This window comes from Populus alba, chromosome 12, assembly GCF_005239225.2.
Source record: "Populus alba chromosome 12, ASM523922v2, whole genome shotgun sequence".
Lineage (NCBI taxonomy): Eukaryota > Viridiplantae > Streptophyta > Magnoliopsida > Malpighiales > Salicaceae > Populus > Populus alba.
This window is the reverse complement of record NC_133295.1, coordinates 5,315,774-5,387,862: the sequence shown is the minus strand read 5'-3', so window position 1 is coordinate 5,387,862 and position 72,089 is coordinate 5,315,774. Positions and strand designations below refer to the sequence as shown.

The window sequence follows — 72,089 nt, the reverse complement described above, 5'->3', positions numbered from 1 at the left end:
AAAGAGCAACAAATAACCTAAATAGATTGAATCTGTCTGTACATAACCCAACATGCACATTTCGTGATCCCACTGAAGATTGAGGATGCACCATATCAAAATGTTTTCAGGCTTCACAATCGAAAATGTGTACCATCACTCCATTTACCGTATCATGTGAATGATGCCATGTTATGTGCTCAACAATTTTTGGTGATATAAATAACTTTTACAATATAGGTGTGATTGAGAAGTATCTAAGTTTTCTATGTGCAATATGAGTCCTTCCCTTGCCATTTTTGGGCGTATAACGAGCATGCCCACATGTTTTGCACTCGGTTAACTCTGTATTTTCAAGGTACAACATTCAAAAGTTTGGACACATGTTAATTTTCTAGTATCATAGGCTGAGAGGTTTCATCATGGATTTAACAGCATAAAAGTTCTCTTTAAGTCTATTCCTTTTAAATAAAATGCTTCTCGTTCATTTGACAATTATATTGTAATTGACCTCACTCAACTTATAATCTAACTTAATGGTGAACACCTGTGCAATGACCAATAATTTACTGTGATTTGTGTATCCATCTTATGATGGTTCGTCAGAGTTTTTCAAAAGATTAAAAAACCTGGCCGCATGTACATTAGGTTTTTTATCTACGATTAGACATTGACTAACATAACCCTAATTTATCATCATTGCATTCATAACCATATTCCTATAAGGATTGCTATTGTCATTTACAACTTCATGCATATTGTTAGAATTAGAAGTTGATCCAACTTTTTTTTCTACGATGGTCTCATGAGGAACATATGGTTCTTTATGTGTAAACCAACAAATATATCTCTTAATAAACCCTTTTTGTAGGAGATGCACTGTTACAACATCTGGATCGAAAAACTTTTTATTTTTACATCTCTTATATGAACATTTAATACCACATCTATTAATATTTCTCCATTAATAAAACCCTATACCTCATTACAATAATCCATTATACGCAATTCTTCAGGTGAATCTTGATACATTCATGAACAATCATCCATTACTTATATCAAACACATATATATATATATATATATATATATATATATTAATTAATTATGCATTAATTACTAAATATTCCCATCGGTGTTTATCAATGGATACTGTAAAGGTATTCAGTTGAAAAAATTCACCATAATTTATCAACGAAAATATTTCATCGGTGTGTCTATTTGTATTTGCTAATTTTCTAGTAGTGTAGATGAGCAATGAAAAAAATTTCTAGAAAATTTTTTATTTTTATGTAAAACATTCTCCAAAACAAGTTATTTTATTAATTTGGTTTTTGAGAAAATGAACTAATCTAAGTTTCTTTTGTTTGGACAAAAATCACCTTTCATTCTTATTTTATTTAAATTAAAATAAATTGTTATCATTATTTTTGTTGTTTAATTCTTAATTTTATTTAACTTTGGGCAAGTAGGATTGTTGTCACCCAATACTTAGGATAAATTTTCAAGAACACTCTATTGATAAATTTTTAAGAGTGGAAACACTTAAATAAAAAAAATATTACAAACATAGAGAATTATTAATGTTGTAAGCATACTTGAGGTGCATGGCAGCTTGCTAAGATGCCAACTTAAGGATCACATAAACAATAAACATAATGTGTAATGGATTCTAATAGAAATATTTGATTTGAAAAAATCCTGAAATTTCCATCACTCAAATAGCAAAAATATAAATAAAGACATTAGAATATACAAAAACAAAAAAACTTTGTATAACAAATATACATATAATAATCTAAAAAAATATATAACTCCAATCACAACAGCTATGTTATTTAGGAATGATTATTTTCGATTCGGTTTAGTTTTTATAAAAAACAAATAACCAAACTGAATTTTTTTAAAAAAAAACCAAAACCGAATTGAAACTGGTTGAAACCGACCAGTTTTGGTTCGGTTCGATTAGGTTTTTTAGGAAAAAACCGGTTCAAACCGGTTTGGCTTGGTGTTTTCTTATTTGACTCGATTTTTTTCTTGTTTTTTTGATTTTAGGCTTATAAAACCAAAATCGAACGGAACATGTCGGATTTTTTTTTAGAATTTTAATAAGTTTAATTAGTTTTTTTTTCATGATTCGGTTTTTTTTATTATTTTTTTTCTAGTTTCTTCGATTTAATCAATTTTTAGATTTTTTCTCACCCCTAATGCCATCAAGTCTCTTGCTATTGGGATTGAACTCAACTTATAGTTGCCAAAAGCTAAAAAAATGAACAATACTACCATTGTAGCTTCAAAATTGATCAAAATGTTAAGAAATATGAAAAAAAAATATATATATCAAATTTGATTGCAGATCAAGCTTACATGGATGATTATAAATAAAAGGTATAAACAGTCTAACAAAAAAGGAGTGGACAGTTACCTTTCAAATGGCAAATTCCTCTTAATTAAAAGGGACACAAAAACATCAAACACCGAGCGTATTATTGGATGATCCTGCGTGCTCAACTCCCCTCAAATCTGAGCTCCGGAAAGATATCATAATTCAGCCGAAAAAATAGTTAATAGCAACGATAAATTACTACAACGAAATTCTTTTCATTTCATCAGCTAAAACTTGTCCTACTTCCTTTTGGTTGATGATTCAACCAAGGAAAGAATATGTTGTGCAATCTGTGCAGAGGCATCAGGCTTTGCAGCTCTCAGGGCCCTTTCTGACATCTCTGCTCTCAAAGCATCATCGCCTGTACTAGCAACCACACGACAAACTCATTAAATACAAAAGAGCAAATCAACTTCAGCAATAAGAGAATTTCGAGAGCAGCTAAGTGAGATCTTGCCTTCCAAGAGCACGAAGAATATTAAAAGAAAACATAAAAATGATTTTGTAACATCCATCTTATTTGTCAATGAAGTTAGCATATTTCAAGAAATCACTAACTCAGAGAGAAATTGCATAGTATCAATAGACCTAGCCAGGAAGAATCTATCAGTTAACTGTTTGAAGTTTATTGCACACCAACGAATGATCTTACTTGATACCAAAAACTTTAGTAGTTTTCCGGCAATTATAGTTTTAATGCGCCTCCATTATCTTGTTGCTCAGTGATTTCTCCCCCAAGGCCATTTCTTTAAGAATATTTTAAAGTTATCTATCAACATCTCAAGTAAAGAGCAGGCAATTACCCTTACTATCATTCTGGCTGATTCAAATATATATATTATGCTCAAATCATAAATACAAAGAACATGAAATTCGTTGTAGCTAACTAACAAATGTCTTCCATATATTTATTAGTGATAAAAAATTACAAGGCTCAACAACTAACAACTTGGAAGCTATCGAGGAAAATTAGCAGTATCATGAATTTCTATCGACTGCATCACAAAATGCTGGGACTAAGTTGTGTAAGCCTTAGGTGAAGTTATATCATGAAAACAAAGGAATATTCTGTCATAGAAAAATTTATAATACTGCAAAGCACAGTGCAACATCATAAATAAAACCCTCATAGCATGCAAACTGTAGTGCATCAGATAAGGGGAAATTCAGAGTACACTAAAAAGTGGCCTCTAGCTATTAAATTATGCAAAGTGCTTTTTAGAGTAGGATGGTAAAATAACACTATGGACTCGCATGTATTGATACAACTATCATCACTAAGAGCAACAAATCAAATATACCTAATATCTCTTCAATTGCAGTTCCCAGAGTTGTAGAATCGAGTTCATCTTCAGTTATAACCCTTGTTCCTGCTACATCTGCCATCAGAGAAGCATTTTTGAACTGATGCCCTTCTGCTACATCTGGTGATGGTATCTACAAAGAAGAAAATGCTTCTCATATGTAGTTCTCGAGATACCAATTAAACTCAAGGTGCCACAGAGAACAGACAATTGAATCAGAAGTCATATGTAGAGAATTTGGTAGCCCATTGCTACCAAGTGGCGAAAGCAATGCCAACATAGCTGCATATTAGTGGCCGCGTGGAGACATTCTGGAATTCAGCATATATAAACAACAAAATCTAACCCCTCAAATCATAAATGTCCATAATTTCGTACCAAAATTTTCATCACACACTTCTTTCTAACCTTTAGGTTGCTGTGTTAACATGTCTTTGTCTGCTGCTCATTATTATAAAACATGAACCTTGTTCAATTACATGATGAAATTATATCAAATAACTAGGGTCTGTAAATCATTTGTTAAAAACCATGTCAGATATCCATTTTAATTTCTTAAAATCATGTATCTGTGCATTTAACTGGATGCAATTTGAACGAGAAGAATGCTTCTGGTTTTGGATTCTCGAAGACATGAACAGAATAAACCGTTACAAGGCCCTGGATTTAACTAATTTAACCACACACAAGAAACATATATTAAACAGAGAATTAGTTGAAAAGAGGGGGACTCCAATCAGAGGACATATTGCATTTCTCATGTGACTTTAAAACCATTGGTTAATTCATCCAGTTCCTTTCTAATTCAACAAGTTTAGAAATTGTTAATTTCTAAACAGTTTCAGTTTGCTGGCTGGTATTCTTGTAAAGTTCTGACAGAATACCAAACCACATGTCTGCATGTCTTCTCCAACATAGCTCCTAGTTTGACAGATCATTGTTGTTAAGCATATTATTTCTCAGAATAATGCAATTATGAAATGTGTTTTCTATCCGACAATGGTTTTCATCTTATGGTTTATATCAGTATCTCTGCAACAGAAAATGTAAGGATTGGAAAAATTTGCTGGTGCCTTTTTGAATGTCTACTAATTCGTCTCATATACAAATAAGTAAAGTTTGAAAAACAAATGCTCATCAGTGTAAATTCAAAACAGAAAAAAACCACTTTGTTTCATAGAGGCCATAGCTAAGCAAAGCAACCTACTCTACTGTATCTCAGAGTCTTGATAAGCTGCGGAATCTAGCAATTTTGAAAAGTTTCAAACTATTACACTATTCACTAAAGCAGAGACTAAAGCTTTATTACACCAAAGTTTTCTCAAAAAAGAAAAGGAAAGAATTCCTTATTTACCAGAATAGCAGATTTTCCAGTGGCCAAGATCTCAGAGCAAGTCATTGCACCTGCTCTAGAAACAATAAGGTCTGCAGCAGCATATGCCAAATCCATTGAATGCAAGAAACTGTATAATTTCATAACTACATCAGATTCAAGAGAACACAAATCTACATGATAATTTGACTGAGAACACAACATGAGACCAGTACTCTGAGATTCATTGATGAATAATAGTCAAAACCATATTTGGCAAGCTTATTCAGACTCCAGAAAAATTTGAAGGCAATGATATAAATTTATCAACAAAAATCAGCACAGAATAGCATATTAATACAACTTCCTGACCAATTGAAGCGAATTGGAGGAAACTGATAAAAGGGCCTATTGACTTACAGTAGGAAAGAACGACTGATAAGTTAAGCATGCATTCAAATAACTAGACTCGTAGTCATTATTTAATCTCCTTTGGGTTCAGTATAGCTGAGGCACTTTAATTCACAAATTCTCCTAATTTGATGGCTGAAGTGACATCAATTTTGTTCAGGGAAACATGCCAGGAGTCAACTTAATTATCTCATCACCTATTTCCTATCTAACTTTTCTTCATGTTTATGCTATTCCTTTCTTTAATTTAGCAGGACTGGACGAGTTTTTTTTTTTTTTTTTTACCTGTTAGACAAAGTCAACAAGCAGAGGCCAGCTCATTTGGTTCATGGAGGTAGGTTTATCACTTGAGAACAGGCAACATGCTGCTAATAAACAATAAGTTCCTTCCCATTGCAACTGGATTTTGCAAAAGCACAAGAATATGCATTTGAGAACATAAAATTTCTAAAGATGCCCTTTGTTATAAAATTTAAAACTATAACGAAAAACACAGTGAGCCATTATCATCACAAAAACGAGAACCAACATCTTAGAGATTTAAATCCATCAACCCATTCATAGAAAGAATGACTGGAACTTACGGCTTCAAAACCAAGTTTGAATGATTTCTAACAAGGCTCTCCATCTCATTATAAGACTCCACACCAGTTTGCCATATAATATACCAATCCTTATGCTCCAATAACATTTGACTATAAACATTCAGCAAAGCAATGTTAATAGCATTAGCCCCCAAAGACCCTCCAAGCACTAAAATGACCTTAGCCTCCTCCCCAGCCATTGGAAAGAACTCCAGCCTTGCCACTGCCCTGGAAACAAACTGCCTCAAGGACACCCTCACAGGATTCCCAGTCACCAAACAGTTATGCTTTTTTGGAAAACACTCAATTGTTGAATTATAAGACAAAAAAACTAAGTGAGAAAAATATGAAAGAACATAATTTGCAATACCCGGAACAGAATTCTGTTCATGAATAACAATCTTGGTTCTTTGTAATAAAGCAGCAAGGCAAGTAGGGAAAGAAACATAACCCCCTGTGCCTATCACAACATGGGGATCAAATTCTTTAAGTAGCTTAAAGCTATGGATTATTGAATGGATCAAATGGATGGGAAGGGAAAGATTTTCAAGGGAAACGAGAGGCCTGAAAAGTTTTACTGGAGGGATGGAAGTGAAAGGGTAGCCTGCAGAAGGGATGGAAGTGCTTTCCATGCTATTTGGAGTTCCTATGAAGAGGATTTCAATGTTGGGGTTCGATACTCTGAGCTCATCAGCTATTGCAACAGCTGGAATTATGTGGCCACCTGTTCCCCCAGCTGCCAACACCACCCTGAGGTTGTTCTTGGGAGGGCTGCTAGGTTCTTGTGGGGTGATTTGGTTATCATTTGTTGATTCCTTTATCGATAGGCAGCATAAGATCTTGAAAGACCTGAAATAACAACAACAATAACTATAACCAATAAACAAGAAACAAACTTGTATATCAGTAGAAAGAGAAATATCAGTACTTGCCTGTGTTTGGTGGAGAGGGAGACGAGAGAAGGGGGGGAGGGGGAGGGGGAGGAGGAGGAGGAGGAGGAGGAGGTGCGGCAAGATGGTATAAAGGCAAGTTGGTGGAGGTGGTGATGAGGGATAGTGGCCATTGGAGAGGGAAGCTAAGGTGCATTAGTGATTTTCTTGTTTTGTAGCACTGAAATGTGAAGGTGGGAGACCGAGTAGCTGAGAGAAGAAGGCCTTGTAAGTAACTGAAGTGGGAAGTGGCAGGGACAACAAGGACCACTGAACATGGTTTACTTTTGTAAGCCAGATTCTGACAACTTTCTTATTTTTTAAAATTTTCAGTATATTAACCCGAAAGATATAGATTTAAGAGCCCGTTTGGCATTGCTGCCAAACCGGCGTTTTGATAAAATTCAATTTTTTTTTTTTTATGCTAAAATTGAGTTACGGTTATACTTTTTGGATCGTTTTGATGTGCTGATATCAAAAATGATTTTTAAAAAATAAAAAAAACATCATTTGCATGTATTTCGGCACAAAAAGCTATTTGAAAAGCAACCGCTACCACACTACCAAACACGCTCTAATTGTTTAGATTCTGCTTCCTCTTTCTTGACTATTCTTAAAACTATTAAAAATTTATATAATTATTAATTTTAAAATTTATAAAATTAATTAAAATATATACAAATTAGATCAAATATCTATATTAATTAAAAAAAATCAGTATCTTACATGAGTGAGAAAAAAATTAAATAAAAAAATTAATTAAAAAAACTAAAATGAAAAAAAAAAACTAACTTGTTAGAAAACAAAAGAAATAAAATAAAATGATTTGGTTCTATTTTAAAAGTTTTAAACTGATTAAATCAGACCAACCAGCATAGTTTAACCAGCATTAATCCATATTATAAATATCTAACTATTATATAAAAAAAAAAACCAGACCACAAAAAATTTACGTCTCTTCTCAAAACACAATCCATGAGCCGCCTCTCTTTAACCCTCTCCCCGCAACTCCTTTTCTTCTCCTCTCTTTTATCAACAAAGGTAGATCAATTTTTGTTTTCTTTCTTCTCTTTTCCTTTCCACATAATTGAACATGCTCTCTTTCCATCCCAGTCAATGAGTTCTTGATTTTTTTTTTTAACAGTAAACACGATTGATTTGTCTCTAGTTATTTTATTTGTTGATATTGATAGATTTTCTTTTTCATTTCCTTTGCAAGTTCTATGCATCTGCCATGTTATGGTTTGTCTTGGGGCTTGGTGCTGCTTTTGATGTTCTTTTCATGGCTTAGAAATCTACATATAAGATGCATGTGTGAGGAAAAAAAAAAGAGGTGATTATTTTAAGTTAGGCTCGGTTTTTACTTATAAAAATAACCAAATTAATTTTTTTAAATCAAAATTGGTTCAAACTGACTGGTTTTGAGTTGGTTCGGTTATTTTAGAACAAAACCAAAACCCAACCGACCGGTTTCGGTTTGGTTTGGTTCAATTATTTTATATTAAACACTAAAACTATATTGTTTTTTGGGTTTTTTTTTTTAATTTCCAATGGGTTTTTTTCCGACTTGGCTCGATTTGTTTTGATTTTTGGTTTGATTTGGTTTTTTGGTTTTAGGCTTATAGAACCGAAACTAAACCGGTTGGTTTTTTAAATATTCTAATTGATTTAATCGGTTTTTTTCACAGTTCAGTTTTTTTAGTTATTTTTTTTTTGGTTTTTTTTAGTTTAATTAGTTTTTTTTGATTTTTTTGCTTACCCCTAAAGGTCACTTTCTCTCTATTATTTCTTTTCTGATTGGCTTTATTTTAGTTTGATTGCTTTGTGGTTGTTTTACAAGTTTTGATTACCTGGGAATAGTTGGGATTCAGGTATAATGTTGTGAGTTCTTTTGCAGTAAGTTTTTTCTTGGTTGTTGTTCTTATACTAAGTTGATTCTTTTTTATTTGAGTTTTGTGTTTTGCAGGATTGTGTCCTTTAAAGGATTCCAGCACAGGTCTGAAGAAGGAATTTAGGTAGGAAGAGGAGAGGCTAAAAAGAAAATGAAAGTTTTTTCTAGGGTTGTTATTGTTGCTAGAGGAGAGGGGCATGAAAAATGAAAAAAAAGAAAAAGAAAGTTGGTTGTCATTCGGTCATGGACAAAAGAAGAGGAAAAAAAAAATGCTGGAGCTAAAATCATTATGCAAATTGTTTCTGTTTTTTTATCTATTTCTTTTGGCAAATTTGATGTGGTGGGTTTTGTCATATGTATATATAATGTTTTAGCAAACAAAAACCGAAAATGCTCACCTTAGTCTTTCTATCCCTTTCTTTCTTACATGGAGTATTTGTTTTTTCAGGTTTGATTTATTTTTTAAAGTGTTTTTCAAATTTTTTTTTTTAATAAAAAAAATATTAAATTAATTCTTTCAAGTGTTTTTTTTAAATAATTTTGATTGTTGATGTAACAAAAATTTATATGCAAAAACATAATCTTAATGCATTTTTAATTGAAAAGAATTTTTGAAAAGCACCTTACAATACATTATCAAACGCATATAAAATATTTAGATAAAAAAACAAAATAAAAGGTTACTAAAGAGTCATCATTTTTTATTGAATATAATGTTTTTTTATTTATTATAATGAAAATTCAATTAATCAAATTATTATGATTTCACTATTTATGGTTGGTTAATAGATAAAAGTTAGTAGCCATTATAAGTTACCTTGCATCATAATATGAATGGAACATCGTGATGTGATTTTAGTTTAGATCAAAGGAAAGTTAACGTCAAAATGTTGGAATTGAAAGGAAATAAAAAATAAATACAGAAACTTTAGAAGAGACTTTTCTATAACAATTGATTTTACAAAAGGTTATTGAAAACTAATTACGAATACATCTAAAACCTAATTTATAAACTTTCCAATCGTTGTAAACACCCAACAAAAATAATAAAAAACTATAACCATGACTTAGACATAGAAGCAAAAAGTTATGGCTCAAAACCCAGCTATAAATTAGTACTGAAATCAGAAACTAAATCTTCAATTTAATCTACATTTCTAGCTACACGCTATTCTAGATTTTGCCGGAAATAAACAAGGAAGCCAACATTTCCAACTACACATTTCCAGTTACACATAATTCTCTTCCTCTTGGGATGACATGTCCTCAAGTGTATTGGGATAATATGATGCAAGGTGTTTCATATTGAATGCATTTGAGGTGTTAAAATAAGTTGATAGCTCCACAATATAAGCAATATCATTAATTTTTGCCAAGATCTAGCATAAGCTTATCTTTCGCCGAGCCGACTTTGAGTAGACCTTATAAGGATGCATTTCTTTGGTTAACACCTCCCAAACCAAATTCTCTTATTTAGAAATAAGTTGTTTCCTATATTGGTCTGTCAAAGCTTTATATTTTGCATTAGACTGCTAAATATTCTCTTTAACTTGAGTGTGGACAACTTGTATAAATTCTATAAAATTTCTTTTCATTACATTTCTTTCTTGAAAATTAGTAGAGGATTGAATAAGACCCATGAGGATGCTTTTTTTGGGTAAACACCATCCAAACCAAATCTCTTTCTTTAAAGACAAGTTATCTTTTATGTTGGTTAGTGAACGCTTTTATATTTTTTGGACAACTTAATTATCTCCTTACTTTAAGTGTGGAAAACTTGTATAAATTTTGTAAAATTTCTTGCTCTAGGCATTTTATTTCTTGAAAATTGATAGTTAAATCAAATTAAGAACAATTAGAGGCTCTTTTTTTTTTCTTTTTTTTTTAACAATAGACCACTTCAAAAAAAAAAAAAATGGTAGTTCTATAATGTTTTAAATTCCACCAAACAATATAACATATCTTTAAACATTGGAATTGGAAAACATTATTTGATAGTAATCTTATCGATGACTCCACTATCAATACACATACACAATTAATAATTATTTTTTAGTGTTAAAAGAACAAGAACGACATTAGGAGTAATTTTAGGTATTATATAGCCTCTATTAAGAAGTTCTTACATTTTGCTTCTATAACTTTTCCTTTTCTTTATAAGCTATTCTATAGGTTGCCTTGTTGGGGAAACTTTATTGAGCACCAAATCATTGGCATGCTGAATATCTCTCGTCAAAGGTAGTTCAAGGGCAACTCAAAAGGAAATACATCTTTAAACTGCTATATAAAATGTTGTACAACACAATTTCCACCCAAAACATCTGTTGATTTATCTTCATTACAAGCAATTCTAGTTACCATAACCTTGGGAATTATGGCCATAATATAACCACACTCTTACATTTCCTTTATAAAAAGCTTGGAAACCAATAATAAAGTCTTTGAAATAGGTCTCACATTTTCCTTCATGAGAAAGTGGTGAATATCTTTGATTTCCCTTGTTAAGAATGTAGGTGTTGTGCTTTTCATCATAAATTGTCTTTCTATCATGTTGCTAACGTCGTATAAGTAGTATATGACATGTATTAATAGGTATAATGTCAAACCATACTTCATTCATATACCTCTTTCTAATAGAAAAGGATAGTACACATCGCTTTGTAGCCTTCATTTCATTTAATTTCATTTATTAAACCATGCTAATTTATAGAGGTATGGGTCATTAGTTGGTAATTTTAACTTGTCAACTACTTCTATTGAAACCATATTCTCACAACTTCCATTATCAATCAATATATTACAAATCTTACAACTAATAAAACATGTGGTGTATAACACATTAAATCTCAACCAGACTTTATTATTGTCACTTTAAAGAGTAAGAAGAATTTTTCTTAACATCAACATCATCCATTCTTCCCCTTTCAAATCACCTCTAAGCTCTTTATTGATAGGTTTATCAATGATAGTAGTATCTTTAAACTCAATTTTGTTTTACTTGTTTGACTACTAAAACCTTCTTTCTATAATTAGATGACTTGTAACTTAGTTTTTTATATTTAAAAAAACTCAAATTACCTTTTTGGAACTGCTCTACATACCTAGATTTAATGTATTTGGTTGTTTAACTATTATATAAGGCATTCAAGTCTACTATCCACCTTCCGGATACAACAATTTTCCAAAGTTATAGGTATTTTCCACTTTAAATTGACTAAAACATTATTGCCTAGATTTGGAAGAGCGTGCTTGTTGTTGTACAAATCTTGAATAACTTTTAATCTCTTATTTTCCTATAAACAACACTTTATTTTATTCCTTTAATACACTCCCCAAGCTTTAAAAGACAATAGCATCTTGAATTGAGGGCTTTAATCCACTAAAATTACAAAAAACTTTTCACTATTCATTTTCATTCAAATAAATTCTTGAGATGAGTTGATAAAATGAATTGGTATACTCTACCACACTTCTAATTTATTTGAGGTTGTGCAAGCTTTTCTAAAGGGTTTGCGTGTAGTTAAAAATGAGAAATTGCTCAACTAATTTTTTCTTCATCTTCACCCAATTATTAACTTTACTCGTACCACTCTTTTGGCAGAAGACTTGTAAATTGTCCTATCAAGTTGAAGCACATCCCTTAAGGAAAAATGGCTACAAACTTAACCTTCTTTTATCAACTACATTATAATAGTAAAAAACACTTTTCACTGTGTTTAATCAATCCACAAAATCATTTAGACTTAAACTTTATTAGAATTTTAGAAGTTTAAACTTGATGCTTTGTTTAAGACTTCAAGTTGTGAATCAAAACTATTAATATTAGGTCTGCTAGGTTGTATTGTACTAAAAGGATTCTTAAAATAAGAATGAGAATCCTTTAATTCATGATCAATCTTATTATAAGGGACCATTTGTTGTATAAGGGCTATACATAATTCAACTTGCCTTTGGGGTTTAGCAATCTAATCAATTCTATCATCATTTTATGGCTGTCCACCATTCCTCCCCACTTGAGGGTTGGTATTAACTCCTTCCCAAGCACCCTCTTGATCCTTTTTTTTTTTTCACCCTTCATCCTTTCCCTCGTCATGTTACTTTAAGGTCAAAATATTGAATAAAAAGAATGCATCACAAGTGATTAAACCTACAACAATTACAATAGCACAATGATCCCAAAAACTAATAGAATCTAGTGATTGAATCTATTTAGAACATATCTGAGATGTATGGGAAGCCTAGATGTGAGTTCTGGAATCTTGAATGGAATGAAATCAAGGAATTCTAGGGACCAAATAATCAAAGGAGTAATGGGAAAAAAAAAAGAGCTACAACTTGCTTTGATACTAAATGATGTGATCCTAGTTTAGATCAAAGGAAAGTTAGAAGTAAAAATGCTGGAATTGAAAGAAAGTAAAGAACAAATACAGAAAATGTAGAGAGAAACTCTTCTCTAACAACTGATTTTACAAAATAATAAACTTTCATACATCTGTAAGCATTCAACATCAATAATAAAAATTACAACCATATTTCAGACATAAAAGTCAAAAGTTATGGCTCAAAACCTAATTGTAAATTCTTGCTAGGAATCATAAACTAAAATCTTTAATTTAGTATGCATTTCGTGCTTCACACTATTCTAGACCTTGCTGGAAATCACCAAGGAAGTTAACATTTTCAATTGCATATTTCCAGCTACATATCACATGTTCATAAATTATATTATATGGCTGGTTAGTAAAGTAAACTGAATGGACAAATAAATTTTAAAATCCTATTAATTTCAAGAACTAGCCTTTAATTTTAACCAAATAAAAATTTGGATTAACAGGTTTTTTTGAATTCATTTAAAATTTTTCGGATAATGTTTTATTAGATAATAAACCATGTTCTCAGATTATTCTGTATATTAATCAAAATTAATTTTTTTCTATAACAATATAAAATATTCACAATTTTATAGTAGCATGATATATTTAGAAAAAATCAAATAATTTTTTTTAAATAGTAGCTTTAAGAGTTCATTTTAAAAAATAAGAACATACGTTAATTTTAATTATCTAAAAATTATAAAGAAGACACAACTTAAAAGGGAAATAATGTATATTTTAATGATTAATAACTTGCAATACTCCCCTTTCCTATATATATTATTTTGTTGTGTGATAATGACCGGTTACTAGCTGTAATTAATTAAAGATTTGTGTACGAATCTATTTGGGTAAAATTGGTGTTTACATAATCTTTTTTTTTTCTTTTTTTCTTTCTCTTTCACAACACTTGTTTTCTTTATCATCATCATCATTGCATCCTACCCATTTCAAGTTCTTGGAAAAATAGTTTTGTATAAAATAGAAAAATAACAGTAAAGCAACAAGACATAATGTTGGAAATGACAAATCTATTTATAAAGGATACCAGGCTACTAATTTTTTCTTGATAACCTATGGCTCTTGTATGAAGTGAGGGTAGGTTATTTGGTAATTAATCACGTTCTATATTGCTCCATGGCAGGTGGGATTTATTTAATATTAACTTGCCATGCACCTCCCCAAGAAGGCCTAACACCGACGTTTGTCTTCTAGTACAGAAAAATCCTGGTAGCGTGTATATGATGCAAAATAATTAGGGGTCAACACCTTAAATAATGAAAAACTGACAGCAAGTAGTATTTAATTCCATGGCCAGACAACCAAGAGAGATGCAGTGGCAATTTCTAGGGTTTCCCAAGTGGTCTTACCACACTACTCTCCATAGTTATTAGACCTGGCTAAGAGAGTAGATCACATGTGAGGCCGGTTAATTTGCTCAACATTTTTTTAATTTTTTCTAAAAACAAGTAAAATTAAATTTTGCCTGATCTAGACTAGAGGTTGGATCTCGTCGGCCAAGCTAGATTTAGTAACTGTGCTCCTCTCCCCTTGATGGCTTGGACCAAAGCAAACAAATTTTGGTTTAAATCCAGTTTATATCAGTAGCAAGACAGTTTACTGCTTCAACTGGTTACAAACGTTTGCTAATAATGATGGGAAAAACTTAAAAGCACATGATCTCACAGGAACATGTGGAGTAGCAGTCTGAGAATCAATTATCATGGAGTTTGATAGTGGTTTTGGGAGAAGGCAAATCCCAAATCAAGTCAAGGCTTTTTTCAATGATGGAACAGACAAAACAATTATTTCAAAGAAGAAGAATTTATTTGATGTTTGTTGTTCTCAAAGAGAAGAAACACGACGATTTATGCAGGAATTCTTACAATCTTGAGAAAAAAGATTTCCATTTTCTATTACAAAGGGTAGCATAATTAAGCTTATTATACCTTTAACTTATTGCTGAGACGACAACCATTTGCACCTGTAAATAAAGCTGTTTACGTATGGCCTAATAAGATTTATTGTGGCTGTGAGGCTCCGATGTTCTGCTGCATTGTGTTGTTTGTACCAATCCGTGTTGAATCATCTGCTAATGCTCCGACTGCAGCCGGGTTCATGGATTGGTACTGAGGAGAACCTTGAGTACTAGGGGTGTAGTACAATTGGTCATGTGTAGAATTTGCATATTCAGAATAAGCATAATTAGTAGCAGCAGCAGCATTAATGGATTGAGTTGGATGTTGCATTTGAGAATAACCCATGTATGATTGCTGGAACTGATTGGCCGGGACATGGACTAATGGAGGAGTTGATGACATCACTGTTCTGTACACAGTTGCAGCCATTTCAGGCTTCGCAGAGGTAGATACTGTCTTCGCAGGGTAAATGGGTGGATGTTGGTCCCTGTAAGTTGCGGTGGGAGGTGTCGCAGGGCGGCTCGTGGTCGCAGCAGTAGCAGTGTCAACCATGTTGGTTTGCATAGACATGTATGGTTGTGGTTGAGTAACCTGCATTAAGTATACAGGATATTGGTGATCCATTGGATGGTGAGGCTGTTGTGACGGAGGAGCATAAATTGGGTAGTAAGATGTCATTGGCACTGGAGTTGTGGCAGGGTGGGAGATGAAATGTGTGCTGCCTCCTACAAATTGCTGCTGCTGCTGCTGATCAGGCAACGTGTATCCAGAACCTTGGACTTGTTGCATTTGGATTTGAGAGCTTGGGATTGGAAAATCACCTTTTGTATCAGGGCTAGAAGGACCTCTGTTGTCTCTGGGTGCTGCATGAGCTTGATCTTGGTAATACATGGGCTTTGAAAGAGAGCTTGCAGACGCAATACTACTATCACTGCACAGTCAGATCATCAATCGAATGAAGCTGTTTTGGAAACTACCATTTCATTTTCAACAACAAAAGAAAGAAAGAAAAAAATGTAAGGCATATTTAATATCAATTGTTTTCTGTTTCTATGAAAGCCTTTTGACATCTGTTATGATAAATTGATCTTCTACAATGAACATTTTCTGTGAAACCACCATGAACAATGCCGGCGAAGCAAGTTGAGCACCCATCATATTTATGCACTTATAATTTGTAAGGAACATATTAAACTAGTTCTTAACTGAGGACCACTGGAAAAGCAAAGAGAAATATGGAAAGATACCTTGCAACTGAATCTGGTGAAGGCAAGTTGTAACAGGTGCCGGTCTTGTGTGGCACGGGCTGCAGTACAGGAAGTGGTGGTTTGCGAAAACTTACCGGAACACCCTGATCCGACCTCTCATCATCTGATAAAAGCCGATTCAATTGCTCACTAGACCCACCTGAAGGATTAATGGATATTGCAGTTCCAACTGCAGATGTTGATACAGGAATTGGAGGTGGCGGAGCAGATAAAAGGCCATAGCCATCATCATGCTTCTGCACAACTTGAGCATACGTCATCTGTGCAAACTGCTCCTCAACTCCAACTCTTGGATCCTCCACACGAACCCGGATAGGTGGCAGGTTGGTCATTGAAGGGGAAGAAGAAGATGAACCAAATGATGAATTCTTCTCCACAACGGGTGAGTCAGATAGTGTGGTGTGCACTTCGTGCAATAGTTCATTCTTAGCTTTCTTGTTCTCCCCTTCAACACCTTCTGCCTGAGCCTCCAAGTCCTGATCATTGTCAAGAGTCACTAAGCATTCCATTGTGGCAGAATCTGATAGGTTTCGTGGAATCAATCCTGAACCATTAAGCGCATCAACAAACCATGTTTCTGACTTTGCATCATCAAGAAGGGATCCCATAGAGGCTGTACTTTCAGGCTTATTAAAGAAAATGAACAAGCGGATACGGGTAGGAGATAAGGCTGATGATGATGCATTTATGCGGTCATATTCTTCTATCATGTTGTCAAGATCTTCATCTGTGGTTACAGATACTAGAGAGTCAAGGTCTTCATGAGGCAGCTGGTACTTGAGAGTGAAGGGACGACCATTGAGTAGAGTTCGAGAAAGGCGGGAGGAGAGGGTGGGGAGAGAGGAATGCCGGTCAATGGCTACCATACGTGTCTCACCGCCTACATAGCAGAGGGTTTTGTCATGTGGACGGGGGATTATGTGGCCTCCATAGCTGCACATTAGGCGGAGCTTAGCACCTGGGACAGGCGGGAGAGTCTCATTGAATGCACTGTCTGGTGGATGGGAGCGGGGAGAGGACTCAACAGAGTCAGGGTAGTTCAGATGGACAGTGGTGGGATTGGCAGAGGTGGTAGCATTGTGGAGAGGTGGCAGAGGTGGTGGATCCATGAATGGTGGGATGTATTCTATGTTGCTAGGGAGAGAGACTAGTGAATAAGATTTAATGGGGAGTTGATTAAAGTTGATGCTTTTATACTTCATTGATTTTCTTAAGTTGCTACTCTAATTTTCACTACTAGAAAATTTACGAGTTCAGTGCTCTTGTAATTTTACGAGGTGCACTTCTTCCATGTAGAATGTATCTGTTGGTTATTTGAATATCATACACATAATAAAAATTATAAAATAATTATTTTGAAGTTTTTAAAATCCTGTTAAATAAATTTAAAATTATTTAGGGATTTATTACCTAAAAATCTAATCTTTTTTTATTATGAATTATTCATTAAAAGTTGGGTTGTTATAAATCACAAATTATCTAATTGTTCGACCTCTAATCCTAATCTACACGAACCATCCATGGGAAATCTTTTAAATTTTTATTTAGAAGAAAAGTGATTGTTATGCCTAGAATATTAGCTCTAATATTATGTTTACATAGTTTTTTTTGTCTAACAGACAACCTTTTTATCTTCTTTTTTTCACTTACAAAATAATAGGCTTAATTTTATATTTATATGGATTCCTAAAAACCATACAAATAAAATATATATATATATATATATATATATATATATACCCCTTAAATAATATCCATATATTATTTAAGGGTAATTTTAGAGATTTAATTAATCACGTTCTTACTTGATTTTTCTAGATCTAGAAATATAATCCATGTATTAATTATATTATAGTCCTTGATTTTTAAAATATATTTTAATCAAGTCATATTTAATTAAATCATCCCATTTTTAATTTTTGACTAACAGTTATTTATGTGTATGACCTATCAGGTTCTTAATATGTTGGTCTAAATATAAAATATAATTCTAATTAAATAAAATTAAATAAATTAAATAATTTAATTTATTATCAATTCATCAATTGATTAATTTATATTTGAAGATTAGGTGCATTGTTCGACAACGTGTCATGATCCCTCAAATATTAGAAAAGTCATTAATGTTTGACTTAACGCTTTAGTAACCGGTTTCTAAATATAATTAATATCCTTTCATTAATAATGTTTCAATTTAACATTAAAGTATGAAGTATGTCTGTCATGCTAAATCATGTTTATTCTCTACATAATAGTCATTGATCGTTTGAATAAGATTTGAAACTCTTTTCAAATCTCTTTATCTCTTTCCAACTTGACTAATGCTTTCTTAGTCAATACTATTTGAGAATATATGAAAAAATTTTTCTTAATTCATCTAGGATGATGAATGATCTATTAATCACTCAAATACCTTCATATAGTTCATGTTATACCCAATGTCTACTCTTTCGTTACCTCGATTAAGACAACATGTATCGAGATCAAAGAATAACATTCTCTATATAAGATGACTTGGTGATCTTAAGTCTAAAGATTACTTACACAACCGTCACATGATCCTTTCCATAGATATAAGTCATCTCTCCATATGAAATTCTCATGCATGTTAGTTCAATATACATGTCTTATGATAAATATCTACTTACTAGTTCTAAGTATCTTTTATATCTCAGTTTATAGAAACAACAGTTTCCTTTCATAAAAAGAAATAATATAATATGTACCAGAATTATGACTCTTAACAAATATCCAGTATTTAAATAAGCATCGACCAAAAACATTTTAGGAACAATGCTTTGATGCAATAAAAATCTTATAAATTATAACAACTTTATAATTTTCCTTGCAAAGTATTTTTGTCCCATGAACTTAATCTTTATTCCAGATTTATTAATATATTATTATATAAATATTAAAGATAAATTAAGTTTTTATTAATAATAAATATATATTTACATGAATATATTAACATTAGGTGTAATCAACTAATTGACTACATGGTGTATTAAACTACTCGGGGCTTGAAGAGGAGCCACTTAGATTTCCAAAGAAAGAGAACTATTTTTCAGTACTTTTTTCTAGATATCCGATGAGGTGTTAGGAGTTGGTAGCCTAGCAATAATTGTATAGCTCACTGTAAATGGAATGGAGAATTTCTTGATCTCCACTGTAAGATGCACTTGAGGATAGACTCGCACAGCTAGCTTACATGGTGAATTCTCTGTGAGAATACAACTGATATTCAATTCCTGAGGCATAGGCAATGAACCTGAACCTCAGAAGAATAGTGTGCAATCAAAAGCAATCTGGGGAAACTTTTGCGTGATTATAACGCTGTGTGGATTAGAAAACAAATCACTTGAACAAGGAGGCTGCAAGTGAAAAGTAGAACCCAAGAGAGAGAACTCGGCGAGCACTGTGGTGAAGATAACGCCATTTTTGCCTCTGTACATCTCTTGAATTTCTGTTTATTTAATTCATCCGATGCATCAACTTTGAGGTGTGATGGTTTTGAATACCAAGATGTTCTTGTTTCAAGCAAAATTAGTTTGCAGTCACATGTTGGGGCCGTAGAAGTCCTGTTTTTTTTGTTTTTTTTATAAATAAAATACTTTCTTCAAGGTCTTGATATAATTAATGGCGAGCATAGATGTAGTGGGGGAATGTACGATTTGTTTAGCAGCTGAGTCAATGTTCAAGAGTGCAGAAACTCTGAATTCCAATCTTAAGCATTGAAGGTGAGAGGTTTTAAACATAGTAAAGAATTGAAATTTAGTAAAATGGTTAAAACTTGAAAAATCCTAGTCATATTATTTGTTTATTCCGGATTTTAAATTAAATTACATAAAAATTATTTTAATATAATCTTTTTCATTGGTTAAGTTCAAAGAAAAAATTGATATAATATTAAAGAATAAAATTAAATAAAACTTTTTTATTAAAAAATAAAATTTGAAAAAAAAACAAAAAAAAATGATAAAAAACCAAAAAGAAATAAAAACTCATATTAAAAGATAAAATTGAAGAAAAAACAAAAAGATAAAAAAAAGGCCAAAAAGATTTTATTATACAATAAAAAAAATACAAAAACCAATTTATCATTAATCTAATACTGAATGAGAAAGTTAAATAAAAACATGATATTAAATAAAAGAATTGAAAACAAAATCATAAAAAAAGGCAATTTGTTTTTTACTATACAATAAAAAATAATTTATTATTAAATAAATATTAAATGATAAAATTGAATAAAATTGTATATTAAAAAATACGTAAATAAAATAGTAAAAAAAACTCAATTTTTTTATATTAAAGAATAAAATTAAAAAAATAACAAAACACCCATATAACTAAAAAGAAAAGAAAAAGAAAAAAGGATGGCCTTGTGCACAAAAAAACCTAGACTTGTGGTTTAAGGAAGGCCTGCTGGCCTCAACTTTGTTTTTATTTTAGAAAGATATATAGATCAATAAGTTATTGTCATCGACTATCAAAATAACTAAAGCAAAAGAAATCGGTACGAAACATGTTAATATATTAATCATGTGTTGTATCTTTACTCATAGATTTGCTCCTAATACGGATTTAACACACAACCTCACCTTAAGTCACACTTGTTAACCAGTGAGATATGACGTGTATTTGTTAACCAATTTAAATAATACATTAATCTATTTCATTTGTTTATGAAATTAAAAATGATTTTGCTTCAAATATGGATTAAAACCATGTGTTTGAACCTTTTGAGCTAACGTGTAATTAGCACCCAAGCAATTAAAAAAAACATATTAAGATCTGTTCTCGTCCTTGAACAGTTAAGCCGATTCCATCCAGCTTGTTTATTTTGATAAATCCATAACAGCTTGAGCTTTAAGGTCTGTTTGAAAAGGTAATTATAATTATAATTTAAAATTGATTTTTATTTATAAATATATCAAAATAAATATATATTTTTTAAAATTAATTTAGATATTAATATGTCAAAAACAATTTAAAAATATAAAAAACAAAAATTTTTAATAATTTTTTTTAAATAATTTGAGAGAATACAATTTACACTACGTTCCAAACAAGCTTTAAAACTATAGCTTGGTCCTAGGGGAGTGGTAGTGTGCTCCAGTGAGAACCAGAGCTGCTAATTTTTGATCAGTGTTAAAGAATCATCTCAACTCAATAGCTTAAGCTGTTAGGTGAGATCCTAAGATATAATTTATATTATTCTCTAATACATCCCCTCAAGTAAAAACTATTTGGACTTGAAACTTGCATAAAACATTACCATGTGTTTAATTTTTATCAAATAAATAGAGATGATGATATTTGAACTCGTGACCACTTGGTCATCAAGACTCTGATACCATGTCAAAAAATCATTTAAACCTAATAGCTTAAGCTCTTAGGTAAAATTCTAAAATATAATTTATATCATTCTTTAATAATATTTCTAAACATGAAAAAATTCAAAATTTAAATAAATATAATTTACACCGTATTACTAAACATGCCTTGAAACTATACCGAGTCCCAAAGGTGTGGTGGGATGCTACAATGAGAACAGGAGCTACTAACTTTTGATCAGGATGATTTGGAGGGTCGGGTTATAAATAAACATCCAACCAAACTCAGAATGTTCATAGGAATCTGGGAAAATAATTTTGAGTTTGAATATCCTTCGCCAGGATCTTGATAATGCTATTCGTTTGTATAGGAAATTAAATTTTAAGATAGCCTATTTCATGGTTTCTCCTCTTGACAAAGTCAGCCCATATTTTTATTCCTTGAATTGGGATAAATTCTTTAGGCATTTTGCTAAAGAACTGAGTATGTCTTGTATACAGTCACCATAGTGAGAAACTACATATCATCGTTACATCATCAATTTTTATTTGTTTATGACATTGAAAGCAGAGGTTAATTTATTTAATTTACTGATTAATGCTGACAGACAAATACTTTTAACTTATTTTGATAATCTTTGTTGTTCTGGCAAGACAACTCTAAAACCATGTGCCATTTAATGATGATCATTTTTGTTATATTCACTTACGACAAGATTCGAATGTACAAAACAAAAATCTGCTTCTAAGCTTTGTTTTCAACTCAAGTCTTGATCCAGGAAATTAACACAACTCTCAAAAGAGAATAGGAATATATGGAAGAGCGATGTTATATATAACGTTTACAATATGAATTTACTTTATATTCTTCAAGTTCCTTTTCATTTTCTTGCTAGGAATATGACTTTCACATCTTGCACTACTAACAAATTATCTAATACCAATAGAATTGCGATGATTAAAGCAATGGAATATTTTGGTTGGAAATTCCCAATTTATAATACCTACATAATTATTTCTATCAACAAAAGCCAACATAATAAAATATTTGAAAAAATAAAAAAAACTTATGTCAATGAATCAATCACTCAAATGACATGTTATTATTAACCAACAAAATTAACCATAGTATATTTCATTGGTAAATCTAAACTAACTATAACTAGCAACATCCCTAGATCTCCTCTCTTTCTTTTTTTCCCTCTTATTTTGGCACAAGCGTAAGTCACATCATTACAAATTTTGGTCATCAGACATTCTATAGTGTCGACATCACTGTCTTGATATAATTTTTTATAAATATTCCCTACACTAAGTAAGCAAACCTACTTATTTATGTTTAAGTTAACATAAGTTTTTAGAATTTGCTGAGTAGTTCGCTTAGTGTTCTACAATTTTTTTAAAGAGTATTGAAGTTTGATTTTTATTTTAGAATTTGTTTGTGATTTGGACAAATTTGAATTTGTTTGTAATTTGATATAATTGATTTTGATTTTATAACTTAGGTGTTTTATAATGAAAGAAATTGAGGGTTGTTTAATAGGTAACAAATATATTTTGTTAATTTTTATTGTTAAGTTGAGAGAAATTGATTTTTTGTGGAATTGATAATAATTACATGGTATTAATTTAGATTGAATAAGTTTGAATTAAACAAAATGATATATATAATTAGTTGGGTTATCGATTACTTGCCATTAATTGAATTTATTTAATTAGTTGATATTTTTACGCGTCACTATATTTTTTATATGAAAATAATAATTGGTTACTAGATTGTGAATTAATTTTTTAATTACTAAAGTTAAATTTTGAATTGATTGTTACATTATGAGTAAATATTTTTTTATCATGAATCTATATAGGTTTCTAAGTAACAGATGATTATTTGTGGATATATCTAGATTCACCTCGAGTGATATACATGAAAGATCATTGTAGAGGGATTGAGAGTTTTATTAGTTTTGCACTTTTAAATTTGAAGAATATTAGTTGAGATGGAATTAAATATCCATGTGTGAAGTATAACAATAAAAAAGTTCCTTTAACTTGATGTTGTGACAATGCATCTTTTAAAATAAGAGTTTGTTGGGAAATACTTACGTAGTTAGCTTAATGATAACTTTATTATTTCACTTGCCATCAATTGATGACTTTCATTTGGGAAGAGTAAGACTAAGAGGGTGTTTGGGAGTGTGGTAGCTGTTGCTTTTCAAATAGCTTTTCGTGCCGAAAAGCATGCCAATAATGTTTTTTTATTTTTTAAAAATTATTTTTGATATCAGCACATCAAAACGATCCAGAAAGTACAAACCGAACTCAATTTTAGCAAAAAAAAAAAAAAAATTTGAATTTTTTCGAAAAGCAGGTCACACCTCAATCCCAAACGGCCTCTAAGAATATTGACAAGGCCACCTATCTCTTCACTTCTCAATAAATTTAGTGACTTTAGGTTGTTCCTTTGGTTTTACCTTAACTGAACCATTATTGATCAATCTTCAATATTTTTTGTCTCAATTTGTTATGTTTCTTTAAAAGAAATAACTTATGATAGTTCATGTGGTTTTTTAATGACTTCTTCTAATGACATTGAAACATCATCTATTTTTAGTTCTTTGTATGTTAATTTCTCCAGGGATTATGAAAATTAACAATCTTTCTGTTTTATTTTGGAAACAAAATCTATATATGGAGCAACTGATTTACCATTAATAACATTTTCTATTGGAGACAAAACATTAGGTGTGTGAGAGTTGAGAATGTAGTCTTTTTATAACTAATAAAATAAAAAAAATATTATTTATAAATATATTAATTTTTAAATAAAAAAAATCTTAAAAAATAATCTCCACCATACTTTTGAAACATTTATTAATCGATCAACCTTTGGACTATGTACTATTGAATTCTCTTGCAAGTGCTTGCCTGTTTGGGATACAATAAAGTGAGGTAGATGAAAGATATAAATTAATGTTGTGAAGCATGTCCTTATAACACTCACCGAGAACTCAACTGCTGTCTCCAAAAGCAGTTGCCTATATTGATTGCCAGAAAAAAGCAAAAAGATGATTTACAACTGCATGCTGCCTTTTAGTTCCTACGATTTAAGGCCAATAGCCCCTCGTCGCCTTCAACCTATCTTTATCTTTACTTCCCATTTACCTGTTCTCCATGCCTCCTCACTTGAATTTGTTCGTCTAATTTAATGCCACCCACCTGTTCCTCGCTTCAGCAGCACTTTAGGCGTATAACCATCTAGCTCTGCCTCTCTCAAACACCTCTCACTTGCCTTGTTTGCGTTTGGTCATGTAATCCCTGTGTAGACGGTATGGAGAAGGTTGCTTCTACTTTTGGTTCAGGCGTGATGAAGAGGTGCCGGAGAAGAAGACTATACCGGAGGCTGAGTGACAAGAACAATGTGAGACGTCGGAGCCGGTGGAAGCTTTGGAGGATTAGAGTAATGCCAAAATTGCAGAAAAAAAGCGTGTTACAAATGAAGCTTTTGAGAAGGTTTAGAGATGGTTATGTCAAGAGGATGCTATGTTTTGCTCGACAGTTTGTGCAGCTAAACAATGGTACTGTTTTCTTGTTTAGGAGGATTTCAAAGGCTCCTCAGTTATAATGAAACTGAGGCCAGTTTCTCTGGATTTCATAAGCTCAACTAGACAGCCAATCCTCTTTCTCCTTCTGGAAAATAAATGTAATGTGTTATCATAGCATGCATTTGTTGTTATCTACATTTATTTTTATTTTTTATTTCCTGTTTGTTCTTGTACAGGATCTTAGACTGCTTAGTTGAGCTGTATGCTGACTGTTATGTCGTGTTTATTTCTTTCTCCAATCTAAAATATTTCCCCTTTCATTTTCTGATCTAAAATGTAGAGAGCAGTGAAGAAACTGCATCCCGCATCAGAATTTGTGGATGCATATATATATATATATATATATATATATATATATTTAAAAGAAGAAAAAGAAAAAAAAAACAAAGAGTGGAAGAGAATGCAAATCCTTGCTGAATTAATGAAATAGAGATAACAGATCGGGCACTCTTGCCTTACCATTTTGGAGTTAAATGGAGGACTTATCAACCTGTGCAAGGTGTCTTGTGTCCCTAGTAGCCTTCCAATGTTTACCACCCTAGCTGTTGGGAAAAAAACATAAAACAACTGTCATAATCACGGCCTTTTAAAAAACTTAATTAGACAAATCTCTACAATTTTATCTCTCTTTATATTTTAGTTCTTACAATCTTTTTTTAGTCTATAAATAATCTATTAAATTATAATTATTATTTAATTTCACTCCCTTATAATTTTTTTTAAATCTCTTAAATTGGGTCTCTATTTTTTTTCATTGCTATTTAGTTTGTTTGAAATAACTTTTAAAATTCATAATTTTACAATTTCATTGTAGTGTTTTTTCTATTAGATTTTACCTCTATTCTTTTTGTTGCTATATTTTTTGCTTTTCCAAGTTTTTTAATTAATATATTTTTTTTCATGATCTCATATTTCAAAATTAATTTAGTTGATAATTAAACTTCTTGACTGAATTTGGATCTAAAATTTTATGGGTCGTGAGTTTTAGAGATTAGACTAGGTTTAAGAGGTGCACTTATGTTTGCTTAAGTTTTTTTTTTTTATCCTTTTTACGTTAATTTTTTTTTTTTATCCTTTTTTAAGTTTTGATTTAATTCTTTTTACAATTTACCTTTTATGGGGTTAGCCTCGGGTTTAAGATTAAAATCACCAGTTTCAAAGGTTAATGCATGTTAACTTTTGTGTTTTTTTTCTTTATTTTAAATTGATTTGTTTTAATTTTTTCATCCAAATTTTAATTATAATGAGATTATCTCAATCTTATATCTATGATAACAAAAGTTTGCGAGTTCACTTAGTTTAACAAAGTTTTTTTTTTATTTTTTTAATATATTTTTACAGTTTCACCCTTCAACGTTGAGTTGTTTAATAATCTGAATAGACTCAAGTATAATTCTTTTTATTTTTTTGTTGTCATTTTTTATCAGTTTATTTTTTTGTTCTTTACTTTTGTTTTCATATTATTTAAATTACTAATTGAACCAATGACTTGGGTCTTATATTTTTTTTACCCTGACATTCTTTTTTCACGTTTAAAAAAACCTTTGCCCAACTCGCAATGAAGCACAGGCAACAAATCTAGTGCATATGTGTGTAAGAGCATTATAGTTTGTCTATCTTATATATTTAGTTATCATAATTGTTGGGAATTGTTAGTAAAAACCAATTATAAAATAAAAGATAAGTACATGCATATAAATTATTTGCTTGTGGAATTTCAAATAAAAAATAAGACATAAAAGAAAGTTAATACTAAGCATTGTACACTTTGTCTTTAAAGATAAATTGCTCATTAATATATGCAAATGGTTTCACTACAACTTACCTCTTAGGATTTCAACAAGAAATATATAAAAAGTATGGACTTTCAATCAAGACCTATGAACTAGAAAACTCATACAAATTTTCTCTCTATAACAACAAAACCTAAAGCTTAAAAAAAGAGAGCACAAAAGCAAAAAAGTCATATACTACTAGAAAAATTGGCAAATAATAATGAAAACACCGACAAGAAATATTACGTTAGTACTTTTTGACATAGATAGTGATAAAAGGTTTTCATTTGTAATTGCCGGTGTAAATTATGACTTAATATGTTCTGCTGATAATTTCCAGTGAAAAAATTGATGGAATAGAGAAAATAAAAAAAATCAAAATTATTTTGTTTTCTTTTAGTATCTAGGGTTACGACCTTATACGTAAGACATATTATAGATATTAAATTTATTTGTTGACGTTAGAACGATTAGGTTTTACATAATAAAATAAGGATCTCTTTACCAAGGAAGACATTGCTTAAACTATAAACAAACCAACAATTAGAAAACATGATAAGACCTTAGATTTTATTAGACAATTAAATAATGTAGCTTATCATAGGTAGGGCGTATTTGGGGTGCTAATACTTTTTATTTCCACAACCAGTCACCGTACTCGATCTCTGAGACCAGTTAGGGTTTCTAGTGATCAAAATACTAGGTGGTGACTCCCATTCCAATTTTTTACTAATAAAAGACAATAATTCCTTGTCTCTTCATGTTTGATAAATAGATAAAAGAATATATTTGAGAGTGAATTCAATCGCCGCACACGTGCGATAAAAAAGATGTCATTTTAATGTTTTATTTTTATTTTATTATTATAAATGTTTCACTTGAAACACATCACTTTTTCATTTAAAGTGAAACAATGTTCTGGACTTTTTATTTTTATTTTTTAAATAGAACTTTCGAGTTTGATGCCTCTTTCAATTTAGTCATTGACTTTTAAATTCTCAATTTTTATACAATTTTAACCATTTTTTTCAAAATTTCATCTCAAATTCACCCTTGATTGTATTGAAATGTGTCCCTTCATTTTGATGCCTTTTTTAATTTGATTATTGGCTTTTAAATTTTCAATTTTTGCACAAATTGGATTTTAATATTTGGATTTCTTTCGAGTTCTCCCCTGACCACCTTATTTCCCTCTATTTTTCACATTTCACAGTGTACTTGTTTAAGATATTGATTTTTGGAATTTAAGATATTTTCTTATTTTTTAATATTTTCTCCATGGAATTACCAATGGAAATTTTTTAAAATAAAATTTTTCATTTTTTTTAATATTTCTTTTTAAATATTATTGATGGAATTAATTACGAATATATTTTTCTCAATTTCCCTCGCTAATTTTGGTGCTACTTTGTCCATAATTCAATTGAAAATTTTGTGCCTTAACTTCCGTATTTGCATGAAGAATTCAACAGTATTGATTTAAAGAACAGGAAGTTATATAATAAAAAAAAATGTAAATGTGATAATCCAAACCCAACGAATAGTTATTAATTCTTGTTCCATTTTATGTTAAAAGCATTTTTTTAAAAAAAATTAATTTTTTCTTTACTTTAAAATTAATATTTTTTATATTTTATATCATTTTAATACATATCATCAAATATAATTTTTAAAAATTATAAAAAATTATTTTAATATATTTTTAAATAAATATTACTTTAAAAATAACCACAAACACATTCCTAAATACCCATCAAACCAAGGGCGCAGCACAAATGTCCACAGCCATCAAATACTGACCATATTTTTGGATGCTACTCCTAGTTCCCGCCTTCACATCTCGTAAATATTTTTAATTCATAAAATTACAAATAATAAATACATAATATTTTATCCATCAATCTTTATTATCACACGTCACTTTTTTGTTTATCATTATATTTTAAAAATATTTTAAAAAAACTTTTATTTTTTTTTAAATTAATATATTTTTTGATATCTTTATATTTATTTTAATATAATTATATTAAAACATAAAAAATATCATTATAATATATTTTAAAATAAAAAATATTTTAAAAAATAACATAATTATACTTTCAAATCTAACCACACTCCCAAAAATCTTCAAAACTAGAGAGAGAAGCTCTCCCTTCCCCGGAAATTGGTTCCCTCCTGATAGCACCCACTGAAGCTTAAACTTTTCTGTGATCTGTTCCTTGTTCTCTATCTTGCATGGCCAAAAACAAAAAGAAAATTGCATCTATTTCTGCTCGTGGGAAGAGAAACCAGTCACTCGATCTGACAGACCTGGTCTTAGCTTTGGCAGCTCCTGCTGCCTTTCCAGCTTCCAACGGTAAGAATCGACTGCTCAAAACCCTTACGGGTGGGTCTAGTCGAAACAAATACCTCTTTCAAGCTGATGATGTCCTCGTAGAAGATGGGTCTGAGGAAGAAGCATTTGAAGAAGATGAAGCAGACAATGCCGAACCAGAGGATGACAGTGGGAGTGGTTTCTTTTATTCCCCTACTTTAAATCTGACAAAAGGAACAACTATTGCTAGTTGTGAAGGTGCCCGCAAGACCCCTGATGTTGCCAAGTCTTCTGGAAATCCATCTGCAACAGTGGCTGGAACTCAAGCTCACCAACGGTCTCTGTAGAGGAAATATCTCACCCAGGTACCTCTATATCTCCGTACCATACTGTTGGTAAATGGCGTGATTTATTTGCCACCAATCGTAGCAGTGCTTCTTGTTCCAAGCTTATTCATTTTTCAAATACTAGCACTGCTAGGCAATGTTCCTTGATAGATGAAGATTTAGACAGTAATTGTGATCTATGGAAATCATGTGTTGTGGGTTATGTTGATGGCAAATTTCCTGGGTATAAAGCCCTATCTGGTGTATGGCAGGCCATTAATCTTGAAGGCTATGCCAGAGTATTTTAACTTCAGTTATGAAGAAATGACTAGGGTCCCTGTTTGGGTGAAATTCCCAAATCTGCCGTTAAAATGTTGGTCTACCGAGTGCCTCTCTAAGATTTCCAGCGTGATTGCCTGATTGGGAAACCAATTCAATGTGATCAGCTCACTTCTACTATGTCGAGAATCTCGTATGCTAGAGTTCTAGTGGAACTCGATTTGCTTGATGATCTTATCCATTCTGTTGACATTATCCTGCCTAATGGTACTTCTCTCACACAAACAGTAATATATGAGACACTACCCAGATTTTGCAGGCACTGCAAAGTTCTTGGTCATGCAATTGGGGTTTGCTCTAAGGCTACTGTAGAGTCAAGAACGATGGGCAGTCATGCAGATATGGGAAGCACTAAGCTAGGCACTGCCTCTAACGGTTTGGTATATGCTGTGGATGCTGGTGTGGAGAAAAATAAGGGGAAAGATGTTGCTGCAGATCACTATTGTGACCCCATGCAAGCAGAGGTGGATGTCATGTCTGCAGACTTGGAAACTGTCCGGAGTAACAAAAGCAGTAAGTTTCAAAAGAGTAAAAACATGGCAACAGTTGGGGGCTGTTCTAAAGTTGCTGTAGAGTCAAGGAAGAAGGGCAGCCATGCAGTTAAACATGCGGGCAGTACTATGCCAGACAGTGTCCCTATCTGTTGGGGACCGGTTGCAAATGCTAGTGTGGAGAGTTACTAAAGGGACAGATGTTGCTGCAGAACGAAAGCTTGACCCCATGCAAACTGAGGTGGACGTGATCTCTCGAGAATGGGAAACTGCCCAGGGAAAGAGAAAATCTCCTGGCAGTGGTGACCTCAATACTCAAAAGAGCAAAGACATTGCAAGGGCACCTCAAGGATGGAAACAACGGGGTCAAGAAGGTGCTCTTGATGGTGTAAAAATCAGGAGTGCCCATAAAGGTGTTGCAACTAGAGCATCTGGCAGTGTTAGGGAACCTTCCACTCATCCACAACAATAACGTTATTGATACGCTGGAATGTCAGAGGGTTTCATTGGCCTCTGAAGTAACATGAGATGGTCAGTCTCATGAAGAAACTTTATGTTGTGTTGGCTTTTGGTGCATTCCACTGTCTTTGGCTAGTGTTCATTGCTGGTGTTTCTGCTGGTCTGAGTCTCTACGGCAACTGTATCGGTGCATCAGCTCTATTTGTCTCTGGCTGAGCTCTGTGTTTGGTGACATTATGAAGATTTGGCTGGGAATCTTACCTGCGGCTTGGGAAGATCACGATGGGTGATGTTGATTTATCCTACTGTCGCTTCTTGGTTCTTTCTGTTGTTTGTAATTGCAGAAGGTGACCAGATGATATGTTTTGATGGGATCAACTGGTTTATCTGTTGCTGGTTTGGGTTTTGAGGACACGGTGGCTGCTGCCTTTCAGTGGACTCCTCCGTCTCATTAATTAATGGTCTGGTGCCTTCTGGTTGGTTAACTTCGGCACTGGCAAGACTGCTAGGTTGGTTAACCGCTGCACTATAATATATGTTCGAAGCATGCTATCCTATCACCACCACGTCTTTGTCACACTATGTTATTATCACCACCACATCAGTGTCACAACATGTTACTATCACCACCACTAAAACCAGCACCATCAATTTCTCTTTATTGTTGCTGCTAAGACAATCATGCACCATTATTGCAACCATTATCACCTAATAATTTATCTCTGTCAGAGTTTTTGTCATACTATAGTGGTATCAATAAATATTCATTTTGGTGCTATTTGACTAGCCTTGTCTTACCATGGTCGTAAAGGTTTACCTGTTGCAGCCCGGTTAGCTCTCCTAGATACCAGATGTCTAGAGTATCAACATGCATGCATTGGTTCTCTTGAAACAACACTCAATTGTGGCACAGTGGTTGTTACTTTCTATCCAAATTTTAATATGGCATTGGACGATCCTCAACTTCATAATTTTTTAAAGGTCCAACTACAGATCACTGGTGTTGATCAAGTTCAAGACACCTATCAAGCTACTCTTCATTATCAAATGGCCTACAGGGTCCAAAATCATGCTTTTGACTTAGTACTCCCTGTTACCAATGATGCGTTGCTTATCACTGTTGATACCAATCAACGAGCTACCTGTACTCATGTCCCGAGACAAATCCCGAAAGAGGACTTACAAAAGTTACTCCCTTCTTCTTGGATTACAAATTATGAAAAGTTGCATCAAAGCTCTGTCCCCATACAATCCACAGAACCTGAGTTCACCAAAAAAGCTAATGGTACTGTTGAAATCATCTTCAAGAAAGGAGAATCTTCTACTTCTCCACCAGGAATCTTTTCCTCCTCCATTTCGATGGTGCAACCCGCTCCAGCTCCTCTTCCAGTACCTATAGAGTCCTTCTCTAAGGATGGCTGCCCGATCTATGCTTTTTCTCAGGACAACCATGTTTTTTGGGACATCTGTAGCTGTGAGAGTTGTTCTAATGAGGACTTGGAAGCTGACTTCCCCAAGCATAAAAGGAAATCCTCCGGTCAAAAGTTGAAAGTCAGATACAATCACGGAGATCGAACAATTGACACTTTGGGGCAACCTTCTGACAAATTTGACTATCTTGTCAAATATACTCCTCCCTCTTGGGAACCTCCTGAACAAGTCCCCACATTCTCCATGTATCAACCTACAAACTCTTATGATGATGATTTTCCTGCCCTACAAGAACAGGTCAAAGACAGGGTTCGAACTCTTCCCCAAGTTCACAACCCTCAAGGTGTCAATGCTGATGGCCGCTCTAAACAAGTCACACAAGCCGAAGCAGTGCTAAATTGGCAAAGTCAAAATGCCATCGCTCAAAATTCTGTTCTTCATAGAATTGAATCTAAGGTTGACCTGGTACAGACTAATCTCAAAAAGATGACAGTCTCTGTTGATTCTCGAATTCTACATCTCGAGCAACTATGTGCTGAAATTCAACAAAGGATCTCAACCATCCATGAGTACCTAATCCTTCAAGCTTCTACTGGCAGACATGTAGACCCTCAGAAGGAACACGAGATTCAGTCTCTCAAAATACAACTCAAGTCTCTTCAAGCTGAATTGGCCAAATCCAGATCTAAGCCTTTACCATTCCCTGAACCTCCACAGAATAAGATGACTTCATATTATCCAGACCCTTATTGGGCCAAACATTCCTCTTCTTACAACCCACAACCTCCACCTGCTACACCTCAACTATTTGGAAATCCAGACACCGAAAAACTTTTCAAACCTCTTCCCAAAAGAGATAAAGGGAAAATCTCAATACCAACCACTTCTAAAAAACCCAGATCACCAGCCCCTATAATCTCTTCATCCTCTGACTCATTTGACTCAAAAAAGCATGAACCAGATGACCCCTTCCAAGACTCTCAGGACCCTTATCAACTTATGATCCAGTCAAATCAACCTTCCAATCCTATTCAATCTATTCTCACCAAATATTCCCAACAAACAATTCCTAAGATCCTTACTCATGAACCTCTTGCTCATACATCTGAAGAAGAGACTCCTGATGATGAAGCTCTTGTTACTTCTGAAGAATCTTTTACTGAAGATGATTCTTTTACTTGCTCCATGCCACCATTACTAATGGCTGCTCCTTTTATAGCACATTCATCTGATCATCAATCCTCACAAACTCGGCAAGAACCTCCTCCAACTTCTACCACAAGAGTTAGTATGGATGAACCAATTAGCAGTGATGATGAAATAAATCTCAATCCACGCCATTTTCAAACCCATATCCATTCTCCAAGCACTGGTGGCTACTTTACTCTGGATGATATACCACGAGTCAAATGGCAAGACAGAATCCTTGAATTTCATTCCTGGCTTACTAGCTATATGCTCAAGGATAACGTAACTCTCAGAGATGCATTACAACAGTTCTCTGCCAAGTTCTCTGGCACCTTATGGGATTGGTTCCATGCCCTAGGAGATTATCGGCAAATGCAATTTGTGAATAGTGCATCTCTTTCTGAAGCTTTGGGCTGGCTCCATTATGAATTTCTTGGAGAAGCTTTAAATGACAAGGAAATAGCACGATACCATATTCTTTCCGGTCCTGATGATCCAAGCCTTAAGCATGCCTTTTTGGCATCCATACCTAGAGATCTGGCTGAAGAAACCTTCAGATTATTCAAAACCAGAAAAGAAGTTATTGACAACCAATCTCTCGGCACTATATTTCATCAGGTGTTAGAAGCACTTAACAAAATGTGTGATCAACACAAATATTTTACCAAGCTCTTACAGCCTGATAAAACCATGCTCCGTGCTTGCAAAAGACCAGACTTGCTAATCAAATGCTCAGATGATGCTGATTGCAATTGTCCCTTGAAGAAGAAAAAGCATTTCAAGAAAATTCACCGATCCTCTTTTAATGGCCGCCAGAAAAAAATGGAAGTTCTTACGACGTCGCCATACTAGACGCCCCAAGCACTTCACTTCCAGCTTCAATCGATGCTTCATTTGTAAGCGTAAAGGCCATTTTGCCAAAGCTTGTCCACAAAAGAAGGCCCAGTCCTTGAAGTTAATTGATTTTTTGGCCCAAAATACCAAGTTCAATCCTGATAATGATGAGGTGGAATCTTTATTCTCACTCACGGATGAGATTACTCCTGATACCATAGCAGCTGTGGCAGATGAAAGTTCTGATGATGAGATATATGAACTTTACCAAGCCCAACCTACCATTCCCCCTTCACATCCATTACCCTTAGCCCATGTTACTATTCTTACATCCACCTATGCTAAACCCATAAAAGCCATAGCTTTGTTTGACACAGGAGCCCACAGAACCATTCTAAACCCTAAAGTCCTTCCACCATATTGTTGGGTTACTCATAAAGAATACTTCCGAGCTGCTGACAACCAAGTATTTTGCACCCAATACAAAACAAAAAAGCCCATTACCATACAAATCTTGCCCCAATGCTCAGTCAAGACTCATGTCCTTGGATCTCCTTTACCTGGCAAAGATTTGGTTATTGGGTTTGACGTTTACTTCAAATCCAAGTTCAAGATCCTTCCTCGAGGTATTCAGTATAAAGCCCATTTCCTTCCCTATACTCTCACCCCTTCATTATATGAAATGCAACCCTCTTCCACAGACTATATTGCCCTCATCAAAGCTCAAATCATCCACAACTCATGTTCAAATTCTCATCAGGAATTTCTTGCCAAATGTTCTCATCCATTATGGAAAAATCCACAGTTTTTCATTAAGCTTCCTTTCAAGCTTAATGAGGACATCAATCCCACAAAAGCCAGTCACTCCGGGATGAATCCTGAGCATAAAATGTTGGCTCAAGAGGAATGTGCCCAATTACAGGCCCAAGGATTGATTGAACCTACAGATTCTCCATGGTCCTGTGAAGCCTTTTATGTTAATAAAAGGTCCGAACAAAAACGTGGCAAGCTTAGGTTGATAATTAATTATCAACCTTTGAATCATTTCCTCCAAGACGATAAGTTTCCCTTGCCAAATACAATGACATTATTTTCCTGTCTTCACAATGCCAAGGTATTTTCTAAGTTTGATCTCAAGGCTGGTTTTTGGCAACTTGGCATTCATCCTGAAGATCGTCACAAAACAGGTTTCTGCATACCAGACCATCATTATCAATAGCGAGTCATGCCTTTTGGTCTCAAAGTGGCACCTTCGTTATTTCAAAAGGCCATGATTCGAGTATTTGAACCCATGCTCCCCTCAGCTTTAGTCTACATCGATGATGTGTTACTTTTCTCAAAAGACGAGGAGTCACATGCTACTCTGTTAAAACAATTCGCAGAGCTTGTCCACCAATATGGCATTATGCTTTCTGAAAGTAAGATGCTCATCTGTCAGAAGGAAATTGAATTTCTTGGCATGGTCTTTGCAGATGGTGTTTATACACCTGACACCCATATAGCTGAAGAACTTCAAAAGTTTTCATATGGCCCCCTCACGAGAAAGCAAGCTCAACAGTTTTTGGGCATTGTTCAATATCTTAGAAATTTTATTCCTCGAGTTGCACAAATGACAAGGCCACTTCAGCTCATGCTCAAAAAAGATGCGGACCCTTGGACAGAAAAGCAGACACAAGCTGTCAAGAAATTAAAGACAGCCACACAAAATCTGCTCGCCTTAGTCATTCCATCAACAGGAAACCGCATACTCCAAACTGATGCCAGTGACTAGTACTGGAGTGCTGTCCTTCTTGAAGATAAGGATGGCCACCGACACATATGCGGTTACAAAAGTGGGTCTTTCAAGGAGTCAGAAACTCACTATCACTCCACTTTCAAGGAAATATTAGCTGTAAAGTATGGCATCCAAAAATTTGAATTTCACCTGGCAGCTTATCACTTTACAGTAATTATGGACTGTTCCTCTTTTCCAAAAATGCTACAGTTCAGACGCAAGATGGTTCCTCATCCACAGCTTCTGAGATTAGCAGAGTGGTTTTCCAAGTACACCTTCACCGTCGAGCATATAAAGGGAACCAAGAACTTGATTCCAGACATGCTTACCAGACCACCTAAATCACAAACCTTACTCCTTCCACTGATCCTTATGGCCTCCTCTTCCAATCCACCTCCGCCTGAACAAGACTTCCTTACAGATGATTTACCCCCTCTTGCTCAAGACATGGTCCTTAACCACACCCTTAACCTGCAGGCCAAAGACAAATTATTTAGCCTCCAAGACCACCTCCTCCTTCATTATGATATGACTTCCCTTTGTTTCCAAAGCCTAGGCATCCATCAAAAGTACCTTTTCATCCACCTTTTCACTTTCAAACCCTCTGGCTTGTTTCCTAAAGAACTCTACTTTTTCTTGTGGTATCTCTGCCACCTCTATAATGTTGCTGTAGAGTTTCCTACTGACTATTTTCTCTCTCGGTTCCTCAAGACTTCATGGCCAGCGGACTCTTGGTACTACACCCTTAAATTCCTCACTTGGTTCCACAACCCAACCCAATGGACCTCCCTTCTTGAACAGGAGAAATCCAAGTTCTCACAACCACAAACCTGTTGGATTGAAGTACATCGCAGTTTGCGTTGCAACAAGTCTGTTAAGCAAGCTTTTGCTCATTTATTTTCTATTTTCACATTCCACAGGCCCTTCAAAGCTTCTGCAGATAATCTGGTCATGAGTTTTCCATAAGCTGAACTCTACAAAACCCATATATATTCCTTGTATGAAAACCCCTTGGATAACCTCCCAGAACTCAGAACCTTGCAAAAAACTGTGTGCCTCAAAAACAACATTATTCCGGATTAAGTGTGGCCCAAAGGAACAGACCCTGTTGAAGAAATTGATTATGACTTCTATGACCCTAAATACACTGCTCATCTCCATGACTTGCAAATGCAATACAAAAACAAAAAACTCAAGCAGATAATTCTGGGCATACCAAAGTTGTTGGAACCACATGAGATGGAAATGCTTGCTGATGATGAGTATGTGTTAGCCCTACAAGTCCAAGCTATTCGTGATCAGGATACCCTATCAGATCAGAATCTCTCTCCAGATCATGAACCTATTGTCGGTTGATATTAGTACTAGTTTGTCGTTTGTATGGTTTGTCGTTTGTATTATAAGGGTGTATTATTAAGTGTGCTTCAGTACTTTCTTATGTAATGCATGATGTAAGCAAGAAGCCTCAACATAGTATAAATAGAGGCTGTGTGTAATATTAAAAAGGCAGAACCTTAGGAGGATAGACCTCGAAGGATAAGCCTCTTAAATAAAAGACTTGTTTTCTCTAATCTCTCTATTCTTCAACTTGTTCTCTGTTCTTCTCTTTTACATCCAAAAACTAAAAGATCTTGCTACCATAAGACATAATTCTAGTGAGTAGCTGTTTAGTGCCTCTGATAATGGCTTTGTTAAGCAACTCTGTCAGAGTTTTTGTCATACTATAGTGGTATCAATATTTTATTATAATAATATTTATTTGTTGTTGCAAAGCTTAAGTTGGAAAAGATAATAGGTGCCTTTAGGACACCTAAGTATTATTCAAATCCATTTATTAAAAGGCGTGGTAAAATTATTATTTGCTACACTATTGTTCATATAAAGATAAATTATTATGGGTTGCTATAATATTTTTTTTCCAATTATATATAGTTTTATAGCCTAAAATTGATGGCTAATTAAAACAAATTTATCAAGGCAAATAAATAATTAAAGATAAAGTATCAAAGTAAAAAAAAAAAACAGAGAAAAATGATGGTTTTTTCAAGTTGGAGAAAAAATGTTCACTTTTTTCTTGAAACATTTTGATTTATAAACTTTCAGTTTTTTAATATTTTTAAATTTCAGTTTTGATTCAAAAATTCATTTTTTTTTATTTTTTTAATCTTTGATTTAAGTGAAGAAAAAGAAAGTGGTTGAATTATAGTAATAAAAAGAATGTTTTGATTGACACCGATATAGGATATGAAAAAAATAATAATTTCATGTCAATACATTCTATTCGAGGAGGGGAGTTTATTCTAGTTATTATTTTCCCTTAACCTTGCATGAAATGATAGATCTAAGCTTGGAAATTTTTCTTATTTTAAGTTTATTTTGGGTTTTCAAAGTGATTCTTGGGTACGAGGCTATTAAGAGGTTTTTCAAAATGAATAGGGTGTTGTTTTTAAGTGTTTTTAGGTTAAAATATAGACAGAACAAGTAATGCGATTTTTACAATTATTTTTTCAAAAAAATTTAATGGTGGAGGATAGGTTGTCCACCCCATAAAAAAAAAAAAATTTAAATAGGATGTCGTACATCTCATAAATAAAAGAAAAATAAATAAGCATGCCCAAGCACATGTACTACTCCAAGCTTGCACATCTAGGTTTTTTTAGGCTCAGAAACGCTGGGTAAACTAGGGCCACATCTAAGCCTTTTTTCCTCTTTTTATTTATATTAATATTTTTTTTTCAATTTAATCCTTCACAATTTAATCTTTATTAATTTTTCTTATTAATTTTTTTTAATTTCATCCTTTAATATTTTATTTATTTTTAAATAAAAAACATAATTTATTTGAGTTTGATATTTATAGATTTAATAAGATTTTAAAAAAATACTGCAATATTTAGTTGGTTCTCAATTTTTTGAGCATTTACTTAAATAAAAGATTATAATAAAATTATTGAATCTGATTGAGTTCATGACCTAGGTTATGAATTTAAATGTTTAAATTTTTATTGGTTGAAATTAGATTTCAAATTTTATTTTGATTTTATAAATAATTCATGATTTATTTAATTAAATGCACACAAACTATTGAATTTACCATAGAAATTTTTATGTTAAAAAATGCATAGGGAATGCTGTCATATTCAATTTTTTTTAATTGAATAACAATTTTTCAACCAGTGCCAAAGTAAGGGTTAAATAGCTAATTAGACTTAATTTGTGTTGAAATGTGTTTAAAAAGAATAAAAATCAAATATTTAAATAAAATAATATATTTAATTAACATGTATTGAATCTGAGCATTAGACAACTCTTAACAAATATTCCAAAGATACTTGTTTACTGTCAAATTCAATTTAAGGACAATCTTTGTAATGAAATAATTAACTATTTAAAAATATTAAAATAATATATTTCAAAATTAGTATTTTTTGATAATATATTGGAGTTGTCTATAATTTTTTGTTTCTTTGTTTTTGATGTTTTTTTTTTTTCTCTTCCAATATTTCGTGTGTGCATTTTAGGGTTTGTGCCATTTGGTTTTGCATTGTATCCGTCATTCAGCTTCCAAAAATCAAAGTCAAAAAAAAAAAAAAAAAAAAAAAAAACTTAAGTCATAGAAGAAAAATTGTAAAATTTCCTGTTTTATTTCCTTTTTCATAAAGTTAAAGTCCCATAATACCCTTTTTTTTTTTTTACCGACACATTATCTCTTTAAGTCACTTCTCAATGATGCCTGTACTGTAGGACGGAATTTTACATTGCTTTAGAAAGCCTCCAAACAAGAACCGAACGGAAAAGCAACCCACAATATCACCAAATAACAATGTCCAACGGCCTGATAGTTTCATCGTCTCCGGCAGCGCTGAGGCTCCATTGGGATGTGTTCTTAAGTTTTCGCGGCGAAGACACGCGGCGCAGCTTCACCAAACATCTCTACGATTCTTTAAATAAGGAAGGCATCAGGGTCTTCTTAGATGACACTGGAATGACTCAGGGAGATGAGATTGCTCCAACTTTAATGGAGGCAATTCAAGATTCAGCCTCATCGATCATTATTCTTTCGCCAAGGTATGCCAATTCTCATTGGTGTCTCGAGGAGCTGGCAAGAATATGCGAGCTGAGGAGGCTGATCCTGCCTGTTTTCTATCAAGTTGACCCATCTAATGTCAGAAGACAGAAGGGTCCTTTCGAGCAAGATTTTGAGAGTCATTCCAAGAGGTTTGGAGATGATCGGGTGGTGAAGTGGAGAGCAGCCATGAATAAAGTTGGTGGCATTTCTGGTTTCGTTTTTGACACCAGGTGATGTTAATTGAATCTTTAATTATTTATAAGTACAATTAAAACTAAGTCTTTCCCTTGGGATATTGAATTTTTTAAATGTAATTGAACTTTAAAAAATGTTAGGATATATTTCATGGAGGTGAACATTTAACCCAAAAACTAGGTTTAAATGTTAGTCTTGTGAGGGGGAGGGGTAAAGAAATCTCGAGAGGATAAATGCTTGGGGTTTTATGTCCTTCCGAGGATTTTTTTTTTTTTTGTTCATCCACTTATATTGTAGACCATAAATTTATATTTTATTACATTTTCACAAAAATAACATTTATGGGTCTTTATATTATTATCCATGACAACCATAAAATATTCCATGAAAATACTTGAATGCTAGAACACTAGTTGTCTACTTCGTAATTTAATATAGTTTTTAATAAATTGCCTACTCCATATAAGATTTCAGTTTGATCCAATTGTCAGATTAAGAAATATGATTGATACTGTAAAACTAGAAAATATTTTTTAAAATAAAACAAAAAAATAAAATAAAATTATTTGACCGTAATGGAATGGCCAAAATAAAACCGGAACGTTTTAGTTAGAATTTAGACGGAATTTACAGAATGAGCTGAAATTCTAAGCGAGATAAAATGTATTTTAATTTGTTTTATTTTTAAAATTATAATTAAATAAACCGACGAAACATAATTAACAACTTTGCTTTAATGTGCTCAAACTTGACTTATCATGACAAGCTAAAATATTAAGTCTCAAAGTCACGCATTCAAACTTTTTTTCTTTGATTAGGCACGTTTAATTTGTTTATATTATACAATAATCATTGAAATTTAAAATAGAATATAATGCCAGACAAATATGAAACTTGTTTCTTATCCAGCATTTTAGTCTTTAAATAAAAAACTTGTAACAATATATCAAAATCAAAATACAAAAAATAAAAAAAATAAAAAAATGATGTATCACTTCTATTTTTGTACAAAATATAACTTCATTTTTTAGTTGTTCATATTACATACACTTAGGTTATTGCTAAATGATTATTGAATTTTATTTAGTAAAGATAAAGTTAATAACCATTTATGAAATTATTTTATTTCATGAAATTTTATACAAATTCTTTCTCTCTTTATAACTCTAGCTAACAAACTTAGTTAAATTGACTTGCATATAAAGCAAGCTTTGAAGTTAAGCTACTATCATCTCAGAAATTCTGAAATTTGCAAATTAGCCAGCTATGTATTATTTTTTTATTTTTTTTTGGAATCAAGTCATTTCATTATCAAAAGAAAATAAAATGGCAAAGCCTATAGGAAGAAGTGCCAAGTAGCCTGAAGTCTGTTACAGCTTTAGGTGCTCATTACACGCTAAAAGAAGCCTTCAGACATGCAGTTTTCAAAAGCCTATATGGCAACTCATTGGAATTACTATCATTGAAATTATGTAAAGTTCTCACCTCATTTTTATAGAAAAAACATAGCTAACCTTACTAATGTTTTATCATTGTGTTTGCTTATTACAGCGGAGAAGATCATTTGATTCAGCGATTGGTCAAAAGGGTTTTGCAGGAATTGAGAAAAACCCCGGTAGGAATAGCTACTTATACGGTTGGACTGGATTCCCGCTTAGAAAAGTTGAAGATGAGGTTCACAGATGATAAATCAAATCGCGTACAAGTTCTTGGACTTTATGGAATGGGTGGGATTGGTAAAACAACTCTTGCCGCAGCTCTCTTCAATAAACTTGTTGGTCATTTTGAAAGTCGCAGTTTCATCTCAAACATTAAAGATATTTCTCAAGGAGAAGGTGGTTTAGTAACGCTGCAGAACAAGCTTCTTGGTGATCTTTTCCCAGACAGGCCTCCTGTAAATGATATTAATGATGGTATTGCTGTAATCAAGGAGCTGTGTCATGAGAAGCGGGTGCTGGTTGTTTTAGATGATGTGGTTGATGTAAACCAGCTGACTGTATTAGCAGGAAAGAGGGATTGGTTTGGTGAAGGAAGTAGAGTTATTGTTACAACAAGAAACAGAGATGTTCTTGTTGAACATCTTGTGAACGTGTTTTACGAGGTTAGAGAGTTAGGTTCCTCGGAAGCCTTACAACTTTTTAGTTATCACGCACTAAGAAGAGATAACCCCACAGAAGAATATCTGAATATATCCAAGGAGATTGTATCTCTCACAGGAGGACTTCCTCTGGCATTGGAAGTGTTTGGTTCTACTTTGTTTAATGAGAGAGGGATAGATAAATGGGAAGATGTCCTGAAAAAATTGCGACAAATTCGACCTGGTAATCTTCAGGATGTCTTACGAATAAGTTTTGATGGATTGGATGATGAAGAAAAGTGTGTATTCCTTGACATTGCTTGCTTGTTTATTAAAATGAGGATGAAGAGAGCGGAGGCTATTGATATTTTGAATGGTTGTGGCTTTAGGGCTGAGACAGCAATCACAGTTCTGACAGTAAAATGTCTCATTAAAATTGGTGGAGATTATGAATTATGGATGCATGATCAGCTTAGAGACATGGGAAGACAAATTGTTCGAAATGAAAACCTTTTAGATCCTGGTATGCGTAGTAGGCTATGGGATCGCGGCGATATCATGACAATGCTGAAGCACAAGAAGGTGAAAATCATAACTTCTTCAAAATTTACTGCTATACTGTGTTTTTGTAGTTCTATACTGTGTTTTTGTAGTAGCGACGCATGTTGTTCTATATCAGTCAGTGCTTATATTAGTCAGTCAGTGTCTATATATATATATATTGCTATGCCCATGAATCACATAGCTAGTGTGATTCATGGGCATGCCTGAAGAATCTTATGAAAGATGAGTATGCATCTGTGTTTCTACCTATAAAACGTGAGGTGGAAACTAAATTTAATAGAATTGAAGCTGCCCTTGATGCTGAATACAACCCTCTATGTGATTTCTTCACAAATTTTATTCTCAGTGAGGGAGGTAAGGAAGGTGTTTTTTTATTGTCCACGGTCATATGTTATCAACCTTAATGGTTTGCTAGATTGCTTCTACTTTTTCGTTACATTACAACATGATTTCCACTTTCATAATTGTGGTACTGTAAACAGGGAACAAGACATGTACAAGGTTTAATCCTTGACTTTGAAAAGAAGAATTATGTCAGAACTCAAAAAATTTCTTGGGTTAAAGCACTTAATCCAAGTTCTTCACTGGACTACTTGATTGAAAAACGTAAGCTGTTTCTTCAACAAAGAGCAGAGGAAGGAGAGCTGATACTTGACACTAAAGCCTTGAAATCATTGGTTAATTTGAGACTCCTACAAATCAATCATGCAAAAGTGAAAGGGCAGTTCAAAAGTTTTCCTGCTAGCCTGAAGTGGTTACAATGGAAAAATTGTCCTTTGAAAAAACTTCCTTCTGATTATGCTCCTCATGAACTAGCAGTGCTAGATCTATCAGAGAGTGGAATTCAACGAGTTTGGGGTTGGACTAGGAACAAGGTATGCTTTGCTTATCTAGCTCGTAAAATAGCTTAAACGAAAATTTTTAATTAATAACTACCCAGGATGATCCTGTTTCAGTGTTGCCCAAGTGAGATTTTATTGGAATATCATTCATATTCTCAATTCTACTATTATTACAAGTCAATGAAGTTCTTTGGATCTGCTGTTATAGGAAATGTTTTTGTTTTTCTTTCTTAACCCATTTTTGCGATTGAAATATTCTTGTTTTTAGGTGGCTGAGAACTTGATGGTTATGAATCTTCGACGTTGCTATAATCTCGAGGCCAGTCCTGATTTATCTGGATGTAAAAAGTTGGAAAAGCTTGATTTTAAAGGCTGCATACAACTGACCAAGATTCATGAATCACTGGGGAATGTAAGGACCTTACTTCAATTGAACTTGGATGAATGCATAAACCTTGTTGAATTACCACGTGATGTCTCTGGGCTCAGACTTCTTCAGAATCTCATTCTCTCCGACTGCTTAAAATTAGAAGAATTGCCACAGGACATAGGCAGCATGAATTCCTTGAAAGAACTTGTTGTTGATAAAACTGCTATATCTATGCTTCCCCAATCTCTTTACCGCCTTACAAAACTTGAGAAGCTTAGTTTGAATGGTTGCAAATTCATAAAAAGGCTGCCAGAACGCTTGGGAAACCTGATTGCTCTGAAGGAACTCTCTCTCAATCATTCTGCAGTTCAAGAACTGCCAGATTCTATCGGATCTTTGTCAAACCTTGAGAAACTAAGCTTAATGCGGTGCCAGTCACTCACTGCGATTCCTGAATCCATTAGAAATCTCCAGTCATTGATGGAAGTTTCAATTAATAGCAGTGCAATCAAGGAATTACCTGCTGCGATAGGTTCATTACCTTATTTAAAGACATTTTTCGCTGGAGGGTGTCATTTCCTGAGCAAATTGCCTGATTCAATTGGAGGACTTGCTTCTATTAGCGAACTTGAGCTAGATGGGACATCAATATCAGAACTTCCAGAGCAAATTAGTGGTTTGAAAATGATTGAGAAGCTTTACTTGAGGAAGTGCACATCTCTTAGAGCATTGCCTGAAGCAATTGGGAACATACTGAATCTTACTACTATATACTTGTCTGGTTGTAATATTACTGAGTTGCCTGAATCCTTTGGGAGGCTGGAAAACCTTGTGATGTTGACATTGGATGAGTGTAAAAAGCTCCACAAGCTTCCAGTTTCGATAGGAAATTTGAAGTCTTTATGCCACTTGCTAATGGAGAAGACTGCTGTTACAGTATTACCTGAAAATTTTGGAAATCTCTCTAGCTTAATGATATTGAAAATGAAAAAAGATCCGCTTGAATATCTCAGAACACAAGACCAGTTGGTTGTCTTTCCACATTCTTTCTCAAAACTCTCCTTGCTAGAAGAACTAAATGCTCGTGCTTGGAGAATATCTGGAAAAATTCCTGATGATTTTGAGAAACTGTCATCGTTAGAGATCTTGGATCTGGGCCACAACAATTTCAGCAGCCTTCCATCCAGTTTATGTGGCCTTTCTCTTCTACGGAAGCTTCTCATGGCTCATTGTGAAGAGCTGAAGTCTCTCCCTCCGCTTCCCCCAAGTTTAGAGGAATTGGATGTTTCCAACTGCTTTGGATTGGAAATAATATCAGATGTTTCAGGCTTGGAAAGGCTAACGTTGCTGAACATCACAAATTGCGAGAAAGTGGTGGACATTCCTGGCATCGAATGCTTGAAATTCCTAAAACGGTTATACATGAGCAGTTGCAAGGCATGCTCCTTGACAGTGAAGAGAAGACTATCCAAGGTTCTCTATCTTGTACCTATACCGCTATCCGTGCATGTTTTAGAGTGATTGACAAGTTTTGCCTCTTCTTTTTTTTAATTGCAGGTTTGCTTGAGGAATATTCGCAACTTAAGTATGCCTGGGAGTAAATTCCCAGATTGGTTTTCTCAAGAAAATGTAGTTCACTTTTCCGAGCAAAATAATCGTGCAATCAAAGCTGTGATTGTAAGTGTTGTCGTCTCTCTGGACCGCGAGATACCAGAGGACTTGAGATATTCCCCACTTATACCAGACATTCAGGCCATTGTACTTGATCAGAATATACCAATCCACAGCACCACATTATACTTACGGGGAGTACCAAAGATTAATGAGGATCAAATTCACATATGTCGATATTCAAATATCCAACCTTTGGTTTCAATGTTGAAAGATGGCTGTAAGATACAGGTAAGAAAGCGAAATCCACCGGTGATTGAAGGGATTCAGCTGAAGAAGAGTGGAATTCTCCTGGTTTTTGAGGACGACGATGATTATGGTGGAAATGAAGAATCGTTGGATGAAAGTCAACAATCTGTATCACAAAAGCTGGCCAATTTTTTCAATTCATATGAAGAAGATAACCAAGTTTGTTGAAGTTGAAAGCCAAAGTGCACGATATTGAAGGGAATGAATGATCAAAAAGTTCAGCAAACATGCAATGCAATGTAAGTTATGTTGGAATTAATTTTGAAGTTTTTATTGAAAGTATATTTTTATCTATGTATGTAATTATTGAAGATATATTTATCTTTTAAGTCTCTTGAATTATCTAAACTAGTATAAATGAGTGTTGTAAGTTAAAGTCTATAAAGACTTCTTATCATTTGATAAGTCTCTTGAATTATCTAGACTAATATAAATATATGTGTTTAGAGTATTGTAAGCTTAAATCCCAAGTCCACAGGGACTTCTTCTCATTTAAGATTAAAATCTAGTAGGGTATTTTGAGGAAGTTTGAGAAATTAAAGCATGTTTATAAGAAAAGGAGAAATCCCAAGAGAGAGTGGATGAACAAATAACATCCAAGGAAGAAAAATTAGTTGCAGGAGATTTTATTGAGACCTTGCATCAAGAGAGAGAAGAAACTTAAGAGAGAGGCTTAGTGTAAGCTACAACTTCTTGCACAAGAGATACCACACATGAAAAGAGAAGAGATAACTCTTAATAGAAGAGATGAAAAATAGCTAAGGAGCCATGATAAGAAGAAGAAACATGATGAATAGTGAACCAAAATAAAATAACTACTTGAGGAGCCAAATCTTCAAATCTTAAAAGAGATATTTTGATTAAAAATATATGACAACAATCATAATAGAAGAAAAATGGAGAAAAATAGCTACGAGTAACCATAATCAAACAAAAACAATCCTTAAAAAAAGGAAGATTGAAGAGATGGCAATGAGATGCCGTTACCAACTCATGACGAGATGATTGTACAACAAATTTCAAATTTTATTTTTAGACTTTTAAAATTAAAAGGGTACTGGAATTAATTTTAAAGTATTCATTTAAAATGTCTTCTAAAAATATACACATAACTATTAAAGATGTATATATTTCAAGTTGGATTAAAACGCGAAACTCATGATCTAGTATATAAGATTATGATAATCCTATAGAATGATGAAATTAAAAAAAATAAATTATATAAAAAGACCTAAAAAAAGACCTAAGCTAACCTGAGTTAATCTTTCAAGCTTGTGACCTTGGGTCTTGATGTTCTAATCATCCTATAGAATGAAAAACTGAAACAATCATGAAATCAATTTCTTGATTAACAAAATTCTGATTAATAATATGTCGAGGTATGGAATTGGAAAAGAAAGTTCCAATAAAAAAATAATAATAAATAGCAAATAAAAGAATAAAGATAAAATCTAACATGAAATAAAAGATTGAGTGATGCAATCAAAAAATAATTCAATCAATAAATGATTAAAAATAAAAATAAATCATAATCAAAAGAATGAAGACCAAATCTGCATGTAAAAAAAATCAAATAAGGATCATATTAAAAGAAAAATTCAATTCCATGAATTATTAAAAAAAAAAAGGAATATAAAGAATAGGGGCCAAGTTTAAAAGAAAAAAAAGAAATGGCTACTTTGAAAATATATAGGGGTAGCGCTGAAATCGATGAGGGGAGAGGAAAGAAAAAAAGAAAGAAAAAAGATAGCTAGTGCAAAAGCCGAGCTCTTTTGGTTGTAAGGATTAGTCGTAAGGATGGCCTAAGAATGGATGAGCCATCATGAAGATCAAAACACCAATGTGGATGTTGGGTTTTGCCCACTATACAACACAATATGCGTTGTTGGAATAGTGCAGGCGAACCCACACATGTCTACGTGACATACACGAGCAACTCCCCTTTTAATGTAAAATAATATTTTATATATGTTAAAATATTAAATTGTCTTTGATCAAACTCGATAATTAAAAAAATAACATAAGGAAAAGAACAAAAAAACCCTTGAACCAACTTAAAAACAATTTAAATTCAAGGCCAATGTAGTCATTTATTTTATTGTGCTTTAAAAATGAAAAGGTTGAAAAGTCCTTTACCCTTTAAGTTCATTAATTTTTGTCTCAAATGATATATTAGTTAGTTCACTATCCAAAAAACAAGAAAAACACCACAATATCCCTATTGCCAAGGCTAATTGTTTTCTTTGACAAAGGGAAAATAGTAATTTTCCTATATCCAATTCACAGTGCTAATAAATAAAGATGTTAAAAAAAACCGATCAACTGAGAAAGCAAAAAAAAATCAAAGAAAAATTAACCAAAAAAAATAAAACTGAGATGAAAAACCGGTTCTGTTTCGGTTTTAAAATCATAAATTCTAATAGGTTCGGTTCTGTTTCGGTTTTAAAACGGAAACCAATAAACCAAACCAGACCAACTAAAAGCTAAAAGCTATAAAAATCAAGAAGGGTATAAATAGTTAAATATTAAAGTTAACCTAACCTTAACATAACTCCCATGTCATCACAAAAAATGGCCACCTAGATAATATTTTTCTCAATCTTACTTTCCCTTGCATCTGCTCTATGTCTGTCTCTATCTCAAAACTCAAAAGCCAAGCCACCCACAAGTCCTATATTATCTAGATTCTAGTCGAACACAAACTCACCTCTTATCTCCCTAATTACCACAAGGAAGCTTGCTTGAAAGGAAGTGTATTTATACCTATGACCAAACATCTATATAGATAAAATCAGAAAATGAGCAAATTCTGCATATATGTTGCAAAGAAAAATAGACAGGTCATTATTCCCCTCATTAGCATATCTTCCAGAATCATCTTCCAAGGAACATATAGCATTACCAACAATAACACGAAGTATGCCACCAGCTTGAGTATGTATCTCAAAATCCAATAGCCCAAAATAATCTCTTGCTTTATTGATCAACTAAAAATGCACAAAAATCCATTTCACCGAACGATTTAGGTTTCCCGGTTTTATGACAAAAAAAACCGAATTTCACTTAACCAAACTGGTTCGGTTTGAACTAGATTTTGGTCCGGTCTGGTTTATATTTTCCAAAACTAATGTAACTTGGTTCGGTTTGATTTTTTAGTCCGAACTGAACCGTGAACAACTCTACTAATAAAGTTATAGCTACAATAAAACCACCACCCTTTTCGGGATTTTTTTTTTCATTAGAAAATATTTAAACAAGTTAGATAATTGTGGAGATGTTCTAGCTGCTATTGTTAGAAATGATGTGGGTAATTTGGTTGTAGTGGTGTAGAAGAATTGACCTTTTTTAATGTCCTTTCATTTGACTGTCTCTTATAGAGTGCAGTTTTAAACAAATCAAATAGCTCCATTATTTATTCGTTAAAAATTCTCGACTTCTTTGGCAATATTCTTTTCTAATTAATCCCTTTCCTCATTTTCTATTATTTATTCCTTAAAATCTCCACCCTTTATGTTATGGATCTTCTGTAGAAGCTGAGTTTCAATTATGTGACCGCTACGTCTACATATACCATCAAGTCAATAGCTAGGTTGCTAGTTAATGAGATTAAAGTGTGAGATTGTTCAAACTAATGCTCTTCTTGTATAATGACAAGTTGATGGCATATATTAAGGCACCTATGAAAATACATGGGCATAAAAAAGTAAGATTAATTCATTATAAATTCCTAACAAGGAGTAAGGTATAATTAAATTATATAAGAACTAGTACGATAACTAAGTCTCACCTTACCTGCAATAAACTATAAAGGATATTAAATATTATTTTGGTGCATTTTCAAATAAAAAATACTTTGAAAATCAACTATAACTATACTTGCAAACACCCCTTAAAGCTCAAGCATAAAGATGATAAATGTACAATCTTGAAGAGATGGCTTGTTGAAAAGTAAATTGGTCAATCCTTAAAAGTGAAACCCCAACATTGGTCATAGGTGGTTATTGATTATAGGGTTGCTTACACAACTAGGAAAGACCTACAATCACCTTAGTTTGGCCTAGGTTAGCTCTTATTTCAAAACTAGATTTGCAAAACTAAAAAATTAGTGACAATTACATAAAAAAAAATTGAACAAAATAAAAAATTAATAGTAAATTAGAGTAAATATAAACATGAAAAAACCATCTCAATGGAAAAAACATTGATCTCATATCCTAAATCTAGACCGACTAAGATTATCATAGGATCAAATAAATATATTAAGTTACAAATAATAGGCAAATTCATTGATAGAACGTGTCTTGATAGTGTTAAGTTCGGAAACAATTAAAAAAATTTATTTTGGAGTCTCTAGGTTCTTATTAGACAGATTTAGAGTTGTTTAGGGATTTATTACCAGATGATGATCTTCTTCGACTTTGAATAATTATTTAAAGCTAGGTTTTTGCAAATAACAAGTTATTCAATTATTCGACTTCCAATGGTAAACCACACTAACTACTAGTAAGAAATCTCTTAAATTTCTATTTAAAAGAAAGTGATTGTTATGCTTAGAGTGCTAGCTCTCTATTATGTGACTTGCGTAATTTTTATGTCTAATAGACAACTATATCTAAATAAGAGGCATAGTTTACTATTTATAGAAAAATTTAAAAAACCCTATAAATTGATAAAATATCAATTTGCCTCATGAATAATATTCATATATTAATTTAGGATAATTTTAGAAATTAACTTAATCAAGTCCTTACTTGACTTTCCTAGGTCTAGAAATATAATCTTTGTATTAATTATATTCTAGTCTTTAATTTCTAAAATATATTTTAATCAAGTCATACTTAATTAAATCATCTCGGTTTAATTTCTGACTAATAATTTTTAATGTGTGTGACTCATTAGTTTCTAAAATGTTGGCTCAAATATAAATTATAATTCTAATTAAATAGAGTTATATAAATTAAATAATTTAATTTAGTATCAATTCAATAATTGATTAATTGATATTTGAAGATCAATAGATCATCTAGCAACATGTCATGATCATCAAAATATTAGAAAAGTCACTAGTGTTTTGACTTAACCGTTTAGTGACCATTTTCTCATTGTAATTAATATCCTTTCATCAATAATGTTCCGATTGAACATTAAAGTGTGAAGTATGTTTGTCATGTTAAATCATATTTGTTCTTTACATAACAGTCATTGATTGTTTGAATAAGATTTGAAATCCTTTTCAAATCTCATTTTTCAAATCTCATTCCACCTTGGTCAAGAATTTCTTAGTCAATTCTATTTGAGAACTTATAGAACATTTTTCCTAATTCATCTAGAGTGATGAATCCTCTCTTGATCACTCAGGTACCTTCATATAGTTCATGTTACACCTAATATTTGCCATTTTGTTGCCTAGATTAAGATAACATGTAATTAGATTAAAACATAACATTCTCTATATAAGATAATTTAGTAATCTTAAGTTTAAGGATCACTTACACAATCGTCATGTGAGCCTTTTCATAGACATAGGTGATCTCTCCTTATAGAATTCTTATGCGGGTCAGTTCAGTATACATATCTTATGATAAGCACTTACATATTAGTTTTAGGTATCTCTTATATCTCAACTTATGAGAACAATTGTTTTCTTTTTTATAAAAAAAAGAATATAACAAGTATCAGTCTCTACGACTCTAATAAATATTTAATATTTAAAAGAGCATCGAATAAGAACATTTTAGAAACAATACTTTGATGCAATAAGAATCCCATAAGTATAACAACTTTATAATTTCTCTTGCAAAGCATTTTTGTCTCATGAAATTTATCTTTACTTTAGATTCATAAATTAAATATTAGATTTATTAATAATATCACATATAACCAATCGATTGGCTACATGCCATATTAAACTAACTAACAGATATAGTATTAGCTATATGGCCATTGTTTCACCTAGTTTAAAGGAAATTCAATGAGCCAAATTTCTTGTTATTGTTATTGTTTTTTTCCAACATTATTTGGGTTTCTTCTACAAGTGAAGGAGTCTTATCCATGCATGTCTCTCAATTTCTCAACTTGTTATTCTTATTAATGGATCTCCTAATCAAGAGTTTAGTGTGTCCAAAGAGGGTTGAGGCAGCGAGATCCTTTTTCTCCTTTTCTTTTTGATATCAACATAAAAGGATTGTCAGTTATGTTCCAATAAGCTTTAGACATTGGATTCTTCAAAGGCATTGATAGTGGTAAATGTGATTTTATTAGCCATTTACAGTATGCTGATGATACTTTGGTTTTTATATCAAATTATTGCAGCCAACTTCTTCATATGAAGAGGATTTTCAGATGGTTCAAACTCACTTTAGGCCTTCGAGTCAATTTTAAAAAAAGCTTCGTGATAGGTATCAACCTTGATGCTCATTTTACTGCTAGTATGGAAAATTTTATTTGGTTGCAAAAGTGACACTCCCTACCAGTTACTTAGGACTTCCTTTATAAGCTAATCCAAGAAGGATTTTTACATGGAAACCACTTATAGCTTGAATATGTGCCAGACTGGTGATAAGGGAATTTTTAGCATATATATTTTTCGTTATTCATGCTTGATTTTTAAATATTTTGGATATGTTGAACAAGAAAATTAGAATTTTGAATCTCTTTTTGAACTATTGACCTCGTGGGAAATTAATGTGTTTTCAGATCTTAGGTTACTAAACAGGCAGAGCCGGGCAGTGAAACTGAACAGTGATTCATTATGTGCTGCAAAGAAGCTATACAATTTAGTTCCGGATGTTCGTAACCATTTTCAAATAGCTGAGATGAAGGTCTACAAAACATATGAAGGGCATATAACTCAGTTTTGTTTTTTCGAAGCCCAAAAAGCGAGTTGAAAAACAAGGATTGAACCAGCCCGAAACTCCTGCACTGCAAAGACTGCTTCGGTTTATGGCCCTTATCTCAGCACTCAGACGTCCAAAAATTGCAAGATCAGTTTTGTTGGAAATAAAATTTGATTCTCTACAATTTCACCAGAAATAGAGATCTTCTAATTCGCACGTTTTCTACCTCAAATCGGGCCCGCAATGTCTGAGTAGGAAGGAATTTAATGCAGAATAGGAAATTTTCCTCATTACTGCAGGGGTAGAAAAGCCACAATATAAAAGAAGAGAAAAAGTGGGGGATAGGACAGACAGAAACCCTACAACATAGAAAATAGAAAGAGAGGAGGCGGCACCAAAGGAACAAAAGAGGGGCAGTGGCAAAACTATTGAAAACCGGGAGGACACCTATCTTTTCGACGGAAATTCTCTGCTCTTGAGTGATGTTCATCGTATCAAGTTTGTTTCTCTTTAATTTAACTATGGAGTAGACTTTTATTCTGGGATTTTTGATGTAACCTTACTATGATTATGTGAACAATTTCTTCGATTGAATTATTACATTAAGATGTTGAGTATTTCATTCTATGTGTAATGCTTGCGTGTGTTTGGCCAACATCTGCATGATTTAGATTTCAATTTGAAACTGAGAAGTGATAATTGTTTTAGCTATTGTTTGAAATACCGTAAGAAATCTATAGGATAGAGATATCCTAAGAACTTTTGTAATCGTTACAGGTTTTACAGTACTTAATAAATTTCGACAAGTTCAGAACTTTTGTAGAGTATATGAAATTTGTTTGTCGAAATAATTTATTGATGCTCGAGAGAGATTAATATTTACATAAGGAAAACCTGATTATCAACATTAGGAGTAATTAATTTAATCGAGAAAGTTCATGTAAACATAGTTACGGTAAGTCAGAAATCCTAGAACCAGTACAATTGAATTCATTAATATTTAATCCATTGGTTGTTTGTTTTTAATCATTAATTTTTGTTTCATAAACTATCTTATTCGATTCCTCAAATAGATCATAATTTAAAAGACTTTGGTAATTAGTAGTAATTTTTACAAATCCTCGTGGGACGATACTCTACTCATCACTTTATTACTTGTTACGATTTGTGCACTTGCAAATTTAACCAACAAGTTTTTGGCGCCGCTGCCGGGGATTTTAGATAAAATTACTAATAATATCAATATAAATTAAATTTGATCTAATTTGATTGCCTTTTGTCTTCAGCTCTTTAGGTGTGTGTCTTGTGCATGAGAAGCAACAAAAATCAGCCGTTGCTACCTTATAATCCTGAGATTGAGAGAACTGCAAGGGGATTAAGAAAGAAAACGCGAGAGACTCAAAACAGTTCAAGCATCATGGCAGACAATGAAAATCCTGAGCAAGATACACGGGCATTGAGAGATTTTGCTCTCCCACAGGTGACAGGAATCCGTTCTGTTATCAGGAAACCAAGGATTGAGGCCAATAATTTTGAGATCAAACCAGCAATACTGCAGATGATTCAGACCTCAGTTCAGTTTTATGGGTTGCCAAGTGATGATCCTAACGCCCATATTGCAAGTTTCTTGGAAATTTGTGACACATTTAAGCATAATGGCGTTACTGATGATGCCATTCGCCTCAGATTGTTTCCATTTTCTTTGCGAGATAGAGCGAAGAACTGGTTAAACTCCATGCCTGCAGATTCAGTTATCAGCTGGGAAGATTTAGCTCAGAAATTCCTTGCTAAATTTTTTCCACCAGCCAAGACAGCAAAAATGCGTATTGAGATAGCTAACTTCGCCCAACTTGAGAGTGAACCATTGTATGAGGCATGGGAGAGATACAAGGATTTGCTCAGGCGATGCCCCCACCATGGACTACCGAAGTGGATGCAGGTGCAGAATTTTTACAATGGATTGAATGCCTCCACAAGAACACTAATTGATGCAGCTTCAGGAGGAGCTTTTATGAGTAAGTCACAGGATGATGCTTACAACTTATTGGAAGAAATGGCTATGAACAATTACCAATGGCCAAATGAAAGAAGCGTACAGAAGAAGACTGTTGGGGTGCACGAAATTGATGCAATCACGGCATTAACAGCTCAAGTCCATTCACTAACTCAGCAACTGAAAACCACTCAACTGTCAGCAAATGCCATCCATACAACGTGTGATTTTTGTCATGGAAATCACACGAGTGAAGAATGTCAGGTTGGGAACCCATTCTCTCAAGCAGAGCATGCTCATTTTGTGTCAAATTACAGCCGGCAGAACAACCCCTACAGTGCAACATATAATCCCGGTTGGAGAAATCATCCTAATTTCTCATGGAACAATCAAACTGTCATGAAGAATCCAGCCATGCCATCTTCAAGTGAGCACATGAAGGAGAAATCAAAACTTGAAGAAGCTATGGCACAATTAGCAAACAACACCAGCAGATTCATGACTGATACAAATACCAATCTGCAGAACCAAGCAGCTTCAATTTGAAATTTGGAGGTTCAGGTTGGTCAGTTAGCCAGCATGCTCACGGGTAGACAACAAGGAAATCTACCAAGCACAACTGAAATTAATCCTAAGGAGCAATGCAAGGCCATAACTTTAAGAAGTGGAAAAGAAGTGGAGCAGACTGCTGGAAACAAGAGTGCAGGAAGAGAAGAAGAGGAGCAAATGGCCGAACCAATTCAGAATATGAAAAAATCTGATCCTCTGCCAGAACCAATGCAAGAAATAATGCAAAGAATTCCATTTCCACAACGTCTCAAGAAGAATAAACTTGATAAGCAATTTTCTAAATTTCTTGATGTGTTTAAAAAATTGCAGATTAACATTCCTTTTGCAGATGCTCTTGAACAAATGCCAAGCTATGTGAAATTTCTGAAGGACATCCTCTCAAACAAAAGAAAGCTAGAGGAATATGAGACTGTCGCTCTTACTGAGGAATGCAGTGCTATTTTGCAGAAGAAACTGCCTCCTAAACTTAAGGATCCAGGGAGTTTTACTATACCATGTTCCATTGGAAATTCTATATTTGAAAAAGCTTTATGTGATTTAGGTGCAAGTATTAATCTCATGCCTTTATCTATTTTTAAAAAGCTTGGTTTAGGTGAAGCAAGGCCAACCACAGTAACACTACAGCTAGCTGACAGGTCATTGAAGCATCCGAGGGGAATAATTGAAGATGTATTGGTGAAAGTGGGCAAGTTCATCTTTCCAGCAGACTTCATCATACTGGATATGGAGGAGGATAATGAGATTCCTATCTTGCTTGGCCGGCCATTCTTGGCCACTGGAGGTGCATTAATTGATGTGAAAAAAGGGGAGCTGCGGTTAAGGGTGAATGAAGAGGAGGTGATTTTCAATGTGTTCAAAGCCATCAAACAGCCAGATATGGGGGAGAGTTGCTTCAGCATTCAAGTGGTGGACTCCTTAATTAATGAAAAAGTCAAGCTTCCAACTGACCCGTTGGAAGCATGTTTGGTAAATAATGTACTGGAAGAGGATGCTGAAATAGCAGAATATACATGTTGGATGGACTCTTTTGAACCTAACCGCAGAAGATACTTTGAAGATTTGGGACAACCAGCACCAAAGATAAAATCAACCAGTGAACAAGCACCGGTTCTGGAATTGCAACCTCTGCCAGAACACCTTCGGTATGCATATCTTGGAGAAGCTTCCACTTATCCTGTGATAGTCTCTGCAAAGCTGTCCAAAACAGAGGAAGAAAAATTGTTGAGGGTGTTGAGAAAACATAAGGCAGCTCTCGGGTGGGTATTGGCAGATATCAAAGGCATCAGTCCCTCTATTTGCATGCATAAAATTCTATTGGAGGATGAAGTCAAACCAACAGTAGAACATCAGAGAAGGCTTAACCCGACCATGAAAGAGGTAGTCCGAAAAGAAGTTCTGAAATGGTTAGATGCTGGTGTTATTTATCCAATCTCTGATAGCTCATGGGTGAGCCCAGTTCAAGTTGTGCCAAAGAAAGGAGGAATGACAGTGGTAAAGGATGCAAACAACAACTTGATCCCTACTAGACCGGTAACTGGATGGAGGATTTGTATGGATTATCGAAAGCTCAACAAGGCAACTCGCAAAGATCACTTCCCCCTACCATTCATTGATCAGATGCTGGACAGGTTAGCTGGGCATGAATACTACTGTTTCCTAGATGGCTATTCAGGATACAACCAAATAGCCATCGCACCTGAGGACCAGGAGAAGACCACTTTCACCTGCCCTTATGGTACTTTTGCTTTCAGAAGAATGCCTTTTGGGTTGTGTAATGCACCAGCTACCTTTCAAAGGTGCATGATGGCTATTTTTTCAGATATGGTGGAGCAAATCATTGAGATCTTCATGGATGACTTTTCTGTATTTGGAACTTCTTTTGATGACTGCCTTGCAAAGTTGGCGTTGGTTTTGGAGCGTTGTGAAAAGACAAACTTGATATTGAACTGGGAAAAATGTCACTTCATGGTAAAGGAAGGTATAGTGTTGGGGCACCGGATTTCAGAAAAAGGAATAGAGGTAGACAGAGCTAAAATTGAGGCAATAGACAAGCTTCTGCCGCCAACTACAGTAAAAGGGGTTAGGAGTTTCCTTGGTCATGCGGGATTTTATAGGAGGTTCATCAAAGACTTCTCTAAAATATCCAAGCCGCTATGTAGTCTGCTGCTAAAAGACACAAAGTTTCAGTTTGATGAGGAATGCAAGACAGCCTTTATGCTGTTGAAAAAGAAGTTAGTGACAGCTCCTATTGTAATTGCACCGGATTGGGAGAAACCATTTGAGCTCATGTGTGATGCAAGTGATTATGCAGTTGGAGCAGTACTGGGGCAACGGAAAAATAATGTGTTTCACACCATATACTATGCCAGCAGAACACTCAACGATGCCCAGCTCAATTATGCCACAACCGAGAAAGAGTTGCTTGCTGTGGTCTATGCATTTGATAAGTTTCGGCCTTACCTGATGGGAAACAAAGTACTGGTATATACTGATCATGCTGCAATTAGACACCTAGTGTCTAAGAAAGATGCCAAGCCTAGACTCATCCGTTGGATCCTATTACTGCAAGAATTTGATGTAGAAATTAAAGACAAAAAGGGGACTGAGAACGTGGTGGCAGATCATCTTTCAAGGCTGGAATTGACACAGCAGCTGGAACCTAAATTCACGGTTATAAATGAATGTTTTCCTGATGAACGACTCTTAGCAATTTCCACTAACAAATTCTTTCCTTGGTATGCAGATTATGTCAACTTTCTTGCAGGTAAGATCATACCGCCAGATTTTTCTTACCAGCAAAAGAAGAAATTTTTTTCTGAAGTCAAACACTACTTCTGGGAGGAGCCGATACTCTATCGGCATTGTGCAGATCAAGTCATCAGGCGGTGTGTTCCAGAAGAGGAAGTGACAAATATTTTGAAGCACTGCCATACACTTGAATATGGGGGGCACTTTGGAGCACAACGCACTGCAGCCAAAGTTCTGCAGTCAGGTTTTTATTGGCCCACTATGTTTAAAGATGCTCATGCTTTTGTTATTGCTTGTGATAGATGTCAGCATACTGGGAATATATCTCGAAGAAATGAAATGCCACTACAGAATATCCTAGAAGTTGAATTATTTGATGTTTGGGGCATCGATTTCATGGGACCTTTTCCTTCATCCTATAACAACAAATACATTCTCTTAGCAGTGGATTATGTATCAAAGTGGATTGAGGCAATTGCAACGCCTACAAATGATGGCAAGGTGGTACTTAATTTCCTACGAAAGAACATCTTTACCAGATTTGGTACTCCTCGAGCCATCATCAGTGACGAAGGAACTCATTTTTGCAACAAGCAGTTTGAAGCACTGTTATCTAAGTATGGAGTCAGACACAAAAGAGCATTGGCTTATCATCCTCAGACAAATGGCCAAACAGAGGTATCAAATAGAGAGGTGAAGCAAATCTTAGAGAAAACAGTAAGTAATTCTCGCAAAGATTGGGCAAGAAAGCTAGATGATGCATTGTGGGCATATCGGACAGCATTCAAAACACCATTGGGAATGTCTCCGTATCGATTAGTTTTTGGAAAAGCATGTCATCTTCCTGTGGAATTAGAGCATAAGGCATACTGGGCAATGAAACAACTGAACATGGATTTGCAGGTTGCAGGTGAGAAAAGAATCCTGCAACTTAATGAGATGGATGAATTTCGCAATGAGTCCTATGAAAATGCCAAGATATACAAGGAAAGAACCAAGGCATGGCATGACAAACACATTCTACGCAAGGAATTTGTCCCTGGTCAACAGGTATTACTCTTCAATTCACGGCTCCGCTTGTTTCCTGGTAAGCTTAAATCACGATGGTCAGGACCATTTACAATTGTGAAGGTATTTCCTTATGGAGCAGTAGAGGTCACCCATGATGAAAAGGGAACATTCACAGTGAATGGGCAGCGTCTGAAGCATTATAGGAATGGAGAGTCTATTGGGAAAAGGGATGATATCCCTCTCACTTCATCTTAGATAAATGGAAAAGTCAAGCTAATGACTATAACTAAGCGCTGATTGGGAGGCAACCCATAAAAAAAAAAAAAAAAAAAAAAAAAAAAAAAACCCTTATGTGTTTAATTGAGTTGTGCAGGAATTGATGATACAAGAAAAAGACAGGAGCAGCAACAAACTCACACCCACAACGTCACAAGGAAGTATTCGTAAGCCTTTCTATTCTTTATTTTTTCCATTGAGGACAATGTGATATTTAAGTTTGGGGGAGACATTGCATGCTTTGACTATGAAAGACACTGCACACTAGAACCATGAAAACAGAGGGTGAAAGTGATATGCATTTAAGACCAACGTTGACATTTTTAGGTGCTTCATGATGTAACCATGATATTTCTTGGCTTAGAGCGGATGATATCTTATAAAGTTGGATTAAGCATGGCTATTTTCTTTTGAATTGTTGAAGTACACTTTTCCAGTACAATCATGTGAATTGTGTAGTTATGCATAAGAGATAAGTGTGGCTGTTCTTTCTTGTTATTACCCTCTAAGAAAAAATATCAAAACAAGGAGTGATAATGAGTATGAAATTGAATGAATAAGTATATGATGTGTATCTACTCCAATGTTTTGAGTTGCTTAGTAACTAGGAGTATTCATCACAAATGTTTACTTTTACGTCAAACGGCAGCTTAAAATATGAGTATGCAAAGCATTTTAAGTTTATGACCTGTTAAGTAACCGGGTGCATTCATCACAAATGTTTGTATTCGCGTCAAAAGACAAGTGATAAATTTAAAAAAATCACCCTTGTCAAAAGACAAGTAAAAGTGTGTTATTACTCCTAAAGTTGGCTACCTTGTTTCAAAAAAAAACAAAAAAAAAAAAAGAAAAAAGAAAAAAAAAAGTAATGACGAAATGATTGTGCACGGTTCAAGGATGCTAATCACATGAAACACATGGATGAGTTGGAAGTTTGTACAACGACCTGGGAAGAGAGTAGAAATGCTTAATTTTTCATTATCTAATATTGTCTATGAGCTAAGTCAAGAAGTGAACGCTGCATGATGGGGCCTTTTAAATGTGAAAGTTGAACTTATCATGAGCTTTTAGCACTCTGCTTTCATGGTTTCCTTTTTGCTTGAGGACAAGCAAACATTCAAGTTTGGGGGTATTTGATAAGGGAATTTTTAGCATATATATTTTTCGTTATTCATGCTTGATTTTTAAATATTTTGGATATGTTGAACAAGAAAATTAGAATTTTGAATCTCTTTTTGAACTATTGACCTCGTGGGAAATTAATGTGTTTTCAGATCTTAGGTTACTAAACAGGCAGAGCCGGGCAGTGAAACTGAACAGTGATTCATTATGTGCTGCAAAGAAGCTATACAATTTAGTTCCGGATGTTCGTAACCATTTTCAAATAGCTGAGATGAAGGTCTACAAAACATATGAAGGGCATATAACTCAGTTTTGTTTTTTCGAAGCCCAAAAAGCGAGTTGAAAAACAAGGATTGAACCAGCCCGAAACTCCTGCACTGCAAAGACTGCTTCGGTTTATGGCCCTTATCTCAGCACTCAGACGTCCAAAAATTGCAAGATCAGTTTTGTTTGGAAATAAAATTTGATTCTCTACAATTTCACCAGAAATAGAGATCTTCTAATTCGCACGTTTTCTACCTCAAATCGGGCCCGCAATGTCTGAGTAGGAAGGAATTTAATGCAGAATAGGAAATTTTCCTCATTACTGCAGGGGTAGAAAAGCCACAATATAAAAGAAGAGAAAAAGTGGGGGATAGGACAGACAGAAACCCTACAACATAGAAAATAGAAAGAGAGGAGGCGGCACCAAAGGAACAAAAGAGGGGCAGTGGCAAAACTATTGAAAACCGGGAGGACACCTATCTTTTCGACGGAAATTCTCTGCTCTTGAGTGATGTTCATCGTATCAAGTTTGTTTCTCTTTAATTTAACTATGGAGTAGACTTTTATTCTGGGATTTTTGATGTAACCTTACTATGATTATGTGAACAATTTCTTCGATTGAATTATTACATTAAGATGTTGAGTATTTCATTCTATGTGTAATGCTTGCGTGTGTTTGGCCAACATCTGCATGATTTAGATTTCAATTTGAAACTGAGAAGTGATAATTGTTTTTAGCTATTGTTTGAAATACCGTAAGAAATCTATAGGATAGAGATATCCTAAGAACTTTTGTAATCGTTACAGGTTTTACAGTACTTAATAAATTTCGACAAGTTCAGAACTTTTGTAGAGTATATGAAATTTGTTTGTCGAAATAATTTATTGATGCTCGAGAGAGATTAATATTTACATAAGGAAAACCTGATTATCAACATTAGGAGTAATTAATTTAATCGAGAAAGTTCATGTAAACATAGTTACGGTAAGTCAGAAATCCTAGAACCAGTACAATTGAATTCATTAATATTTAATCCATTGGTTGTTTGTTTTTAATCATTAATTTTTGTTTCATAAACTATCTTATTCGATTCCTCAAATAGATCATAATTTAAAAGACTTTGGTAATTAGTAGTAATTTTTACAAATCCTCGTGGGACGATACTCTACTCATCACTTTATTACTTGTTACGATTTGTGCACTTGCAAATTTAACCAACAACTGGGCACGTGGAAAGGAAAATTGCTTAGCATGAGAGGTTGCGTTTTTCTAATAAAATAAGTGTTGAATTCTCTTCCTTTATACTACATGTCCATCTTTGTTATGTGAATTGTTGTTATTCAGACAATTACTTCTATTCAGAGATGAATTTTTTTTTTGACAAGAAACTCTGACTCTATAAACTTTGTAAGGTGTCTTGGAAGCAAATAGTTAAGAAGAAGAATTGGGGTGATCTTGGTATGGACTCTTTGATTGGAAAACACAAAGTCATATAATTCAAATGGCTTTGGAAACTAGGAGAACCACATACAAAATGTTGGTAGAAGTATTTAAATAAGAGGTATAAGCCTATCTTTGTTAATGGCCTTCCTATCTTTGATTGTTCTTTATCAGATACATGGACAAACATCTCTTCAATTGTTAATTCTCTTAACCCTATTTAAAATGCCTTACCAAAAAAAAAAATTGTTACTTCAAACTAGAAGATGTCAAAGCAATTCTCTTCTGGCTAGATTGCTCGTTAGTTATAACACCTCTACAATTCTTGTTCCCTCGACTTTTTGCTCTATCTTGAGTTTCATGAACAATAGTGGCTAATTTATGTGTTATGGATAGTAACACCATTGCAAACATATTTGGATTTTGTGGAAAAAGTTTTTGAATTGGTTAACTATCCAAAGGTGCATGCCGGAAAGTACTCGTAAGATGTTAACCTAGTGGAGTGGTATTATGAACGGAAATTTTGAATTCAAGAAATTACTTTGCTAAGTAATGGAATATTTTGGGGTATTTGGCTAGTTAGGAATAAATTGATCTTTGAGGATCAATTACCAAATTAGGTTTCAACCTTTTAATTAATTCTCCACCATCTTGCTCTATGGTTGAAGAGTTTTGAAGTCAACTTTATATATACCGGTTTTGATCTTTTTAGAGTTTTAGAGGGAATTTTCAAATGAGCCCACACGTAAAACTATTTTGTTTAGATCGTTCTCATCTATTTGGCTTCGTTCGTTTTAATTTCCTTGTAACCAAGACAATATTTCTCTTGTTTTTCAACTTTCCATGTCATTAATGGCCCTAGAATCCTAGTATTTTTTCTTTGATTACTATAAAATAAAATTGGCAAATCCATCATAAGACTAACAAAGGATCAAATAATCATATATAGTTTCAAATAATAGGTAGATCAATGACTAATCAAATAGAAAAGAAATAGAAACCAAACTAAAATAAAATAAAAAAAAGGTCAATATGGAGGAGTTGAAGTTGGTGTGTGTAGCACGTGACATCCCTAATCCACTCGCATGCATGTGACTATTCCTAACATCTTCAAAAGTTAGTTTAAAGGTGTTGGATCGATGATGGCATTCCAATCCTAATACAACATGCATTTTATTGTATTAGCATATTGTCCTGCACTCCGTAGTGGGTCAATAACAATTGTTTTTTAAATGTAAAACAAATATGAAGAATATAGAGAATATTTTAAGTATCTTCGGTTTATCGGCCAAACTAGACCTCTTGGTTTTGGCGGCAATATCAAACCTAATTCCGACTGACTATCAGAAAATTCAATATATGCATTTTTTTATACTGTAATATGTATTATGGATGATATTTTGTAACACAAAATATTTATTTTATAAGTGTTAACTGTTATTGTTTTGTGCAATGGGTAGTTTGTAAATTAAGTGTTTGCAGGAAATAGGCAATACAAAGATAATTTTTCATGCACAGCCCAATATCACCAATGTTTATACCGACGAATACATTATGTTGGCATTTCACAAAGAGTTGCATTTATTGGAAATGCAACTATCACGGACATCAATACCGACGGATACAGTCTGTCGACATTTCTCAGAGAGTTGCAAAACTATTTACTAGAAATGCAACTATCACCGACGTTTATATCCACGAATATAGTCCTTTGGCATTTGTCAGTGCAGTTCAAAATTACCGACATAATCACCGTTAGATGGTGCAAATTCCAAAGGGTAGGTATTAATGCAACCCTGGTCGCGTGCACTTGCCGATGGACTTACCGACAAACTGTAAAAATTATGGAGGGTAATAAAAAAAATTTAGTTCGAAACTCAAAATTTATCGACAGAATAATAAAAAAATATTATTATTTAAATTGTCTATCGGTGATTCCATCAATAAAATTGCGCTATAAATCTCACAGATCACCCCTTCAGTTCATTTTTTCATATGCTTTGTTTCAAAGCTTTCATTTTCATTTTTTTTCCCTCTCATTTGCTTCAAAATTGTTGTTTGTTGCTTGTAATCTCTAGTTCTATCTTCAACAAATTAAAAAGTATGTATTTCAATGTAATATGCTTAATGATTTTGTTTTTATTTTCTTTGTTTTAGTTATTGTTATTTTTGTTATCTTTTTTGTTTTGGAGTATTTTTGTCATGTAGATAAAGTCTTGAAATAAACACATTATTAAGGTGCTTTTTCATTCCTAAAGTCTATATATATATATATTTTCAATTTTTTGAATATATTTTATTGTTTGTATTGCCATAATAATTGAATACTTTGTTGAATTTTAATTGTTATTATTGAATTTAACTTGTAATTAATAATTGAATATATAGGAATAAATTTAATTATTTTATCTCAATTTTACTCTATTATTGCATGATATGTGTTTAATTATTTCTATTAATTTTAATTTGTTATTTTTATAGATGTTAGGTAATATATAAGATTTTTGAATGGGGTCAATTGGTTGTGGCTATTGTCAATATTTGTAGGTTTGAAAACTTTGGATAGTCTCTAATATAGGAGAGGTGCCGCCGAATTGTTTCTTATTAATCAAAATTTAATTATGTAATTATTCATATAAAATTGTGTAGATGCATAGAACGATATCAACAACTCGTTGCTCACATATGGTTGCAGTTAGTTCTTCTAGTAGTGAGGATGACATATCCTTAAGTGTCGATCATGAAGAGGCACTTACGCCGACTCGCAATGCTGCCTCTTCCAGCGTGGTTTTACAGTGCAAAGGTGGTGTGTCTTTACAGCGGAATCAATTCACCCATAAATACAAGGTATATTGGAAGGACGACCTTTCAATGTAAGTTTGTTTTGGTTTTAGTTTTTTTCTTAATTATAACATAACTCCGCCAAAGGGTCATGAACATTACATCACAGATAGGTGATACATGTGCGCCCCTTTTTTGGCCGTATGGTCTCGAGAACAACCAGCCTCCTCCTCCTTCTCTAGCTCTGCCATTGTTATAGTTTAATATTTTTTAAAAAACACATTCAATTTGTAATGAATATTATTTTTTTTTTTTTTTTTATATTTAATAAAATTTTATTTGCATAATTGGTTTTTTTTAATATTAATTTATATAATTTTATATTATTTATTCTAAATAATTTTTTAAAAAATTAAAAAAAGAACCCTACCGATGGATTTACAGACAAAATGTCTCCGTCAACATTTTACAGAAAGTTGAAAAATATTTACTAAAAATGCCACAATCACCAACGCCATTATAGGTGGATAAAGTCCGTTGGCAATTTATCGAGAGTTGAGTATTTACTAGAAATGTCACAATCACCAACGTCTTCACGAACGGATAGAGTCCGTCAGCATTTTACCAATAATTGAAAAATATTTATTGAATATGCTACAATCACCGACAAAATATTTCCAGTGGGAATTTTTTTTTGGCATGTACTTTTCGTCTGTAAAATCATCAGTAATTTTTTTTTTTGACAGACTTAACGACGGAATGTGGGATTATCGATGAAAAACATGTCGTTATACACTTTCCGTTAGTGATTTAGTCAGTAAAAATTTTACCGATAAAGTTTGAATCTCACACCGACAGATTCGATCTGTTAGTAAAACTGTGATATCTTGTAGTGTTTTTTACTTTATTTTTTTCATTCCATATTTAATTGATTAAAAATTAAACAACATCTTATTATTATTGAATAAAGTTTTTTTTTTTTTTTTTTTTATGTTTTTTGTGATGACTTACATATATCATTTAAATAAAACTAGTTTATTCAGTGAGAGTTATAACTTGAGTAATTAGAATTTTTTTTTTTAAAAAAAAACCTCTTTTTACCATACTTTAGTCAAGTTAATATGAGACTGTTGTCATCTTCTACGGTATATTTGAGAGATGGTGTAAATTGTATTTTTTAAATTTTTTGATATTTTTTATTTAAAATAATTATATATTTTAAAAGTTATTTTGATATAGTAATATAAAAATTAATTTTAAAAATTTTAAAAATTTATTTTAATATATTTTAAAATTAAAAATGTTTTAAGCCATCACCATTACTATAATATATCAAACTGGACGTTAGTCACAGGAGGCACGGAGAGGCCGTACTTGACTTTTTGTCTCTTTGCTAGATTTATGATTTTTGTGGACGGAACGTTTCCCGTACGGGTTACAACTGGGGTGTAGGTGACCAATCCTTCTCCATATAAGCCAGGTTAAGAAGACCGACATTTGCCAAGCATCTTAATCTCACGTAGAAATCTGGAAGCTATGTATTTCCTCTCTCATCACTATTTCATGGTACTACTCCTCTGTGCTCTAGCATTCTTCATACAGCAATATTTGGTCTGTGCAGGTTAGTGTTTCGAGAACCCAATGTTACTGTGGCTCCTCGGGGCTCTCAAGTCACCATATGCTCATCACTGCTTGCTATCTACAGCTGTTTTTGCTATCCTTGCATGTATCCAGCTTGTAACTCTGGAAGTAATTGCTCCTATCTAGCGATAAAAGCACTCATCTCTGATCTATCAGGGAAAAAAAAGATTCAACAAAGCAAATGTTTTATGCAGCTCTGTTAACGAATATGCCACGGCAGTTTACATCTATAATGGCATTTTAAATGAATTTTTATTATCATACAGAGTCACATGCATGCTCCTAATTAATGGATGACTTTAATTTGCAGATAAATGGGTCAGTAGGAAATCGAAAGGAAAGATGAGTCCTCCAGAAGCCAGTTCCAAAGAACCAAACCAAACGCAGAGCATGTTTCCACTTCTGTACTTGCCGCTTTTTCCTGCTCCTGCATAGAGCTACAAGGCAGGAGCATCCCATGTTGTTGTCATCGTCCTTTAATCATAAGCCCTTGAACATTTATTTATACCTGCGGGGTTTGTATTCTGTAATTTTATTTGCTTACTATATTTACCTCTTTAGTTAATGAAGCTTGTAAGAAAGATCTGTATCTTCTGTGTTTTTAAGAAAATATATGTCTTCAAGGATGATACTAAAATAAAGCTTGTAAGAAAGATCTGTATCTTCTGTGTTTTTAAGAAAATATATATGTCTTCAAGGATGATACTTAAATAAAGCTTGTAAGAAAGATCTGTATCTTCTGTGCTTTTAAGAAAATATGTCTTCAAGGATGATACTTAAATACTTATATATGTCTCGGCCGATTCTCAGCAGATGCGATCTCAGTACTAGCAACTCGACTTTCCATTAATGCCTCTCATCTCTGCTTCTAATCTGTTTAGCTGACTGGCTTTCTTATATACTTAAATACTTATATATGGCTTTGTTTTCTTTTTCCTTTTATATATATATATATAAAAGAATGCTTTCTTTTTACGTCAATGATGTTAGAAATATTTGAAAAAGAAAAGAAAAATAAGAGCGTGAAAAACTTTATAAAAAAACAAATAAAGCAAATCTCTATAAATTCGAACTTACAATACTTTGAATATATATTTATACTAGTTTAAGAAAATTCAAGAACAGGATCATCTGAATCTTCTTATCACAATGCTGAATAGAGTCTCTTTGAAACAACACCAGGAAGACTCTAAACTTTGGGAAATAGAGAAAACGGGCAAACACATGGTCAAATCTTTCTCTCATCTTCTTTAGAAAGATATTAATTAGTCCCTCCAAAAAAAGAATTTTTCACATGGTCTGCTCTTCATGGTAGACCATGCACTAGAGATTTCCTTGTGAGAAGAAACATAATTGACATTGATAGGAGGATGTCCTTTTTTTACTTCTGACAGGGAAACTATTGAGCATCTATAACTCGGTTTTTGAACTGATATTACATCATCTTTCTCTTTTGTTAAAATCAGCAAAAAAGGATTTTTCCTTACTTTTTTTTATTATTATTAAAATAAATATTCAGTTAGATTTTACATACCTTAATTAATTTTATAAAATTTTGAAAGATAATAAACATATAATTTTTTTTTAATAATTTTAAGGTTTATAGAATTCAAACTACGACTTATAAGAAGCAGATTCATGACTTGATTAATACCTGATTAAAAATATTGTTTTTTTTTTAACGAAAGGGAGGTAGATGGACAGACATAGACATACAGAATTACATTATTTCTTAAAAGAATCGAAAATCTAAATACTTTACTGAAAAAATAATTGAATTTGGAGCGTAGCGCGGTTACGGGGTATAGTACACGACAGGTACGGGAACCCACACATGGACTTTTTTTCTCTTTGCTAGATTTATAAGTTTTTATGGACGGAACTTTCCCGTACAGGTTAAAACTGGGGTGAAGTTAACCAATCCTTCTCCATATAAGCCAGGCTTCTCTAAGAAGGCCGGCATTTGCCAAGGATCTTAATTTTCACGCAGGCTTCTAGAAATATTGGGCCACTGTATAAATAAAATAAATGGTGGGTCCATTCAAAAATAGGAGAAATATAAGGGGTTAATATATAAATTAAGAAAACATGAGGGCCTAATATGCAAATAAAGAAAGTAAGAGGGGTGGTAAGATGAAAAAAAAAATTATAGCTATATATAGAGAAGAATTCTCTAGAAATTCCTAGAGCTGGTTGGCCATAATATGAGAAAATGAGGGGGGAGAGAACGAGCTAAAAATATTTATTAAAAAATTACATAAAAATAAAAAAAGATCAAGGAATTAAAGGGTACTAGTATGGGGACATTTACATAAGATAAAAAAAAAATTCAAGGGATTCAACCCTGAGAGGGGCAGCGAAAAAGGGAGAAAAGGAGGGTGAAAGAAACTTGATTCATCTAGGAATTTCTCCTTTAATTTCTTGTTTTTAGGAGAATTTGAATTCTCTTCTTAAGTTGTTTTAACATTGTTGTTATCTAAATTTTGACCCATCTTTTTTGATAAAATTTTTCAAAAATCCAAAAAATAGTAAAAAACAACGAAAATAAAAAAAAAATATGTTTTTAATATATTTGCATTGTTTTTAGCATTTTCAACGCCGTCTAAAATAGAATTTAAATTTTTCAAAGGTCTTTCGAACGCGTTCAACTTTTCACGTGTCATTTTTAAAATCATTGATTTTCCTCATTGAGTCGACGTTGATATTGCTTGTTTTCAAAAAACAATACAAAAAAATAAAGAAAAATCAAATTAAAAAAAAAAAAAAAGAAGAAGAAGAAGAAGTTGAGGGACCAAGTTTGTGGACCAAACAATATTTTGCCTATAAATAGTAGCCTTCAACACACACAAAAAAAGAGGGGGGGTAATTTTGTATCACCACCAGAAAATCGGTGAAAACCAACGGAATTACCGACAGGATTTTTTCGTCGGTAATTTTTACCGACGAAAAAACTTTCATCTCTACTTCTGTCGGTATTTACCAACATAAAATATTCATCAGTGATACGGTCGGTATATACCAACGGACTATTTTTATATGTATATACCGACCATATCACCGACGGATTATATAGTTTTTTGAAAAGTTGCAATGGTGTGGTGACGTGGATTTTTTTTCAGATGATTTTATTGATGGAATGACCGATGGATTCAAACCGGGATCTTCGTACAGTGACGTGACAAATTCACCGGTGGAATCACCGACGGGTATACCGACGAAACATGTTCGTCAATGATTCCATCAGTAAAAGCCAATATATACTCATTCTGCCGACACTCTCTTCCTCTATTTCTCCTTTTTCTTCCCCATCCCACCTCTCCCCTCTCGAACTGCAGCCAACCACCCATCCCAAGTCTCCCCCTCTTCTCAACACAAGCACTCAAGTTTCTTATACTTTTGTATGTGGTCATAACAATATTCGTTCTTGTGGATTTTATCATTTTTTATAAGTAAATATATCCTTTTTTTTATTTTAACATTTAAATTTGATTTTTTTAGTATATGTTTTTGTGTTAACGTATGTACATGTTTGATTGTTATTTATCAAAGAAACTTGTAGTATGAATGTATAATTTTGTAGATGTTATAGTTTGTTTTAGATTTTTGTCAAATTATATTTCTTTGTAAATTGTTCAAACTTTGTTTGAATTACATCGAATTAGATGTGTTGTGATGAAATAAATAATAGCTTGTTCAACGGGTCCGTTTTTAATTTTTATTAATTCTATTGCGAAGTTGTCATTTCCGTAAATTTATATATGTATAAATTTGTATGGACATTGATAGTTGATAATTGATAATAAATATTTAAATTAAGTGTTTTTTTTTAGTTTGTTTGATAATGTCGGGGGCAAACCAATATTTTGTTATCTTTATTTATGTAACATAGTTAATTAATACATGTTGTCGTCATAATTTTTTGATAGAAGTCATGGATGATCATTCATGGATATATCGAGACTCACTTCAAGGATCGCGGAGGATGGATTATTGTAATGGGGTTCAGGGTTTTATTAATTTTGCATCATCTATCTCGAGGAATTTTACTGATGGTGGTATTAGGTGTCCATGCAGGAAGTGTAAAAATAAAAAGTTTTTGCATCAAGTTGTTGTAATGATGCATCTTCTAACCAAAGGGTTCATGAAGTATTACCTGTGTTGGTATGCACACAGGAAACTATTTGTTCCTAATGAGAGCATGGTAGAAAGGGTGGTTGGGTCAACTTCTAGTGTTAGCAACATACATGAAGTTGAAAATGACAACAGTAATCCTTATAGGAACATGGTTATGGATGCAATGAGAATGAGTGAAGGTAATGTCAGTGAATGTCTAATCATAAAAGAAGAACCTAATGCAGATGCAGCAAGGTTTTTTGATCTGTTGAAAGATTTTGACGAACCATTATGGGATGGCTGCACGAATCACAGTAAATTATCGGCCATAACACAAGTGTTCACCATCAAGTTAGATCACGGGTTAAGTGAGGCTGGTTATGACAAGATTATCAAATGGGCGAGAAGCATTTTACCTGAAAGGAACAGGTTGAAAGAGAACTTTCTATGCTGCTAAGTCCATGATGAAACCCCTCGGTTTAGGATACCAAAAAATTGAAAGGTGCCCTAACTTCTGCATGTTATACTACCTTAAAAATGTTGAGTTGACCGAGTGTATGACATATGAGCATTCTCATTACAAACCCATAACTGGTAGAGGAAGACTTTCGTGGCATGTAAAAAACTTAGATACTTCTCAATCACACCTAGACTGTAGAGGTTATTCATGTCACCAAGGACTGCTGAGCACATGACATGGCACCAATCACATCATGCGGTTGATGGAGTGATGGTACATCCTTCTGAAGACAAAGCCTGGAAATACTTTTAACAGTGTGCATCCTCACTTTTCAGTTGAATCAAGGAACGTGCGTCTTGGATTGTGTACAGACATATTCAACCCATTCGGCTCATTTGTTGCTCCTTATTCTTATTGGAAGGTCATATTAGCAGTTTATAACTTACCACTAGGAATGTATATGAGGCCGGAGTTTATGTTTTTATCTATGGTCATACTAGGTCCGAGCAGTCCGAGGGAGAAATATAGATGTTTATCTTTGTTCGTTGATTGATGAGTTGATGCAGTT

The 72,089-nt window shown here is 33.4% G+C and overlaps 3 protein-coding genes and 1 non-coding gene across 5 annotated transcripts; 1 reads left to right on the top strand and 3 right to left on the bottom strand.

Moving 5' to 3' along the window:
* Window positions 1–2,290: 2,290 nt before the first annotated feature.
* LOC118036349 (uncharacterized) lies at window positions 2,291–7,179 on the bottom strand. 2 transcript variants are annotated; one of them, XM_035042021.2, is made up of 5 exons: window positions 6,909–7,179; window positions 5,977–6,825; window positions 5,024–5,132; window positions 3,667–3,802; window positions 2,291–2,731 (listed from the first exon to the last, which is right to left on the bottom strand). In XM_035042021.2, the coding sequence occupies exons 1-5, from the start codon at window positions 7,037–7,039 to the stop codon at window positions 2,712–2,714; spliced, it is 1,245 nt and encodes a 414-aa protein (XP_034897912.1). In that variant the 5' UTR covers window positions 7,040–7,179; the 3' UTR covers window positions 2,291–2,711. The 2 variants fall into 2 exon arrangements, with proteins under 2 accessions (XP_034897912.1, XP_034897911.1); XM_035042020.2 differs by having other exon boundaries at window positions 2,291–2,726.
* A 7,827-nt stretch (window positions 7,180–15,006) lies between these two features.
* On the bottom strand, window positions 15,007–17,489 carry LOC118036348 (uncharacterized). Its single transcript, XM_035042019.2, has 2 exons — window positions 16,336–17,489; window positions 15,007–16,019 (listed from the first exon to the last, which is right to left on the bottom strand). Exons 1-2 carry the CDS (start codon window positions 17,463–17,465, stop codon window positions 15,191–15,193), a joined length of 1,959 nt encoding a protein of 652 aa, XP_034897910.1. The 5' UTR covers window positions 17,466–17,489; the 3' UTR covers window positions 15,007–15,190.
* Window positions 17,490–39,933: 22,444 nt separating this feature from the next.
* On the top strand, window positions 39,934–46,599 carry LOC118036344 (uncharacterized). The gene is made up of 5 exons (XM_035042018.2): window positions 39,934–40,527; window positions 42,044–43,151; window positions 43,616–44,008; window positions 44,244–45,818; window positions 45,903–46,599. The coding sequence occupies exons 1-5, from the start codon at window positions 40,052–40,054 to the stop codon at window positions 46,431–46,433; spliced, it is 4,083 nt and encodes a 1,360-aa protein (XP_034897909.1). The 5' UTR covers window positions 39,934–40,051; the 3' UTR covers window positions 46,434–46,599.
* An 8,318-nt stretch (window positions 46,600–54,917) lies between these two features.
* LOC118036350 (small nucleolar RNA R71) lies at window positions 54,918–55,024 on the bottom strand. Its single transcript, XR_004685364.1, has one exon. It is a non-coding gene; the product is annotated as a small nucleolar RNA R71 (small nucleolar RNA).
* Between the last annotated feature and the right edge of the window lie 17,065 nt (window positions 55,025–72,089).

Bases quoted from the DNA above. Each gene is read 5' to 3' on its own strand.
- LOC118036344 (XM_035042018.2), top strand. From the start codon at position 40,052: ATGTCCAACGGCCTGATAGTTTCATCGTCTCCGGCAGCGCTGAGGCTC. The intron at 44,009-44,243 runs GTATGCTTTGCT...TCTTGTTTTTAG, and splicing joins GGGGTTGGACTAGGAACAAG to GTGGCTGAGAACTTGATGGT. The intron at 45,819-45,902 runs GTTCTCTATCTT...TTTTAATTGCAG, and splicing joins TGAAGAGAAGACTATCCAAG to GTTTGCTTGAGGAATATTCG.
- LOC118036349 (XM_035042020.2), bottom strand. From the start codon at position 7,039: ATGGCCACTATCCCTCATCACCACCTCCACCAACTTGCCTTTATACCA. The intron at 5,133-5,976 runs GTAAGTTCCAGT...GAAATTATACAG, and splicing joins TCAAACTTGGTTTTGAAGCC to TTTCTTGCATTCAATGGATT. The intron at 2,727-3,666 runs GTATATTTGATT...TTGCTAGTACAG, and splicing joins TGCAATTGAAGAGATATTAG to GCGATGATGCTTTGAGAGCA.
- LOC118036348 (XM_035042019.2), bottom strand. From the start codon at position 17,465: ATGGATCCACCACCTCTGCCACCTCTCCACAATGCTACCACCTCTGCC. The intron at 16,020-16,335 runs GTATCTTTCCAT...CTGACTGTGCAG, and splicing joins TCACCAGATTCAGTTGCAAG to TGATAGTAGTATTGCGTCTG.